Source organism: Centruroides vittatus, unplaced genomic scaffold (genome assembly GCF_030686945.1).
Source record: "Centruroides vittatus isolate TY-2023 unplaced genomic scaffold, ASM3068694v2 scaffold_1152, whole genome shotgun sequence".
NCBI classification, from domain to species: Eukaryota; Metazoa; Arthropoda; class Arachnida; order Scorpiones; family Buthidae; genus Centruroides; species Centruroides vittatus.
The window spans coordinates 326,001-386,353 of NW_027122670.1; the positions used below are offsets into that span (position 1 = coordinate 326,001).

At 31.6% G+C, this 60,353-nt stretch overlaps 2 protein-coding genes across 8 annotated transcripts; both read right to left on the reverse strand.

Moving 5' to 3' along the window:
- Nucleotides 1-10,091: 10,091 nt before the first annotated feature.
- Nucleotides 10,092-10,811, reverse strand: LOC136986506 (uncharacterized). The gene has a single exon (XM_067284058.1). It carries the CDS (start codon nt 10,809-10,811, stop codon nt 10,092-10,094), a length of 720 nt encoding a protein of 239 aa, XP_067140159.1.
- A 4,249-nt stretch (nt 10,812-15,060) lies between these two features.
- Nucleotides 15,061-57,551, reverse strand: LOC136986570 (enolase-phosphatase E1-like). Of its 7 annotated transcripts, none has more exons than XM_067284144.1 (4): nt 57,164-57,551; nt 21,087-22,578; nt 16,418-16,571; nt 15,061-16,025 (listed from the first exon to the last, which is right to left on the reverse strand). In XM_067284144.1, exons 1-4 carry the CDS (start codon nt 57,516-57,518, stop codon nt 15,939-15,941), a joined length of 2,088 nt encoding a protein of 695 aa, XP_067140245.1. In that variant the 5' UTR covers nt 57,519-57,551; the 3' UTR covers nt 15,061-15,938. The 7 variants fall into 7 exon arrangements, with proteins under 7 accessions (XP_067140245.1, XP_067140249.1, XP_067140246.1 ...); XM_067284148.1 differs by lacking the exon at nt 57,164-57,551 and adding an exon at nt 50,637-50,791; XM_067284145.1 differs by lacking the exon at nt 57,164-57,551 and adding an exon at nt 32,659-32,816.
- Nucleotides 57,552-60,353: the final 2,802 nt, after the last annotated feature.

Consider the following 60,353-nt stretch of genomic DNA (forward strand, 5'->3'; position numbering starts at 1 on the left):
TTAGAATAAATGCAAAAATTTTTTTTAATATTTTTATTCTGTTATAAAATCAACCTTTTCATGGCTGCAGAGAGCTTGTATGGGGCCTGAGGTAGAGTGGGACCCAGTTTTTTGAACAAACGAAATACATACAATGTTTCTTTATCGATATACTGTACTGATACAAGGGGTCAGTGTGCATGTCATACAGCAAAAACTGCTGCTTGTGTAGTAGTTTATGGTCAAAAGCAGCATGACATCATCGATGACTCGGCTGGTTTTAATTAGGTTTCCATTACTGGTTTTTTGTAGACTTTAAAGAATTAAAAGCTAGTGGCTTTCTTCAGTAACATATTACACAAGGAACAGTTGATTTTTGTATTTTTTATTAAAGGAAATGTATTTTGGGTCTTAATGACCCTTCTTCAGTCCTTAGACTTTACAAAAAAAAGGAGATGGACACCAAAACAGAATCTCTATCTATCTTCAGCTATTTCAGAATTTCAGTAATGATGATGGAACTGTGTATGTTACATAGGGAAAAAAAACAAACTGGGTCTATGTACCTTTTCCACATATTGACATGTCTCCCTTCATTTTGGCAATGATGGTATGCCTCTGAATTAGAAGTATTTTGACTGGTTTCAGAACATGACACTATGATGGAGGTGATAAAATGGACTTGGTTAGGAAAATTCTGGATCATCCAGCCTACAGTCCAGATCATTCAACTATTGCCTGTTTGGTCCTTTAAAGGAAGCCTTGGGAGAAAAGAATCACTGCATGAAAAACTTTGTAACTTCATAGAGTTTGTCATGCAGTGGCTCTCCAGTTAAAATACTTCTATTCCTCAAGCAAGCTGTTGTTGCCAAAACGATGGGCGAAGTATCAGTGTGTGGAGGGAGGTATCTAGAGGGAAAAAAACATAACACACAGTTTATTGTCTGTATACACATTGTCATACTGGATAGAAGGTGAATCACTGGGAATGTTGTAAATATGTTAGTAAAAATAACATTGATTTTGTAAAGATCTAAAGTGGTTCCTATCCATAAGTTCTGGATGATTTTCTGATCATATTACAATACAGAAAACTATGCTTTGTTCTCTATAAAACTTATCATTAGTTTTTTAATTTGAGTTCAAATTGGAGTTTTGAAAGTTTTCAAATATAGAAAACTAATATATAAACATATATTTATTATCTTTATATTTTCAGTTTTTTGTTCCAACTTTGAGTATCTTAATAAAAGGAAATTAATAATAATAGATAAAAACAGTGAAAAGAGATCTGCCAGAAAATAATAGACATTTCTTCTAGTCAAAGTGAAAGGAGTTTTAAAACATTGATTTTTTTTTCTTCTGTCGCTACAATGTTTTAATTAACACACCTAAGAAGTCAACGTGTCAGCACTTAGAAAACACACACTGTGGCAGTATTCTACAATACATTTGGGTGGTGGTAAGTGCCGGAACATCACGTTCTGCATAAGAAGTAGCATTGCCTGATGCCTTTGTGTATTGCGTGTAGGTGTGCTGAAATCTTTATCATAAATTTTCGTAAATTAGTTACATTTTCGGCTTTGAAATTTTCTCCAGGATATTTTCTTTTTATAAAAATTCAGCTATTCTCGGAATTACTTTTATTCACAATTTGTATTTGAAAATGAATAGTAATTCGTTAAAAAGTTCTTCATACACTCCTTGGATGAAATCGGCATTTAAAACCATTCAAAAATATAAACTTTAGTGTTTTCAGTAAATATTTTTGAAAATATAAAATTAATAATTGTTTTTTACTCAGAATAAATTCAATTATATCGACTTATTATAAATAAATTTTGCCCCGATTTTACGAAGTCTTCATCGGTTTGGTACAATAAATCAACACGAACTCTGATTCAGATCCGTATGATCTCTTTATGGATAAGATTTCCCTTCTCATTCTATACTACTGGTTGCATTTTGCGTGAGACGTATTGTTAAAGGAGTAATATTTAAGCCGGCAGACCACAAAATATTGTAATCTCTTGAAGTTTTAATATTCTAAGCTAGTTCAAGTAAACATTATACAGCATATATTAGGGGGATTGATGTTAGTAAAATTTGGTGGTTAAAGGTCGAAGGGGTGGGGAGATAAAGGGGGATCTCGTGTCATATCTCCAGTAGAGTCGGACTTAGTAACAATTTTACTCGTTATTAGCATTTACAATTATTTATAAAACGCATCCCTACCCTCTAAATTAGGCTTTTGCCATTTTATAATAATTTAAAAAGTAAGCTTTTTAATAAAATATCATAACAGATGGCGCCACCAACATTTTAAATGTTGGCTGGAAAGTTAGGCAACTCGTTGCTGGATTTTTTTAATAACAGACTTTTTAAAAATTTCCGTTGATTAAATCACATGCACCTTTACTGATCTGATTATCGTAAAGGACATAGCCGATACAGGTCTCTCTTAATGTTCGCAATACCAGGAAGAATATATATAGTTGTGTCGTCAGTTTTCTTTATCATAATTACATATACAAGAAGAAAATCTTATATAAATTGTAGACTAATTAGAGAAATCAAGAGAGTAGAATAGTACTTGTATTTACATGGCTAGAGTACTGTATGTATGTAATTTTCAATTTAAGAAGAAAATTTCTCATATAATTCTATAGTTTTAAAATTCAATATCTTAAAGACATATTTATAATCCAAGTACATTTTTATTTAATTTGATCAGACAAACGTTGTCGTGTTCTAGGAACACATTCCTCGAGAGTTACATTAGAGTCCCGATTATCCGGATACTAATAATGGTTTTTTTATGACAGATATTTTGAAAAATAGCTTTGATTGAATACCCGTCTAGTGTAGAACTACGTGCGAGCATCAAGCAATAACGGTCGTCCCTTCCTTACTCCACAGGGTGTCTCGTTTTCCTCAACTCGTGATTTATGATGTCATACTTTTTAGATGACGTAAGGGCATTGCTTCCGGGAAGAGCCCGAAAAATTCTGTTCAAAATAAATCTTTAGTTTTACTTGATGTGTATTAACTTTGCTTATTTCTAGAACTATGATATCTAGCATTGAAAAGCATAAAAGTTGTAATTTTTATAGCTATTTATATCTTTAGTGTCTAGATGCTCTTGTTAAACTTATTGCATAGAAAATACTTGTTTTTATAACACGAATCCATATAGTGTTTGAAACAGTGGTGCAGATAGGTTTTAACGGGTCTTAGGCAAGAAATTGTTATGTACTGTACAGTACATATAACTTTTTAAGCATAATTTGGTTAGGAAATAAATTAGTTTAATAGCAAGCTAGATTCATAAGTAATCGTTATACGTTACTTAGAATTTTATAAACAAAATAAATTGGAAATACAGAAGAGAACAGTTCCTAAAGATATTTTAATTTTATTAAAATATATTTAGGAACTATTCTCTCTTCTCAGATAAAGTTGTCGTTGCGAAACTCGAACAATTAATCACAACGGAAAACTTGAAACTTTTTAGAATTTATTTCTTTAAACTTTTGAACTTCTGCATCTAGAGCATTCGTTACTTTTATTAAATGTTTTCATTTAATTAACTTGCTTTGTTTGTCTCAAATCTTGTAATTCAAATTTTCTCCTCTTCTAATCCAGATAGAAGTCTGAAACTTTAAGGACATCTGAGTCCGATGATGATGCGTTTTGGGGGGTAAACTCTCCTCCGCCATCCTCCCCATCCAGAAATACAATAAGCATGATCAAACGTAGAACGTGTATGTGAGTGCAGTGTAGTGATGTAGCTCTATATGGTAGGGTGGTCCACCCTTACCATCTCCCACCCCAATCTCGAAAAACACGAGCAATAAAAGTGTTTTTTTTAAAAATAAAATTACTTGAATTCTTTCCAATCGAATCGCCTTTTTCTTGAAATCGATTTTTCTTAGACAAGAAAATTTAATTTCATCGCCGTTTCTTGTACCAACAAAAGTTGTTATAGTAGCCTATCACTTTCCGAACTTTCGCGTTTGCTAAATCATTAATTATCGCTGAAATCTGTTTTGTTTATTTACGTTCATTAGTTAATAATGCCAGATCACATAGATTAACCAATATTCCACTAAACGCAAACAAAAATTTCAAGTTTTATCGGGGTTTAATACTTTTCAATATAGCAACCCTTTTCTGCTACGAGATTGAAGTAAGCAGTGTAATGTCTATAGGTTTTTTTTTATTGTATGTTTTAACGCGATACCCGATGAGGACAGACAATTTAAATGGTTATTTGTTTGTATAATGGCCTGAAAGATTGTTAATTGTGTCTCATCTACTACTAAACCATTAATCTGAGTGATGTTTAAGAATTATAACTCTTCATTCGCATTATATTTTCAACGCATTTTATTTATAAATAGTTTTATTTTATCTGAACAAGTAACGAGTCTTAAGTAAATAAATAAAATTACTTTTACAATACCACTGTTAATTGTTCTCATTCCAACTCCCTGGTCTCCATAAAGCCATAGATTATTGAAGTGACAGACAGTCTGAGGCGTCCAGAGCCTGCCCACAGTATACATAGATCCTCGTGTATCTACTGCCCCAATAACGCGTCACAATCAGGTCAGAATCGGTCCAGATGGTGGGCAATTTGGCAAAACGGCCACCCTGCTTTCCTCGACTCAGATATGGCCTTTCTCAAATTTCGTCAGCTGTGCATAATCCTTTTGATTGCGTCATATGGGTTTTGCATGGCGTTTAAAGACCCGAAGACAACGGGTACACTGAAAATTGTGAACACAGTAAGCTCCTACGAGCCTTTTTAAATTAAAGGATACTGGGGTATCGATGTTAAGGAACTATTGGTGGCGTTACCTGACTTGCAATTGGACTCACTGCAGTAAGCGGGCAACTCTGGGTTATTTTTTGTAAATGGGTGCATAAATACTTTTAAATCTGTATAATTGAAATATTCGGATGGTCGAGGAGGTAAAGACGTATGCCCATTGTTTTTGGCATTCGGGATCAAATCTGGATGGAGAACCTCGGGAATTTTGGAGGTGATCTGTTCCGGATACGTCGGACCCGTTCATCATCCAGCCTCTGCATTTGGGCCTAACCCAACCCACGATGGATGAAGAAAAAAAGCACTTTTAGTGCCCTCGAGGCATCCGAATTATGAACATTAAAATATGAATATATTTGTTGCATTTTAAATGTTCGGAGTCGGTCAAATATTATAGGCACAATATATAACGAGAAGTGGATATTATTCGCTTCGTCTGGTTTCTACTCTTTGACCCGTTCGGCTTCATTTCTCGTACAAGAAGTTGAATTCTCTTCAACATATTTGCACGGATCACTAGAGCATGCCAGACATAACTATTGTCATCTTTTGGAGAACCGTAAGCAATACTTCCTCTTCTGCAGTTTCTTTATTAATTTGAATAAGTTTCTATATTTGATTCTTCGTAACACATATATACTTTGGGACTATTTTTGACATGGTTCGAGCACTTGGGGCTATATTTGTTTCACTCCATTTGTTTGTGTTTTAGCATTAGCCGACGTTTTCAATTTAAATTCTATATAATATTCCTCTTATATTGATTGCTATACAGTATTTGTCTTTAATTACTTATTATAAAAAATTTGAAATCTCGAGCAGAAGAATTCTTTAGCGTATGTTTAAATATTTATTTCAACATTTTGTCTTGTATTGTCTTCTATTTTAGTATAGTTTTGTATATTAATAAAAATACTTTAAAAGATAAGAGTTTTTTACGAAATAATTTTTATCTTAAAACCGATGGAGTCAGATAATCAAAGTCTTTTCTTGTTTATACTATTGTTAATAATACACGGAAAAATTAATTTCCCAATCTTTTCTGACGTATGGAGGCTGAGAACTCACAAAACTCTAATCTATTTACTTAAAATTGAACTAGAGCGAGGACTAAAAAATTAAAGACAGACAGGTTAACTTTGAGAGAGAAGTTTTTTTATTTAGTTTACGTTACCCCAAATGCATTTCGCCGTTATCGGCCTCCTCAGTAGGGATTTTCACGAAAGGATCTTGGTACAAATTAGCCATTAGTGGTAGAAACATCACCCATACGGTGAACATCACGTTTACAGTTATTATATCTGATAAAGCTATCCCAGCATTCCGCTGGTATTACACCAGTATTCAAATTCATTACACTGGTTTGCATAATGATTGCATAATGTTCTTTAAATTTTTCGTTTAACTACATTTTTTCCCCGATGTAATATTTTTATATTATTAATATCGACACAACAATTATTCGCGTGACAATGTAAGAACACCGGAGAAGTATTAACTTTGAGACGTATCGAAGCCAGGTGTTCCGACAGTCTTACTTGTAGTTTCCTTTTCGTTTCACCAACGTAAAAATTCGGCGTTCGACATGTACATTGAAGTCGATAAACCATTCCCTCTTCTTCAAATAATTCTTTTTTCACATAAGATCTTGTCACAAGTCCGAATAACCTGTTTTTTTGGATCGGAGCTAAGTTAGTTAAATTATTACAAAAATATTTTTGATATTTTTCAAAGAGACCTTTAATGTATGGGAAAGAAACATACTTATCCACATCCTGTTTTTTCTTTACTTGATATCTATTTTCTAAATATTTATCATACCAATTCTTTAGGAGTCTTCTCGGGTAGCTATTTAATAAATATTTCTTGTTTATTTCTTAGTATAGTTCCCAATATAAGAGAAAACGAAAAATTTCGTTTTCTCTTATATTGGGTCTAGTCGTCCTGGAAAAAACCTTACTTATTTCCATCAGATATATATTTCTCTTCTGGCTAAGTGGGCAATAAGATTTAAAGTTTATGACTTTCTTTGCACTACAAGGTTTCTCGTACTTACAATACTCCAATAATTTGAATACTGGTGTAATACCAGCGGAATGCTGGGATAGCTTTATCAGATATAATAACTGTAAACGTGATGTTCACCGTATGGGTGATGTTTCTACCACTAATGGCTAATTTGTACCAAGATCCTTTTGTGAAAATCCCTACTGAGGAGGCCGATAACGGCGAAATGCATTTGGGGTAACGTAAACTAAATAAAAAAACTTCTCTCTCAAAGTTAACCTGTCTGTCTTTAAGTTTTTAGTCCTCGCTCTAGTTCAATTTTAAGTAAATAGATTAGAGTTTTGTGAGTTCTCAGCCTCATACGTCAGAAAAAATTGGGAAATTAATTTTTCCGTGTATTATTAACAATAGCACAAACAAGAAAATAGTTTTGTATATTTTGCAAATGACAATTTTGAAAATTACGATCGTAGAGCAATTTTACTGCATATTAAGTTAGAAGTATTAACATTGTTTTGGAAAATTTACATTATTTTTTACGTTATGGCTATATTTTCTGTTCAATAAATCAATAAACGATGAAATTATTTTTGAATTTTCTAATACACATTCTTCTTAATCTCTCGACTGTTTTAAAAATAAAATCAAGAGATTGACGCAATGGGTTGATTTATAAATTAAAAGACGAGATAATTAATAACCGGCAGGAATAACTTTGAATGATGTGAACATAAACAGCTTGTTTCTTTGCACAACTTCAAAGTATTATTGTGGGACAAAGAACAAAGAATAAATTCAAATAATCTTTGATCGAATCTATAAATCTATCTCCACACTTTCCTAATCAAGCACACTTCCTCTTATTCCGATATATTTGCAATTTTCTTTATTCTTTTTCTGTTGCATACAACTCTCATTTTAATCAAACATACTTTTTTATTTGTTATTTGTTAATCTTTTATCTTTCTTCGCTTCTTATTTAACGATACTTTCTGACGACATTAATAAACTAATTTTAAAAATTTCCCAATGCCTTCTTGTATATACAGACTAACTTTTGAAATATCCCTCGGCCCTATCGCAATTATCTGTTGCTTTTAAGTAGTAATTGATTTATCTTGTACTGTTTACACGCTTTCTTTAGATAAATAAACAGTATTTTGAATTAATAAAATATGGCAATGCAACATTTGGGGGAGAGATCCTCCAGAGAGGATTTCTATGAGAAACTGATCCCTATTTAGGTATAGAAACATAAAGAAATCCCGGAAAATTTAATCGTTGGTGAGGTGCGAACCCACGACTAACAACGTTCGTTGGCTTTATCTACTTTGTCACTGATGGATAAAAGGAAAGTCCACTCTTAATAGTTATTCTACGAAGAAATACGAAGTATCGGCTCATATTGTGTCAATTAGATTTTTATGGATTCCATTATTGTTTGTTTATGGTTGCTCATAAATAAACACTGATGGTCTCGCCTCATAATTGATCATTCAACATAAATAACGGAGAAATAACTTTAATGATTATTGAGAGTCACAATTAAAGATGGTGAAAATCACTTCTCGAATTCGAATATTCGAACTTAATTACGTTAAGTAACTTATTTTGTTAATAATTTCTTTAATATTGATTATTTAATTTGTTTTGTTTATTTCAATACATTAATAAATTAATAAAACAAACAAAAAAGTAAAAAGAGGAAGAATTTAGTTTAGTAAAGAGGAAGAATTTTTAGAAACGAAACTTTTGAATCCGCCATTTTGATTACGACTGCGATATTGAAGAGATTCGTTGTATAGCATAAGAAAAGTATAGTATATTCAGTGTAACTTTTATTAACTTTATTTTACTACTAATTAGGTCGGATGGTCGAAGGATTAAGGTGGCAGCCTACCGCTGTGGGAACCCCGGGCTCTAATCCGGATGGGTCGATGGGTTCCTTCCCTTATCATCCGGCCGCCCCATAGTAGGCTTGGCCGAATCTATAATAGGCTTGCTGAAAAGATACTCTTAGTGCCCATGTAGTGGGGAGAGTTTAAGAAAAGTATTTACCAAAGTTTATCTTGCTTTTATATTTGCAAAGGACATAATTCGTAAAAAGCATTAAATTTCTCAAGAAGTTAAGTGAGAGTTTTTGATTAAAAAAACTCGCACTTAACATTCCACGATTTTGTCATTTTCTTTGCTGTAGATAATATATTTGTCCATGATATTCGAGGGTGAGAGAATTCCTTATATATCATAGTTAAAAAGAGGTAAATAATGAAGGCATCCGTTACAGAACGATGGATTATCGGATATTCCTTGTGTGTGTATGCGTACATCGGTAAATCTGTGTAAAATGGACACTTTACATGAAGTTTTTTTGGGAAACAATTAGGAGAAGGTGGGGCAGGATGAGGACGTTAAGGTTTGAAAAGTCTAAGATGGCAACCACTTTAATGAGAACAATAATTTTTTTATTCTCAGCAACTACAACATTTGGTAATATATAATACAAAATTTAATTTTTGAAAAACGTTTTTAAAAACAAGAAAATTTAATATTTTAAAATTATATGTAAATGCACCATCTTGCCCCACCCATGGGGTAAGATGGGGATATTATTTTTATATACAAGAAGGGCAAATTAAATGGTTAAACTTTCGTTTTCTTCAATATTGGCACAAGAACAGTATGCCCATTTATCACAACGGCTACACTTAGCCCAACTCTCTGTAGATACAGAGTATAATCTTCCACAATAGAAGCATTCTGTGTCATTTGTCTTTTGTTTCTTGTTAGGCCTACCATTGCTGATGCTTGTAACTTTTGATTTTGCGGAAATTCTTTCGGTAAACAAAGTCCGTTTTCCTGGGGGTGCCGAAACTGCTGTTGATTGTTTTTATTGTTCCATCAGCTGCTGCTTCTACGGTGTATCTGTTGGGATTGCTGTTTTTCCCCTCTCCTGCTATTTTTGATTTTATCCTTGTTTCCAACATGTGGAATTTGCATTATTTCTGTGGGGGACAGTTGAGTAAAAACTGAATGAGTAGGCCTACTTGTAGTGGTGTAATCAGTGACCGTTTTTGCACCCAGATTAGGCATACCTACGCCTTCATGGTTTTGGTTGTCCCAAAACGAGCATCCTGGTGTGTCCTGCTGCTGAAGGGGCCTGTTTGTCGTCTCTGCAGAAATAAAGTATGTTTCCGAAAATACTTCTGGATTCATTGGTCATATTCCCGTCTTTTGAAAGCCATTTATGGCTGTAGATATTGTTGCAGCTCTAAGAAAAGCATTTCCAGAGTTCCGCTATCTGGAAAACGCCTACTACCCATCCTGGGTTGCAACGTAGCCATTTGGTCACCTCTTGGTCATAATAGGTACTCAAAGGTTTCATGAAAGCCACATCCAATGGTTGCAAGCGATGTGTGCAGTGAGGAGGGAAACAATAATATAACGTCATGGTCTCGAGCATATCAATGAGCTCAATGTTTTTTGTATGCGTAGAATGTCCATCTAACAGCAAAAGGACAGGCCTTTCTTTTGAGGCTCGTGAAAGCTTTACAAATCGTTTAAACCACGAGATGAAAATGTTACCTTGCATCCACCCACTTGAATGACACTCTGCCCAAGTCCCAGGTGCGGCACCATTCAGCAATTCTTGCTTCATGCGAAGTCGAAGGTAAACAAACATTGGCAGTAGATATGTACTAGCAGCATTGAAGTAAACTTCAACTGTTACTGTCTGCCCCCTTTTAGCAGAAGTTAAGGCACCTACTTGCCGTCTCCCCTTTACGGATATAATCCTTCCTTTGGACTTGGGCACGCACGAAATTTCTGTTTCATCGCAGTCGTATATGCGTTCTGGAGTTAATTTATGTTTATTAACTACAGATGATAACAGTTCAAAGAACGCTGTAATTGCCACCTTATTAAACCCAACAGCACGAGCTGCTGACGTTGCTTCCAGAATTCTCAACGATAGGTTAGAATTTCGCTTCATGAAACCCCTGAACTACTCAATTCCAGCTTCACGTCGTTCATTGTCAAACTTGTGCTGTTTTCCATTTCGCTCTGCTAGTTGATAAGCGAGCTTCCTGAGATCCAAGCTGCTTAAACCAAACAATCGAGATTCCATAGACTACAAATATTCCACCAGCTCTGTTTCCTCTTCAGGAGTGAAAACCGGGTTAAAACGACCCAAGTTTCCCTTTAGAGGACGTGATGTTTCTCCAGACTTGCTCTTTCGCCTATGTATTTTAACTTTTCTTTCTAGTGTACTCTGAGGCACATTAAAAATAGTAGCGGCTCTCCTGTTGCCCATTTCACCCCCCAAAACACTTTCCACAGCATTTTGCATCGACACCTTTAACCAGCTATGTCTATTAGATTTCCTCACGTAGTTGCGAACCATTTTTATAAAACAAAAGTTTGAGAAACAGTTAAAAGACGTCAAGTAGCCTACAATATATTAACTAGAAGACCTATTTATTAATGCATAAATGGAACATTAACGATAAATATATCGAAGCAAAAGTGCAATGAATAAATATTAATCATAAAACATATGGAAGCTCAGAGAAAAAAATTAATGAATTATTTTCCAAATAAATAAATATAAAAGTTTGAACTTACCCGTATTTACTTTACCAGACGATACTGCCACTTCGCGCATGCTCAGTTTCTCTATTTTGTAAGCAGACGATATTTTTTTTCGTGGGAAAAATTTTTATTTTGATTGTTATCTCACATTTTATTTCTTGTTAAGATAGTATTTAAATTTAAAAAATGTTTTCATAAATAAAATAAAACGAAATAATGTTTTCACACGCGCTCTCATCGATATCGAAAATTAGCGCGCCTCAAATTTTCTTGATTGTTTAAATATTTTCTAAATTGTTTCTTAAGTAACGCGTGTAACAATAGGAATTTAATAAATTAAAATCTGTAATAATTGTTTATTTTAAATAAATAAATTGTGATTCAATTTTGTTTTTAAATTCTTCTATCATTTTTTTTTTTTGAGAAGACGCGTCAAAAATCAGATAATTTATAATTTTTAAAAACATTTACGTATATAAAATTTATTTTTTTAGACCAAAACGAAGTATATAATTTGTACAAAATTATATTCCGATTTATTTAAATGGAGAATATTCTCTAGGCAAAACAATGTATACATCGTATGAAAAATTAAAAATGTGCGCCTCTATAAAAATAAAGCATAGGTATAAGGATTCAATATTCTAAATATATATTTTAAAACGTTTATATTCTCCTCTCGAAACATAATATAGTAATACAGTATATACTGTACATTTAAGTATGATTTAAAAGTGGAATATTTTATTTTCTATAAAAAGATCCTTCTTAAAATTATTATTTTATATATTCGAAAAAGTGATATAGAATTATCAATGACAAAGAATTTAAAACTAGTTCACTGAACTATATTGCAGTGCCTCTAGCCAGTAGCAGAATTTATGGCTAACTTGGGCAAGATGGGGACCTCACCATCTTGCTCCAACGTGCACTTTTCAAACTGACTGCAAACACGGATCAACTTTATTTTAAAACTAAACAATTTCAGTCTTAAAGGTTACTTCGAATACCATAATATCTTCATCTGAAAGGTAATGTGAAAGTTCACAATAATACTTATTTTGTAGAAACTTTGTAGCAGGCGTAAAATTAGATGAAGTATTGCTGAAACGTGGAAAACTGCCTTACTTCCAAACAAAGAGAGCGATTTTCGGACATTCTCTCGTCCCGTCATCCCTTTTGAGGCTGACATTTAGTTCCCCAAATAACAGCTAGATGAAAGTACGTTAACCACGAACAAACAGACGTCCCCGTCTTACCCATGGCCCCATCTTGCATCACCTTCCCCTATATAAGATAATCGGAGTAAAGAAGCTAAATTTCAAATCATAATTAATGCCGCTTGAATCTTCTGTAACTTGCCGCTTGAATCTTCTTTTGTTAGCTTCTCAGTGATAAGAATTACATAATTTTTTCCTTTGTTAAAATTATACTTCTATTTTTTTACAAATTAGCTGTAATAATGTAACACCGCTTCTCCCGAACTGTAGAAGAATTAGTTAGTGAAAACAATATAATACGAAATGTCAATTCTGTTTAAAACTGAAGTGAAAAGAAATCGGGCTAAATTTTTAAAAATAAAAATTTAATATTGAATTTATTATATCCTACTTATACGACGTAATAGACTAGAATAAAGGCTTGAAAAAAGAAAACTTTTCGCGAAAACTGATTTTTTTGCGGCTAAACGGATTGTAAAGTGAAAATTGTCGCGGCATTTGTCATGAAAAGTCATTGGTGATGGAGCAACGATGTGAAATTTTGTGTTAAATGAAGAAAGGAAAATTGATATCGAAGCTTATTCAAGGCTAAGCCAAGCTTACGGGAACAACATCTTATAAAGAACACGAGTTATTGAATGATTTCACTATTAACGAGCAAATACACTCTTTGTTCTTTCTTGTTTCATACAGAAGATTTCATAATACGAATTTTTGTCAAAATTTTCAACTATCGATTATATTTTGCTTTTAGAAAATAATTCACGAATTTTTAATAGCAATATAAAAGATTCAGAAAGATGCGTTCAAATTGCTATTAATAGAGTTTCTTAGGCGAAACGGAATTTAATAACTAGTCCAAACTGCATACAAAAATATAAATGTAAAATATATTTTTAATTTGAATATATTGATAGTACAATTAAATATAAATGCTTTGTAAATCCTGAAACTAAAGCTCAGAGATTGGGGTCTCTCTAGTGACTGTCAGGATACAGCTCGGCAATTACTGTATCCTGAACTCTTCACGGACGTGCCTCTGATCTTTGATCTTTATATGAAGTGTAGTTTTCATCTGTGAATTTTACATTAAGTATTTTCATTATTTTTAACATTTTAATATAATTTTTTGTCAATGATCATTAATTAATTTATGCAACTATGACGTAAAAGAGTTTTACAGTATGCAATAACTTAATATCCCAGCTGAGGATACGTTATGATTAAATTATCAATGATTATCATACTGTAATGCTAAGTTGGGCAAATACTACTTTTTGGAAACGTTAGATACGTTGTTGTACAAAGTTATGAAAGTTGTAGTGAATCAAGCACGGAAACACCTAAACTTAGTCCTCATTACGACGTTAATAGAGACGTAAACGTTAGAGTTAATCGAAATGCCCAATTCAAAATCGAAACGTGGAATAAACATTCACAAAACTGCAATAATGACGTCTTAATGTAACTTCTGAGGGCTGTGAACGGCTCTGGTACCACAGGTTCGATCTCCGGATCAGAAATTTCAGGAATTCTTTGTTGGTGGTCTGTCCCGGATATGTCCGACTTCATCCACTATCCGGCCGCCTCCATTGTGTGGCAGAACCTCATAATGGATGTGGGGAAAGTACCCACAGGGCGGAGTTAGAGAGGAAAAAATGTAACTTCGAACAGCATAAAAGGAAGATTGCGTATATCTTCGGGAATGTCATTGGATATTCTCTCCTATCAAAATAGACACTGTTTAATATAGTGTGATCACTAAATAGTATGCAAATTCTATCACACTGACAGATTGTAGTATTGATTCTATTGCTAATTATTGCTAACTTATTTAATGTTGTTTTGCTTACGTTATACTATTGTGATTTTCTTCAAAATTTAAAAATTTTTTAGGCATTGACATAAAATCTTAAAAAAATCATCGGCATCTACAAATTAATAGTAGCGTAGACAAAGAAAAAATTGTCGCGAGAAATTTCAACAATGGCATTTTGTAAATTTCGCCGTAGTAAAAATGATATCAGATAATATTCGGATTACTTCTTATAAAATTTCCGAATGTGACATGACATTTTGCAGTTATGAGATTATAATTTTCTGAATTCAATAAACGAATATTATTAAATTATTTAGAAAAGTAATTATCGTAATATTAAACAATTAAAAATTGAAATTTTGTTTGGTAAGGCTGCACAACTCATGGGCGATCTGCCAATGAGATGCCTCCCAGGAGGACTTTATTTGGAAACCGGCCCCTATTTAGGTGTTACACACTCGAAGAAAATAAAACACAGAAAACTCTTTGCGCCATCCCGTTGATGAGGTACGAAACTGGGTACCAACTACCATTGTTTGGGGCCCTAAAAAATAATCGATTTTGGAAGAAGAGTAATAATATTATATTTAAAATATTCAAAGAAAAAAATATGATTTCTTACAATTTAACTTTATTAAGTACAAAAGCATTTGTGAATAACGAATACAAATAACTAACTAATAACAATAATATCTCGGACCGGATAACGGATGCAGCAAAGTACGGTTAGAAAGTAACCTGGTATATAGATATACAAAAATATCCACCATTGAAAACATTCGGCCGGATACGTTAGTACGTTAGACTCGATTAAAAAATCTGTGGTTAAGGCACTGGACAAAAATAACGAGAGAATAAAATAATCGCCGAGTCATTCGACTCGCGACACGCAGCACCAATTATATATAGACTATATATTCTGTTGTATGGCCGGAATTAACAATAGAACACCGGATTAGAGTTTCTTCCATTTTTATTCACGGATAGCGGATAGCTCCGATCGAATAGATCCTCCAAGTACTGGTCGCAGAAAAATATATTTAAACGGCATGTTTATAAATAACTAATTCATTTAAATAATAATAATAATAATAAACGAGATCGAACGGGTGGAAACCCTACAAACTTTTGCATTTCGATTTTCTGCACTTTGTAGGATCATTGGCATTTACTCGACTTTTACTTATAACTTTCTCGATCCAAGTAGCGATCGATCGGAGCGGCGTAATTGTTATTCCATAGTTTTAACGTTACAGATCGATGTTTAACGTAAGTACACACTCGATCGGGTGGTGGTACCCTCGCGAAACTTCAACAAACTCTCGGATATTCTTAGATTTTTCGAGAGATAATATGGAAATTTAGAAGCATTTTAAAAATAATCCGTATGAAAAAATAATAAAATCTTTCCTTCCGATGTTTTTTAAACAACGAATAAATTGTCGTCGGACGGATCCGGAGTAGCTCCGTGCAAGTAGAGGAGATGCTCTTAAGACTTGGCTTCCGCTTTCTGTATTCGCTGCTCCCATTGTGCTATCAGTGCGCTCTTACGTCTGACGTTCGACACGACCGAATCCTGTAACACAAAAATAGGTGATATTATAGACAAAAAGTCTCACGATATCTGGTATAAAAGGACACGACACGACCGGTTCTTTCCTTATGATGGACAATGTCAGCATTTCACTCTTCCCGTAGAGATCTTTAAGGAATAAAAATTAATGACCCGTTTAATAAGCAAAACAAAATTTACTTTCGATAGCCGGTGTTAAAGCAATTCTAAAAATACATATGAACGTTTATTGCCACGGCCGAGAGACACGCAACAAGAGATCTTAAGAAGGTTACGAAGAAAACCGCCTACTTCGAGATGTTACGGCAACAGACACTAAAAACTAATCTAAATATACCGAAGGATTTCTAGTAAAGGATTAAAGAATACAGTATATAAAAATTTCCAGTACTAACGTGATTATCGTTTTCATCCAAAAGGTTGGGATTGCTGTTGGATCTATCCAGATGAGTATCTTCAGAGTCACCATTGGTAACTACCAGATCTTCATCAGATACCAGGGAGCTGAGGTTGGGTTGCGACAGACCTAGAAGTCGAGCCCTCTGTCTTCTGAAACAATAAATAACAATTCGGAATAAATTTTGATAGTAATTTACGAGCGCAAGTTAAGAGAAAACTACGAACTAGTAGAGTTATTTTTATTTTACCAGAAGTAAGCGCTTAGACATAACTTTGAATAATAAATAACCGAGTTCGACGACCGTTTCTACCTTCTTACATAAATATTCGAGCGAACATCAAACCAGTCTAAACGTAAGAACGGACACACCCGACCTTTGTGTTCTTTACGCTGTTTAATCTGGTCGTTTATATCCTTTGCGCCGTTGATAGGGATCGACGCTACTTACCGAAATTTTGGCTCCAACGAACACGGATGTGTGAGTAATTACGACATTCAAGGTTTACTACCCTCGTTAGGTTATCGCACGTATTTTATCGGCATTAAAACGCCAGAAATACGATTTAAAAAAATGAAAGCGCGTTAAGAGTTTGCTGACTTCATAAATCACTCGAGATCAAAGCTTCTGACGTAAACTATCATTTTCGGTTCTTCTCCGTTGCCGTTACTAATATACTTATTGCCGCGGCCTAGATAATTAATTTGTTACGCTCGTTTCCATTGTGGAAGAAAGTCGTAGGTAAAGGTGCGTGCAACTTTGCATTTCGTCTGGAACAAAACAAAGAGTCTGGCCTTTTGTCGTCATCCGTCTGCGGTGGAAGAAAGGCATTAATAATTTCATAAGTTCATGGTCTTTTCGTGCCGTCCCCGAAGAAAGAAAAAGAAGAATCCCGTTTACCTTAAATCGATTCACCCGATCGAACACGGAATAATCGATTTTTCGTGTTTCACCTTCCCGTTTCTGATACCGGATAAGAAGGGAACAAGTTTTTCTATTTAAAGAACGATCACAGATCGTGTTTTCGCACAATCTTCTTCCGCATCGACGTACGATTTATATCTCGACCTTTCACCCGATAATAGATAAATAAATATCGAATCGGATTCGGATCACAGATCGAGAAGTCGCAACACATTCGAATGGCTTTTCTAAATTTAATCTTTTTTAAAAAATATATTCTATCCTCGTTATCTGTCAAAAAAGGAATGACGGAAGAAAAAGAAAAATGGTGTTTTAGAAATGTTATTTAAGTTTTAAAAAATGGTAAAAACTGGAGAGTAGATCGAGCCGATCGTAGATCGAAAATCAAAGATATCTTTACTAGTGTGTTAAATTATCTCACTTACAAAATAATTTACGTAGTAATAAATAAATACAACCAAAAAATAATAAATAAATAAAACACAGCACGTAAATCAGGAATTCGAATTAGGAAAATCAAGAGGATCTTGATTCTGTCCATTGTTTGTGCCAGAATTAGGAACCCGCTCTTAATCAGAATGCTGCATACAACCCAGTTCTGAGGAATGCCATAAAACCCCACGTAGCATTGTAGGTAGCTTATATATATTTAAATAGATGTCTTCATTGAAAGAAAATGAAAGAAAACATACTTTCACGTCTCAAAATTTATGACAAAATTAAAACTATATATTATTATCCACTAGAAGCCTCACAGGTTTATGCAAAATAGTGTATTATGAACGATTGTTATGTACGTTTGTTAAAAAGAAACTTAATTCATTAGAACATTCATTTTTATTGCGATCGATTCATTGTAAAGAAGCAAAATAACTTCGTAAAGTTCGTCTCGGACGTTTGCAATAAATTAGGCGAGAGCACGAGAATAATAAATGAGGATTAATTAACAATATATATTCACGAAAGAGTTTCTATTCCACGAATAAATGATAACGTAGAAATAATTTCAAAGACGAATATTCTGATTTAGATACAAAGTTAAGAAAGTGCAATGCGGAGGAAGCCGTTCACCCGATAGCATAATAAGCTACAGATAAACAGATTTACGATAATACAATCTTGAAGTTAACTGATGAAATAAGATAGTTTCGATCAGATATAACCGAGCGAGTAGCATAATAAAGCCTAGTCCAGTTTCTTATCGTAAAGTCTAACTCTGCTCGTTCTTAAAAAACAGTTTTTGTATCCAGAGTCTTCTGCTACGATTCAGATATTTCGGAGTGAGCAAGTTCATCGTACACAACACCAACGATCCGTGGGCGAAAGAGACGCACCGAAGCACAATGACGACCTCGAATTTCACCGGAAAATTTAGTTAATGGAGTATTCTCTAAGTAAACGTTAAAAGTTAATACGGGTATCTTCCCTTCTCTGTCTTTCTGTGTAAGAAAGAAGATTCCGAGTCAAAACCATCTTGCTGGCGATTTTAAATCCTTAGAATCTTACTTTTTTGAAAGTTAGATAAAAAAGAAATACTTTACGATTTGTATTTTTCAGGAGATTTCGGTATACTGTGCTTATATTGTCTTTTTCTGCCGTAGAGAGTGATAACCAGATACATGTCCGTAATGGACAAAAATTGAAGATGATCTGCGTGAAGATATGAGATTGTTACGGCATGGTACACATCTGTGATAGTTTCACGTTGTGATGATAATCCAGACCAACTTTGCTCATTTAAGACCACACAACGGATTCGGCTGAAGATTGGAAAGGATTTCTGTTCAAAATTCCAGAAAAACATTGTTGAATTTCAAGATAAGATTCAAATCAGTTTTATGTTTTTATTCGTGGACATTTTACGATACGAAATTCTTTTAAGTACTGACATCCGCCCAATATATTCTAGTAAATTTTTTATCTACCCGGTGGGGAAAACGATAGAAAATGTGTGTAAATTCCTTTCCCGTATTTAGGAGGGACGGAGGGAAGAAATCGAGTGAAGAAAATTCGCGGAATTGAGACATTTTCCTCATTTTTTTTTTTTTTTATAAAAATGATTGGATAATTGGATACTTTTTTGCTCGTGTAATGGGACGTATCAATGCCATCCATTAGACGGATGAGGCGAGAAACTACTGTATACAGAGTTCTGCATCATTCGCTAAAAATTACGTATATCTCGTAAAGCTGATCAAAAAATACGATTCGCTCAGACTGCGGAAAAGAAATTATTCTGCAATCATTTCTTCTTCGAAAAGTTTTCGTGTGGTGCCTTCGTGATATATTAACAATTAAAGGCAGGCCACAGTGTTTTATTTCCGTTAGAAATACAGAAGTTTTACCGAAAATAATAATATAATTTTAGGAAATTTTCAACTGCGATTCTGTATAAGAAATATGAGAAAAATGTCATATTCATCGCAATCACAAGTTAATCGATGTCCCCTTTTTGTGTTGCTCTTTATGGTGTGCAAAATAATTGGAACAATTGTTACGTTATAAGGAAGAAATAAAATTCCTACTCGATAGTCACTCTTTCAACTAAATTATGCGCAATATAAAGTACTTGAGTTCTCGATACAAGATACTTTAACCGTATTATTTTTAAATTAATTTAAATGTTTTTTTCCTGGTGTGCACGCACAACAAGTACTTAAACATTAGTTGTTAAGTATGAACTCTACTTCACGATCCTTCATGTGCTGCACTTCATGATAATTGTAATATATTATTGAAGGTAGCCGAGATTGTTGTTGCAGCAATCTAATGCACACATAAAATAGTTTTATTTATGAAAAGAACGATGGTCATTAAGGTAAAGAAACATCTCGTGATGATAATATGTTCAGATCTAGCACTTTAGCTTCAGATTTTCGAAATTAAGAGTCATTTAGTATCATTATGGATGCAAGCAAAATACGAAGGCGTTTTAAAAGCAGACAGGCAAAAGACTGTTATACACGAAAGCTCATAAAAACTGGATTTCAAGAGTCAAAAATTAATAAAACTTCGAAATACAGTAAATCAAATATATGTATAGCTATTGAATTTAGCTAAATAATTATAAAAGCATCGAATTAAATTATTCCGAGTAATTTAGTCTAATAATTTCACTCTAGTTGGAGATGGAATGAAAATATCTGGTGAAGAAACAATGAAAAATAACAAGCAAATGGAAGTGTCATACACAGATTATTACCAATTTTCAAAGAAAATTGTTACAAAAAGAGATGATATTTTTTGGCGAGATCTTGCGCCATGTTATTACTAAAGAAGAAACAATAAAATGTCTTCAAGATACCTGTAATTGTGTTCAATTTGGCTAAGTAGTTTCTTTTGTACGAGTCTCATTCAAAATCCAAGGATTACAATTAAATTCAAGCTTCGAAAGGTGAATCGTGTAAAGAAAGACCGATTTCAGTTGTAATTTCGTGTAAATTATGTAAAAAAAAAAAACATGTTCAACAATAGTCTATTCAATGTTAAAACACGTTAGAAATAACTGGAACTATAAAAGAAATATGTTCAGCTACTTGTAATTTGGAGCATAAAGAGAAGATAAATAAGATAGCTGAAGCTACACGTGGACCTGTTTTTTTAATTAATATGTTCAATTTCAAAATTCTATATTTATATACTGTATATGATATTACCCTTATAATAATACAGTTATTGTTATCGAGAATTGAGCTACTTATACATAAAAAATTACAAAATAAATAGAAGGGAGAAAACTAACCTGAGTTCATCTTCCCTAGCTTTCATTTCTTTCAGTTCTTCTTGTATTTTCGATTCTGCCGTGGTAGATCTCCTAGATACCATGGAAGCCATGTGCCCATTAATTTTCCTGACTTGTGGAGGTCGAATCTCGTAATAATCCGAATTGGGGCTCTCGTTGTAATAATTTCCGCCAGAAAATGCGGTGAAGCCTATGTCCTTGCCCTTGCTTTTGATGAACCTGCGCATGCTGATGCCCCTGCCCGGAGGAGGAGGATTACCTACTTTTCGTCCGACGGGGATATTGTTGGCCGAAGAGCTACTAGAAGTGGGCGAGGGAGATTTGCCATTGAGGGCATGCCCATTAGTCTTTTCGTAGATCTCTACTGTTGGAGATGGAGATTGTTTGCGATCTGCTCCGTCCGGCGTGCAATTGCCAGCCTCTCTGATTCTAGTCACCTTGGAGTCCGTTCTTTCTTGGGATATGGTCTGGATGTGACCAGATTCGCGCAGGGCCATCTCGCGTCTAGTTTGTTCTTCGATTTCTTGTTGGATTCTCGTCGTGGCTAACAAACGTTGCGTGTCGTTGCCAGTTACGGGACTCTCTGGCATTTTAATCGGTTCTTCGAGTTTTTTCGGCTTTTCCTTCACTTCACCATTTCGAATCAGTCCTTTTTCTCTCTTCAGTTCCTCTTCCCTTTCCCGTGCCAATCTGATTTCTCTCTCTATCGGCGACTCTTTAAGAGCACGATACTTAGAACTATCCCGTTCGTCATCTCCGTCCTCCAAAGGTTTAACCTTGATTCGATCCTTTCTTCTGTGACAGAAGGCGTAACCGATATTGTAAGTCTGTCCGACGTGCAAAGAATCCAAAGAGACTGCTCGCGTCATGCTGTTCTTGGCGTGGAAATTAACATTGTTGGTGGATCCTCCATCGTCTTCCAGAAAGTCTTCGGATTTGGTAGATCCATCCGACTGAATGGACTCGTTGACGGTTTCTTGAGGTTTGGAACGAGAGGCAGCCTGTTCTCTCATCTGCCTCAATTCTTCTTCTCTTTTTCGCATCTCGCGAATCTCCATAGCAATCTTGCTTTCCGCTGCGTGATTGTTAGGAGGACGTTTAGCCTTCTTTTCCTTGACTTCCGCTTCTCGACGGGCTTCTATAATTGGAGCATCAGTTTCGCGGCGAATTTCCGGACTCAAGTTTAACTGCTCGAATTCAACACTGACTTCTTCGCAAGTTTCTTCCTTGGGTTTCGACGTTTCCACGACGCTAAGGTCGATAGAGGCAGTAGACACCACATTAGATCCCACTTCTATCTTATCGGCAACTTCCGTCGAATTTGAACTTTCGGGTTGTATCTCGTCGACGGCAATCGTTTCCGTATCCGGAGCATCGTCGCCCGTTTCACGAGCTTCGTCTCCTCCAAAAGTGATCAAGTCCTGGTCGGACATTTTCTCGTTAGAGACGTCTTCCGAAGCTTCTTCTTCCTCCTTTTCCAACCGATCTGGCTCTGTGGGGAAAGAAGATAAATAATTACTAAGAGGATTGCTCAGCAGAAAGCGATAGAGCAAATGACTGGATGTCAGCATGTTACGGATCTAACTGGTAACCGGGGCGCTCCGTTTATTCCCGAAAGGCGGAAACTCCACCCAACAAACGACTCGAGGTAACGCAAAGACGAAAAAAAGTCAGTGGACGACATTCCGCAAAATCTTCGAGCATCCTCCGTCGCGGTCCGGTCGACTCCGAACGGGTTTGCTAACAGAATGAGAAGAGGATACGTCCCCGACCCCGGAGGAGCTTTCATGCCTCCGGTCGTATCGCACCTCATGCGCGACTCCGAGCAGTCGACCCAAACGCCACGACAAAAGGGGAGGTAAAAAAACAGCCCAAAACCAACCGGAAGTGGCCAACCGCCGCACCGGAATGAATAATTTCTCGCGGAGTTTTCTCCTGGTCGTGACAGAAAGGATCTGTAAGAGCATCGAATGCGTAAGATTGGCTGGAGTAGGAGATTCTCGATATGTGACTTAGGAGCGACCAGATAGAATCCGAAAAAGCACGCATCGGTACCGGTGAATATTGGGTTTAAACGCTTTAGGAACCGAAAACGAAAGCACAGGACAGGTAGAAATCCGTGAGAAACCAAAATCGTCCGGCAGCGGTCGTCCCGGTTTCGTTAAAACTATTAACTCAAACAATAGTCTTCCAGGAAACGTAAAAAAGAGGAAAATTCTCCTGGTATAATTTCCTAACTCGCAGTCGAAAAAAGTGGGAATTCTACTCTGACGGAGGAACTTAACGCACCTGTCTCCATGAGAAACGAGGTCCAGAAGAAGAAGAAGGGCGACGTAATGGGCGATCACCTACCTTTTTCCCGGGGGAGAGAGTCGAAGGGAGAAGTATCGTACCAGCGACATGAGAGTCGGACCTTCGCCAGCAAACTACAATGGAACAACGCCACGCAGACGCGATCCAATCCCCGGGTCGAAGCGCTTAGTTCAGCCAGGTGCGGTCGGCCAATGGCGTGCGGTGTAACAAAGTTCTACCCGACCCGCGTAACCGGTCGCGGCCACCGCCGACAACCGAAAACGTCGGACGATAAACGAAGAAGACTCGTCGATCCGTTTTCGTCTACCTGAAGGAGTGAATTCCTCCGTCCGTATTCTCTTCCACAACAGGGGATGCGAACAAACTCGTCACGCGCACCATCAAAATATCCGGCAGGATTATAAAATAGGAATGAACCGGAAGAGCGGAGGCGCGCCTCGATAGTCTCTCGTCCGGTTACCACCCGGGGGCAAAAATGTCTAATCTGGTCGAATATCGTGACGCGTGGTGTGAAAACCTGGTAAGAAATGCCCAGGGCTTATTATAAAACATTTTTTCTATCACGTGCAAAGCGTGGGTAATCGGATGTAATGCCGAGTTCGACATCTTTCCATCTACTCCGAGCCATTTGAAGTTGGTAAAAGAATAAAACAAGTACTCGAATTTTAATAGAGATACACGAGAGTAACCAGCACCTGCATAAAGAAAGTATTCGGATAAAACCACTGCGACTCGCAGCCTACATTTAAGACAATTATCGAACGATAAAAGATGATAATAAAACTGGAGTTGCAACTGAGGATAATTACAGCTAAGGTGGAAAATGGATGTCAAAAGAAAGGGGAACGTACAAGGTTAAAGTTGTTTATATTAGGTGGAATTAGAACGAGCTCTAACCTGGAAAATATGAGCCGTGCGTGAGTTTTATTGAGGTCGGGAAAATTGACTTTTCGGGCGACGATTACGGCATTCTAGATGAAGATAATTTCGTATTTTTTCGTAATTTCCTATTGTACGCTACCACTTTTAAGTTGATTTAAATTCCTACTCGTTTACGACATTTTTCTACCCACGAATCGGCGATTATTTTTAATCATTTTAGGTTATAAACAGTTTTTGAAGCACAATTCTTTACATAACGAGACGACGTCGGAAGCGGGAAACGGGGTACAATGCCACACAATACGAGTACACCGTTAAAAAATGATTTCGGGTATTTACCCGAAATCGCTTCTAACGTAATTAAATACGAGCGTTTCCGTTTGCATTGTGAATTTCCAAGAATTCTGCGTATCGAATGATTCGTCGTAGGAAAGCAAAAATTTGAAAAAAATGACAAACCGCCCATCGATTACAATGCACACAATAGATATCGCCTCTCTGACCATTCGTTTAATATGCAAATCATATTGTTTTCAATCATTTATCTGTGATCTTTCTTTGATTATCGAGGGCCCACTTATAAAGAAATTTATAGTAAAGTTAGATAAAAATCCGACACACGTTTAGCGAAGGAAATTTGTCCTAACTTTCACTCCATTTGTATTCTTAATTACTAAAAATCACGGCTCTAGTAAAGAAGAGAACTTTATAGCAAAATGCTTTATATCCACCTTTTTTTTTTCTATTAGAATTTTGCAAAAATAACCACCTTAGAACCGCCATTTTCGATCGAAAAGAGTGTTATTTTCAATGGAAGTAAAAGCTTCTTCCCAATTTCAATCTAAGATAATAATAATGTACTCAAAGTTTAGATGATTAAAGAGTTTTAAATTGGTAAAAAACACGCGCAAACTATCTGCTATTCTAGACATTATATCTACAATGAGAAATAATATAGGCATACTGTTTATTCAATACGACAAATTGTTCTTGTTGCATTAATTTTAAATGTATTTTATTGCAATTTACATTTTCGCTTAAATGCTACAGAAATAACCGAATTTAGTAATTTTCGGTTTGTAATTATATTTTTAAACTATTAAAAATGCACGATATAATTATTAAATAAAAAGATTCATACAATTCGAGTGTTAAAATGTGTTTACCCAACAGCAAATCGGCACTTTTTTGTAAATTTAAGCTGTTAATTTCCTTTTTGGACTTTTAAATTAGACCCTTTTAAGCTTTTATAATTGGACAAAATTAAAATTTTAGTACTCTTTTATCGTATATTTGAATCCGTAAATCAATGGTTTACAATCGAGATACTTATTTAAAAGATTGGAAATTATAATAAAAGATCTCAGGCAGATAATAAGTAAAATAATTGAATACACAAATAATTAGATAAATAAATAAATCTATTTTTATGTAAACTTGAACCCAATTTATTTTTTAAAGCGAAACGACACCCGTATATATGGACACTGATCCGGTACTATGACACTGTTAAACAGTTATAATACACTGTGTATAAGTATAAATTTGTTTTAACGTTTCAATATCTTATCGTCGAATATTGCATATTAGTTATTAAACATTAGCAATACCAAATTTCTTAACTGACAAGAAAGATATAAATTAAATAAACAAATGACTCAAATATCCAATAATGTAAATTTCGAAAGCCACAGAAAGATAGAATGCAAAGAATTTAATAATAATAATAATGCTTGTTTATAACGTTTAAAAACGACATATTCTATTTTTTTTCACCTGGAATTTCGCCATCTTCGGCCATCGTTTTTACCTCAGGACATTTTAAATCCATGGCGTGAGAGTTAGAAGAGACAGACAATCGACTCGAGATACGAAACTTTTATCGCTAGATATAACGAATACAGACTGCAATTAAACACCTTATTAAGGCTTATTATACGATATATCTAGATTAATATTATCAGAGACGTTAATAATAAATCTTTAAAGGCGAGAGAAACTTACGTTTATCACTGCATCCGACTGCAAAAATGTTTTTAAACCTCTGTTTAAGCCTATGCCATATACCAACTCGCATAAATTACATACGAAGAAATGTATTTATTGGTAGGAACTAGGATAGAAATTTAGAGATAAACACAAGACAAAGCGGAATTTTCGCTATCGAGGGGATTAGCGATGTTCAAAGTCCTTCAAGAATACAAATTTCTTATTTACTAGGCGTTGTTTCTAAGATAAAAATCATTGTTTGATCTAATTTAATTCCAGGAATTAAATCATTCCGGAAAAATAAAACAGTGAGAAAGTGCACACAAACAAGCGTAGAAAAATAAAATTTTAATTCCTCTCGTTAAATTAGATTTCCCTTTTTTTTATTAACTCGTCCTGATTCCAAAAACCGTTGAACGTTCATCTAAAATGGGTTAATGTTATTTTCGAAAACTCGTTATCTTTCGCATACCTTAGGAAAATCTCTCAATTAATCTATGCTGAGAAAATACGATTCCGGATCGATTTTTAACAAATAATATATGATCTATGATCTTTAAACTTGGGCATTCTTTATGTTAGCAATCAGAACAGGCTCCGTATTTAGAGGGCCCTGCGAAAGATGTGAATAAGATGCTTTTTTAAGGTCGAACATTAACCGAGCGCAGGCCCCACTAAGCAAGAGTCCACGAGCGAATACATGGATCACACTCTCACGAATTTAGTGAATATCGCAAAACGAGGAGATGGAGATAACCTAAAACGCTTCTGGCACGAAAAGGACCGTAAAAATTTACAAGAAACCTTATCGAATATTAGCAATAAGAAAAATTCTTACCCAACGTAAAGTTGAGCAACCTTATCCGGATATAACCTGAGGTTACTTGTTACTCGACTTCCTGAAGAAATAAAAGGGCCGTTGTTTGCTCCAACACAATGACCAGACTGGCCCAATTACAAGTGGGATCGTAACTCGGTAGAACAATATCAAAAGCGAGCAATAATCGTAACTGTGTGCCAGGCAATTTCGTTTTTCCCGACATCTCCGACTCGATCGACTATTGTCCCGTTATCATCGGTGACCAGAAACGATTTACGTGAAGGAAGTCTTAAAAGTTGAAAGGTCAAAGTAACAAACACTTACCTACCGGGATACCGGATGCTAATTAATGTCCACTTTACAAAAACCGCGGGAAGTGATCTTTACTATCGACGTTCGCATGTTAATATCAGTACCGGTTATTTAAAATACCGAACCGTTTCCGTCGTTAACGCATCTAGACCTACGAAACATCGCTCCTTACACATATAACCCTTAGCGGACCGTAAATAACCACGTATGAAATCACTGACGCGTCGTGAAATATCTATAAATCAACAGTTTGCATAATGTAATAAAAACGTCATCCGCAATTCCGCACAGGTAATAACACACGAGTACAGTTGAAGAGGATTTCGTAATCTTGTTTTGGATCCGGGGAGGATTTTTGTTTTTTAATTTTTAAGAAAGTTACTCACGCCTGTAGAATACTCGCAATTATACCAATGAATTCATTTGTTATTATATAAAACACGAATAAATAATTAATCGTCATATAACGCAATTCTCGTGTAGTGTGCCACGAATTAGCCACAAACATTTTTTTGTCTACTTTTTAATATTATTTATGTACTTTTTTAATAAAATAATCTACATATCTTCGACATATCCTTTGGTTTATACTATAAAAAAGCTGGTTTGTCGGTATTTTGGCAAAATTTATGAACGCCATTGGCACAAAAGAGTGATAATCGCACGAATGTAATGTAACAGAACGGCAAATTCTTCGTTGGAAGAATAGGTTACATCTTAAACTCGTTTGCACCGGTCGACCTTTAAATTTTTGGCCCACATTTTTTTAAAAAGTTCTATTTAAATCGATCGCGATTAAAGCGAATGGAGATGTAAACAGAGAAGGGCATTTACATGAAACCGGCTATTTAATGAATTCTAAACACGGTAGTTATCCAGTTGTTTGTCGAATGTTGACATTCGATGCTCCTATTTATTGTACGATATTTTTAATTATTAAATTATTTTCCAAATAAAGCCCGCAACTGACTAATAATTATAAAGAAAATAAGCGACTTGAATCTGAATGCGTATTCTCTAATCATTCGTGGTTTGTTTTTTTAATTATACGGAACAGAAATGCCAAGAATTATGCCATCCAACTACCCTTATACAGGCTGAATTTTAAGATTTTTAAGCATTTGTGTTAGGTGGATCGACGACCAAGAACTACTGGGAATCCGGGTTCGAATCCGAGCGAGCAGTCCCAGGAATCTTTCTGGGCTCTTGGTAAAAAGGTCCTCTTAGTGTCTGCAGGGAGGAAGGAAAATAAAATAAAAATACAGTACTGTGGTGTTTTAAAACTTATCTAAGATAAAATTTCAAATAAGAACTGCACGAAATTAAATGTTAGGAATGACTTTAGCCCAATTCAATATTGGCACAGTGTCCTCCGGGTCACCGTTTTCGAGTGAAGATCCATAATTGGGCAATTCTTAAATATAAGGCAAATAAGAGTCGATTAAGCATCAATTATTTCTTTAATTCTCCTAAATACAATGAAGTTGGTGTCCCGTAGCAATATGGGTCAGCGCAAACAATTACTCGTTCGGCCCACTGTCCCAATAATCGTTTTAAATAATTATTGAAAGCTTTTAAATATTTAACCCTCTAACCAGATGTCAATTTCCAGGGTTACGAAAACAGAACCGTGGGGTCGCGCCTAACGATACATACCGCCATCTAGCGAGAATAAATTAAAATGTATGTATTTATTTATTTATGCAAATTTTTTCTTAACGAATTTCCTGACATTAATCTAATGAAAACTTACGAAATGGTTTTACAAGTATATAAATTAATATTTACATCATTTTTCAAAACAGAAATTATATAAATTTCTAAATTACACAAAGAAATAGATTGTTTATTAGGGTTGCAATACGTAATGGCTCTTTAGAGAAACTTCATATTATATGTCTACATTTACTAGATTGAAAAATATGAATAAATTCTCATTATTTTGCCTCGCTGTCTGAGTACTTTTAATGCTAATCTGTCCGTATTTTGCCTTCAACTATTACGGTAATCCTATATATAAATATATGCAACCGTAAAAGATGTTCACAAAACTGGCATTGAATTAATCTATTATTTATTAAGTACAATTAAATTTTTTAATTTACGATTTAATTAAACCATTAAAATTTTGCATAAGAAACGACACTAATGCCTCTAATCACAACCAACGATTAAAAGTCAGAATTCGAAATTAACCAATTAGCATTCACTTTATCTCGGAACGCGAATGTTTATTGGTTAATTTTTTGAATCTGACTGGCAATCCTCGTTTATAAATGTAGGGAACTTTCTAAATTAAAAATATATTTTCGAAATTATTTGTTTTAATTATTGCTCGTATAATTATAGATTAATAAGAATATTAAATCATTCTGCAGTTCATTTTATATGCATGCATCGTCTCTGAAGATGTCTAGACGTTGAAATTAGGAAAAAATGTTCATAGACAAACATTTCGAAATTAATTAAAGACTGTCAGAATCAGATTTCCTTTATCTTTATTTACGAAACTTTTAATTAAAATTTTACGCTAAGAAGTTCTTAATTTACAATTATACATTATGCAGATTTTTTCTAGAAAAATAAATAATAAATATTATTCTAAACAATTAAAAATTACATAAACAATAGCGGAAAAAAACTCTAAAAACAATTGAATTGGAAAAACAAATTCTAAATTGATTCCTAGATATTAAATGATTATTTCTGTTCAAGTTTTGGTATATTTCTGTTAATATCCAAGTTAATTTATCACTAATTTCATTCAAATATTACGTAAGTGGTTAGCTTAATTCAAAAAGTAGTATTTAAATGGCTTTTCGGGAGAGCAAGAGAAAGATACAACTTCTCCTCAAGTTATTTTTTTTAATCTTTGTAAGGTTAGATAGCGTATAAACATGCATTCAGTGTAGGTTTTTCGCATGGTTTTTCGGGTATAGCCGGTTTTAAAAACCAGACAACTCATATTGCACAATATTTAATTCGAATAATACTTTAAACTTTAATAAATATAATACATTTTAATTAAATTTTTGACATTGAAAAGTAGTACAAATATATTCAAAATGCCATTGAACTAAAAACCTAAAAGCAGTTGACATTTGCAAATATATAAATATAAATTTACTGTAACTAAAATAAAATATTTTATTATAAATTTCCTGTTAAATATTCTATCAGGTATGCAAATTTATGTAAAGTTTTCTCCAATTTTTATATAGTTTTTTTTTTTTTTTTTTTTACTTCACCCGAAGCCATTTTTGTGCAATATTTTAATTATAATATATTATATTTCCAAAATAAAAAAAAAAAATAATTTTTATAAATTTTAAACTATCAATTAAAATTGTTGACGTTAATTTTAATTAAAACAATGTTTTGAAAACAAATATTTAATGAGTTTAGAACACCTATCTAACGTATAAACAATTAATTGAATCTGTTTCGTTAAGAAGAATAAATATTTCGCAGTTAAAAATTCCCAAATAAATTTATAATTAAATATACATTTTTTAAAATTCTTATCAAATATAAGTTAATTTACATAAATTTGCATACAGAAATTCAATTTTACGACTAACAAGACAAGAAAGAAAGAGGCATATTCGTCTACAGAAGCATTTTTTTTTTTTTTTTTTTTTTTAAACAGTTAAAACTTGTACCGTTACACAAGGTCAATTTATTCTTTAAAAATGATTTATTTATTCTTCATTCTTTAAAGTATTATTTAAAAAGCTGTTAGTCATCCTAAAACATCCCGAAGTTGTCAGACAATATTTAATTCTCGTTAACACAGAAGGTGATCCGATCTACTGGAGTGAATCCAAATGGATCTACATTATCAAAATGAAGCGATTCTTCTTTAAAACAATCGAACGAAGTCCAAGTTCAATACAGGATAAATATCAGGACAAGAAATCCACGTTCCATATCGAAAAACACAGTATCTATCAATGACAGATACTGTGTTTTTCAATGGTGCAGCCGAAATATAGGCTATTCGCATTCGTTCGAAAAACATATTGAGGGAGGCACCACGGATGCGATACGCACAGAAAAATATGTAAATAAAATTAATTTTATAGCTATTTAAATTATTCAATATATTATTTTATATTTTAATACCAAGAAGTTTACAAAGAACCCATTGTTTACTTTTGATAAAGGCGAATTTGATCATCGAATCAACCATTTGTGCCGGTTATCTACAAGTTTTTAATTAACAAAAATTAATAAATCAACTCGAATTTTTCTTTGGTTTTTTGGAGAATTTATAGAGATTCATTATTCATTTTTTTAAAAATCCGAAATAATAATATAACAAATTACGTAATCAAACTAAGTAAATCCTTCACTATGAAGTAAGCTGTAGAATAATGAAAGAAGGCTATTTTGACCAGAAACTAGACAATGAAACAAGTCCTAAATTGAAGAAGAATGATGATAAATTACCTTTTCTTCTTCTTTTTCCCTATTTTTTATCCTTTCAATTATCAGACTCACTACTTAGGATTGCGGCAGTTTACATTGATAAACAATATAAACATTCGATAAAAGCAATGCAGTTTTTTACGTCTACGGTTTAAAAAACTGTACTTCACTATCTACAATCACATTTTTTACAAAAAAACGTTACTTTTTAATTTGCAATTAAATATATTTTCCACTTTCTTTTCGTTTTGTCGCGAACTCAATCGTAAAGAAACAATAATGAACTTCCATTGTTTATTTCTCCGGTAGCTTTCAAGTAGTTTGTCAAGTAGTTTCATGAATGAATAAACACTTATAAACGAATTTTCCATAATAAAATTTCTTACGTATACAGAATTAAACGAGTAGAAGTACATAAAAGTAAGATCTAAGTAATGCCTACGAGGAAATCGAGAGTATTAAACATCGATTTAACTTGATTACGTCGTTATTCCGGTTGCAGAAAGTACAAGCATTTTATAAAGTACATTTTAATTGGGTAGAGGAGTAAAATATGCAATAAAATTATCAGCGTTTTCATTAACAGAGTCATCAGCTGCACGGTAAGATGCTGGATGAAAATTAAGTGAGGTAAATAAACTATCGAAGCGTAATCAGCGAAACTTAGATAAAGCATCATTATGATTTTCTAGATTTAAGCAGGAGAAAATTTAAGTACTGTATCGGTTACTATCCTGTAGTGAATTATGCTGGCTCGAAACGTGAACATTCGGATAATTGCATAGGATGGTAGAGGACAACCGGTGATAAATATAGGAGACTCACCTGTCTGCAGGGGAGAAGAGGCCGTAGGCAGATAACCCATGACATATTGATAGAGCACGGATATCTTATCGCCCAACAGACTCATGCTTGTTGGTTCGAGACGAGTCTGCGGACTTGATCTGGCACCGACTGAAATCGACTGAAAAGTCCTTTCAGGCGACACCTGGTGGATTTAATAATTCCCACAGGCCTTCGCGCCTCGTCCCAGTTTATCCACATCCGGATACGTTTTTCTTCTCTTCTTAGAGAATCTCTCGAGATTCTTTTTTTTCCTTTGGAGTATTTTTCATGGCTAACCTTAAGCGTGACTTTCAACGCGTCGTCAGCCATAAAAAAATAAAAAGGAAAAAATTTTGTTATCTCGTGCGAATCCAAATATTTTTCTCCAACACCGGAAATGAGATATTTACAGTTTTTAATCACATGAAAATTTGAATTTTAAAATTTTATCGGTTTAATAATTAATCTAGCAGAGCGAGGAAGCATCACTAATCTGTGATCCAGCAATTCTACTCCATATTATCTATTTCGGTGCGTATTTATTGCTATTATATAAACATATAGCCTACATATAATCTATAATAAGTGTTCTCTACAAGAAAAATTCAATTTATCCTTCTGCTTTGCTTAATTAAAGATTAGTTTTTTTGTAATCTGATAGCATAATATAGACCTTAGTCGCTCGTATCTTAAAATATCTCAAGGTAATATTTGGTCGTAACTTGCTTAGAAAAGGTAATATATAGCAAAATACTTTGTGATTAGAATTTATTTATTTAAATATTTAACCAGGAAAACGCAAAACAGAAGCTTTCAGGAGTTTATTCGGAGTTAAAAGCACATATTTAGCACTACGGATTTTACTGTTGTTTTTTTACGTGTGATAATTTAAAAGAAAGAAAAAAACAAAAGAATTCTTGTAAAATCAGCTTCTAGCGTGTAGATATTTTTATCGTGTTACCAGACGGCAATTTAATGGCAAAACTATTTTCTTTATGCAAAAAACACACAATTCTTTGTTCCAGAGAAAAACATATCCTAAATGTTCAAGATGTGTGAATTCGGCTGTTCTTTCAGATGAATTTCCGCCTATTCTTTCTTATCTATTTTCACATAAACTAACGACATATAGTGAAGTAAGATCCTGCAATGTATTATCGAGGTTATCTTCGTCATTTTTTTAACGAAGAAACCCAACAATTCTGTCATTGAAAAATATATCCGTCGATAGAATCCCGCAGGGAAACGTGAATATTTTTGATAACACTACAGAAAACATGTTGCATAATACGAATAATGTGTAGATATATCGATAAAAACTCAAAATATACCTTGCAATATATAAATTTAAGCGCTTATCTCTTTGCATTGATCTGTTCTTAAGATTTCTTTATAATATAAAGTCGATTATAGAATTCTAGTGAATTAACTCGTGCTTACAAAGAATTATACACGCTAAACTAACCGTAAATATTCTCAGAAAATAATTATATATGAAAAAGTATTCCATTATTCCTACAGAGGAGTTTATTCAGCTCACTCGTACCCCTTCAACTAGAGCGATATTCTAGAAACGACCCTGCCAAATCATAAAGAAATGTTGATATATTAATAAATAAGCATTAAAATAGTATCAGTGTTCTTAAATTTCTTAGGAGTAAACATGTTTCATGCACGAACGCGTTTAAACAAAAAGCAAGATGTCTTCCAACAGCTTTGACTGTACTGCGAAACCGAGTTCGTTAGTTCGACACGCACTGCTTGATATGTAGTGAATGCATCCGAAGCCAGAAAACTTAAGACCATCCATATCTATGGCTTCTAGATGAAAGATAATCCACAAACTATCCACTGCCGATTGGTGTCTTCCTCGTAATTAATTCGCCTCTTCAATATTCCTAACTTAGCCTTAAGGGCATCTCTATTCACTCTCCTATTATGATCTTTGCTACTACTGTATATACTGAAATTATCTATGGTTTCCTTTTAATTATTTCTTTATAAATTTTCCTTCACTTTAATATAAATGTATAAAGTTTTATAGGAAAATTTGAAAAAATATAAATAATTTCTTATCATATGTAATTTATGGTATAATTGCAAAGTATTATTTATATGCTAAATCTATACAACTACAGATATAAATAAAAAAATTATTATTCTTTATCCTCTAGCATTACTCTAATACATATATTTCTATTAAATATTAGTACAATCTTTATATACAGTATGTAAAAACTATATTTGATGCTATGTAAAAGAGACAATTAGGCCTATTTAGAACAAATTTCAGTTAAAGATATAAATAATTGGTTTAAAATCTTAAAAAATAGCTTCCAATATTTATTAAAGAATAAATAATTATTACGTTGGCCTATATAGTCAATATTATTATTAATAAATTTGTATTTATTACTGGTTTCTAAACAAGTTTTTAACATTAAAAATATTGAATTTACTATTGTTAAAAACTGGAAAAATATCAAATATGCTGCTTTTCCCCCCTCTGTATTAGCATAAAAGCTTTAAATAAACCAGAAACAAATTAAAGAAGAAAATATTGCCACTTTAATTTAATAAATAAATCAAAGCTAAAGAATGATAAAATGTTCTATAATATTTTAAATATTTTATAAAATAATAATGATTTATAATGTAATTTAATTTTTAAAAAATTCCAGAAATTTTAATTGTTCTTGATTTAGCCTATATTTAAATTGCCCAATTTGATTTTAGCCCAATTTGTTTGCTTGGATAAATGCTAGCAATTTAATTAGTTCGTGTTTGTCAATTAATAAAATTCTTAAAAATTATTTTCTAATTAAATAATTAAAAAAAATAAATTAAAATATTTAAAAATTTATTTTTATTTAGGAAATAATTTAAATTTTAAATGTAAAAAGCACGTTAAAATTTATAAAAATATATTTTAGTCCCTTCGTACTACGTTTAAAGGTAGATTATTGAAGAAAAAATAAGTTATGCCTTCTCATTTAAACTAATTTAAAACAATATATTATCGAGTTTCATTCCAAAAACTTGTTCCTAATTAGTTCTAATAAACATTTTTCATTAATTATCCAATTATAATTATAATTTTCAATATTCAAATGAGATGTGCGGCTACTAAATAAACAATAGACCCCATAAAAAGTTCTGTGTAAAGTTTGGCCGTTGTCCCTTGTTTGAACCGAACATTTCTATCTTATAACGACTGCAAAGTATCGATTTAAAATTAGACCGAGTCAATGTAAGTAAATCAGGATAGTAATCCCGATCTTGTACCTTATCGTGACCATTAAGGGCCTTTTTATACAAGGGACGAATTAGAAAATGGCACAGAATTCGAATTAAAATTCTATACAATTCTAAATTGGCATTTGCCTACAGGAAAGTATTTTAATGCATTTACGTTTTTTCGATTACTTTCATGTTTTCCCTTTATCATAAGTCAGCAAAGATCGATCTTTTCCTTCAATAACACCAGGAATAAGATTTAAAGGAAGTTTATTTTTAAATTAATTGAGCATTTATAGTAAAAATATATGATCATGCTAGACGACCTTGCAGAGCTTAGGGCCTCGAGCTATAAAGATATAGTTTAGGGCAGGGATGGGCAACCTGCGGCCCCCGGGCCTCATGCGGCCCGCATTCATATATTTTGCGGCCCGCGACGCATAAAATGTGAATAAATATATCAATTTCCCAGCTTAAGGAAGTATGCAGCAAAAATTCAAACGTTATTTTTACAACTTATGTATGTGAATAGTTTTTCCCGCAATGAATTTAGTAAAAATTAAAACAAGAAACCGGCTAACAGACACATCGAAACTAATTTAAAACTAGCAGTGACGAATATTTAACCAAATATTTCCAATATATTACGTTTACATCAGTTCCAGAAGCTAAATTAAGTATACCTATGCTAATTTATAATTATATATGAATAAATAATTCTGATTTACCAACATTTTTTTTCTCTTTCTCTTGTATGCGGCCCGCATCAGTTCAAAAGTCTTAAAATGCGGCCCTTACATAGAAAAAGGTTGCCCATCCCTGGTTTAGGGCATTTACTCAATAGAAGAAAAGGGCCTTTTATAGGGCTTTGACTATAATCTTATATAGACTAAGTACAGTACGTTTATAGTGTCTTTCGAATGGCACGTCATAAACTAGCAGCTGTAGAACCTATAAAAATGCATCTTCGTATGAAAAAAAATCATTTAAAAATTCTAAATTTGAATTTTCAAGAGGAAATTAATTTTTAAAATCGTGATGATAAAGGTTTTGTAAAACCTTTAAAGCTAGTCTACACAGCAGACAAGGAGGGTGGGTCCTTATCGTATCAAGCACCAGAGTTTTCACCCTCACACTAATAATTATTCGAAGGTAAAATCCGCAGTTGAAGGCGAGTTACTTTTTTAAATGCAATTATATACAGCGAGTAGGTGTTTTATTTTAACGGATACCGAAGTCGAACCCGATCTTTCTTTCTTTGTTTTTATTTATATTTACTTTTTTTATTGTCGTCACGATAATTAATATAAAACGTTGGCATTTGATGCTTTGACCCACTTTATACTCAATGACTTTCTCTTCATAAATGAAAAATTAAGGAAGGACGACTGTTGTTTATATATAAAACAATTATTTCCTTATAATTAAATGATTTAGACATATTCAACCAATGAATAAAACTCTGACAAAAGATGTTCATTTAATTTTCTTATAAAGAATTGTGTCAATTTTCTATTTAAAATTTACTTCTTAAGTAAAACTATTAAATTAATAAGTTAAAAATATTAAAATAGGCAAGGAAAACAAAGGAAGCGTGAATGTAAAAGTACTTTTACATTTATTCTTATGCAGAAAATTATCATTTATTCGCTATTCCTTGACTAATTTTATATGGAATTTTTAAAATTAAGTTATAAATAATTATAAAAAAACTGAAAGTATTGCAATTTTATAAATATTACCCGATTCATACAGTGCTAGTTTACCTATCCTCAGCTGTACATTCTTCGTGATTTCGCATGAAATTACTAATAATTAAATTCACAAAAATTGAATTTCGCAAAATATTACGATGTATAATCTTTAAATTGACATTTTATTAATTGATAATTCCATTAATATTGTATTCACGTAAGGTAACTGACGAGTAGATTAATTTTAATCGTAAACCAACTTCGAGAGAATTGAATAGAAAAAAAAAGGAAGATGTTGACTTAATTTGTTACGATTCATCGATTACTGAGGAGTATTGAGCAATTATATATGTTTTAGCAGCTATTTTTTTACATTATCACGTGGTATGGATAGAAATCTAACTAGTTTAATTGGATATTTTCCCTGGAGATTCGCCATTGTATCGATCTCATCAACCCCCGATGGACTTTGTTTTCGGGTGGTATAAATTTCAGGACTTTTATCGTGTTTATTCGTAAACACGCAGACAAAATGATTACATAATTCACTCTTATCACTTCCTTAAAAATATTATAACATAATAATTCCATTCCTCAAAATTTCGATTAGAAATAAAGCACTTTCTTGCGGGATCTCCGTACTTTAAATTAATATCGTTATAATATATATATATATATATATATATATATATATATTATATATATATATATTTAAAGATAAATTGCGTGTATATTTATTAATAATTATTCTAAATTTAACATTTGAATAAAAATAGAGAGAATATTTGTCTCTATATTCACTTATTTACCCTTAAAGTTAGTAGAGAATGCTTTAAAACTCCGTATAATTTAGAATTTATTCATAATTTTTGAACTTCCAAATACATTTCCAATTGTTTTTAAAATTTAACATTTAGAGATGCTCTATAAAAATAAATGGTCCTGGATCGCCCTAGACCAGTGAGTGATTCTTAACTTGGAATGCGAGACAATTCTTTTATTCCATAAAAGAAAAGAGCTTATTATAATGGTAAATTTCTTTTAAAAACGTCGTTATTTACCTTATAACATTCCTAAAACCCGCTATTAATTTTATATCTACTTGAATTTGCGGCAATGCAGTTTTAGAAGTATCTCGAAGGGCCTTTTCTCTATCGCTTAAGCAGTATCTACAGTTAAGCTAAAGTACCTGCAAGAAAAATGAGACGACCCTATCACCTTAAATGAAAAAAAAACAAGATTTTTCATGGTAGTGAAAGAGCATATTTTAAAAATTCAAGGAGTGAAGACAGCGATAAAGGTTAAGAATCTCTGCTCTGATCAGTAGGATGCAGATGAAGATGGAGAGAGAATTTTGAGGACGAGAATTCCTTTAATTTTCAATAAATCGTAGTAAATATTGTATAGTATTTTCATCCTAATTATAGAATTCTGTTTATAGAATATAGATAAATGATATCTCTAACCTATCTATGTCTTATTGTATAAAACATATGATGTATAGATGTAAACACTGTGATACAGATCGCAAACTAAGCTTAAATATGGGTCAAAACATTGTTTTAACCTCGCCATTTCGAAATTATTAAGTATATTTTACAGTTTATGCCGCTTTTTTCGTATATAATAAAAATAAGGAAACAAAAGTTTCGTCATTAATAATCTTATAAGCAGGAAAAGAATAGAACAATCATTTTTCAAGAATAATTTTTTTATTTTTAAATATTGCGAAAGTCCAATTTATTTATCAAACAGATGGCAAATAAAAATGCGAAAATATTGTAGAATTTTTAATATATTTAATGCTTTAATGGGCGTAACTTTTTAAGTGTTTATGCAAATTAACTTGTAAAATTCACGACTGAAAGAATTAAGAACCTCGTTAGTTTTGTTCAGATTTAAATAGATTTTTAACATTTTTTTTTTCAATAAATTTTATACCATTTGAAATTTGAATTTCTTTTATTTTATAATAATTTTTTATTTAATAGAAATTAGTAGAGGTGTGGGATTAAGAGTCATCGGAACGATTGATCTAGAGAGCGTATCCATTAAAAATAAAATAGAGAGGAAAAAAAAGGTATAAATCTGTCCTCTTTGATTTTTCTACAAGGAAAAAAAATCCATAAAATGAGTTTTTTTTTTCTTCTTCTTCTTTCATTATTTCTGATTGTTTTCTTGAAAGTAAAAGAAAATTATTCATTAAATAAGGAAATCCTTATTTTAACCTTGAAATTCGAATTTCTTTTATCGATTTTCTTTTTCATGATCAAGAAAACGTACTAAAAAGACCTCACCATTCATTATCTTGCTTTACAAATCGTTCATATTTTACATCATTTATTATTATTATTAATTGTCATAGAATTCTGTAGGATATTTAGAATTGTTATACCTGTAAGCAATGGTTTTAATGATATATAATCATATGCAGCAAATTACTTAAGTTAAAAAGATCATGCTTCATGAATAATTTCTACTAAGAAAGTGGTTATCGGTTGGGTGCTTTATATAAAATTATAATGATTAATCTGTAAAATTTTGTCAGTTTCATTCATAAAAGTTACATAATAAATGACTTTTCTTCTTCTATAACTTAATTTTAATTCAGTTTTACTAAATATTTACGTGCGGGACCGAATTTAGACTCGTGGCCCTAAGCTATAGGATAAGAGGCCTCGAAACGTAAGGCCTTAAGCTTCTGGGCTACAGCTTAGGGCTCCACACTTTTAAATCTGTTATTATTTAGCAGAGTTGAAGGGAAGGGGCCTCCTCTCCATTAAATGATAATAAATTTGAAGGCGTGAGGCCCTACGCTGTTTAGATTATGTCTGAATTCGGTCCCGTTTATGAGCTTTATATATATATTTAATGAAGCAAATTTTCTGTTTTTCCATTCACGAAATGTGATTTTGTTTAAACAGAACGGCGGCGAAATACCGCTTTGTCTTTGTTTAACTGTCGTTTTAACGTAAGTATAGCGTGTTAGAAATTGTCAAGCGAACGAATCAAACAATACAACAATGGATTAAAAAATGGCAATTCTTTGGATACCATTTACAAATATATTAAAAAATAATAATAATATCCAGCGTAAGAAATACATTTCGAATTGTTGCCTTTGTCAAATATTAAAAAAAAAAAAAAAAAAAAACAATAATAAAGTAGAGCTTAGTAAATTAACAATGCGGTATTGTTAAACAGTTTCTCTTACACAACACTTATTATTAAATGGATTTACTGAAAAATTAATTCAGTAATCGTGTATATGGAAGTGGTGATAAGTGTACTGTCAAGTGAATGATCTCATAAAGAAGAATCATGCCCAGCTAAAGGATGAAAATTGTAACTTATTATGTTATTCTCTTTTAAAATTGCAATTTTTATTTTTATTATTTTTTTCGATTATAATTCTTTGAGCACGATTCTTTTCTATGAAACCAGTAATTGGGAATTCACTTTTACAAGTACAGTGTACCAATACACAATAATTCAAAACGTTCACGCAATAAACCACTGTTGAAGTGTTATTTAACATAATTCCCACGAGAATCTTACTTTATAAATCATATTTCCACATAACTTGAAGTAAGATACGATAGAAAAAATGTATTTACATAGGGCCTATATATATATATATTTTCCTGGGATTCGTATTTTCTTGGATGGATCCTTGTTTTCTGAATATTATTTATAGAAAATATACAAGGAATTGGTAGTAATCCTAGATTTAATTAATAGAATGGTCATTTAAAAATCGCTGTTGAAAGTGAAATAAAATATTATGAGAATAACAAACGAAAAAGTCGATGTCAATGAACAATCGAAGCGTGCCAGTCACAAAAATCAGATTTCATGCTTTAACGATTTTAGAACAAAGATTAACAATTAATAAAATTCGATTTTTCTTTTTAAAAAATTAAGATTAATTAAACTAAATATCAAAGTATTATTTCAAAGGTCGGATAAACTCAAAGGTTCATCTGAGGGTAAATATTTAAATACACATAAAAAGAAAGGTCAGCCTCTTGTGCATTGCAAACGCCATCCATTAATTTGCTTCACCGATTCCCACGAATATCACGATATACTTAACACCATGGCGCAGTTTATCACCTTAATTACGTCTGAAGTATCCACATTTATTTCAATATTCTCTCTCTTCCGCATAAGGATTACTCATATTAGCCTGAAAATAATTTATATCCTACTATATAGGGTCCAGGAGATTATAAATTGAGGAACATACAGGTAAATTTTTCACCAATTATATCTAGTTTTACGTCTTGCTTTATCTATAATTCAATGATTTCAATGTAAATAATTTGTAATTCAGTTAAAATATAGCGATTAAAGCCTTAGAAAATAACTTAATATCAGCTTAATCTATAAGCTTAGCATCTGATTATAAAAATAGACGTTATAAAATATTTATATAATAAATGATATTCGCGTTATAAGCTAAAATTACCTTGAAAGATGCTCAAGGATAAAATGTCTGATAGAAAAACCATGCAAGTAGGCAGTTTTATACTTATAACCTATTTATAATAGAAGTTACGGGAATGTGAAATGCATCAATGACATATTTCAGCTTAAACATAGAATCAATATGGTAATTAATCACGAGGTTATGGGAAAAAATGATGCATTTGAATGGCATTTAGCATAACTAAAGAGCAGTCAAATACATCCTCTTTCCTGTAACATGATAAATGGTCACAACGGTATTGAGGTCTGTTGGATTGGTAACTTAATTGTTCATAAGTCTTCGTTAAAAAACTTAACAATTGAATTGGAATGCTTAATAATTATATCATGAAATAATGACCGTGTCTATACATAATTAACTTTAATTAATATTATTGTTTAAGATAATTTCTTAAAATAAATTTGATAATAGTATCAATGTTAATGTAGACTGTAAACGTGAAGAAAACAAGTTCTAGCGCAATACACAAGCGAAAAAAATTGTTAAGCCATGTTTCAAATGTAAAAATTTAGTCATGATTTATATTCTGACAGATCAATCGAGAGATAAAACTATGCAAAACTAAAAAGGAATGTTAACGTGTATTCCTTTTCGAGCAGGCGTATGCCTCGCCCTAACCGAAGCAGATAAGTTGTCAAAAATTGAAATTTTAGTTTGATTCCAGCTTGGACGTCTTAATAAAACATTCTTCAATGTCTGCGCTTGTCAAAATTTCTTTTTATTACGTTTAGAATCGTGTTATTGACGTCGATATTACGCATTCCTCGAACATCTCGAGAAGACATTCCACTTCCGAAAACAAGATGTCTTTAATATAATTTTATCTGCTTCTTAATAACTATTTTATTTATTTTTTTTCTCTTGTTGTTCACATTTCGTAAGAGAAGAATACTTTATTTTCCGCGATTTATTTCTATATTTGTATTCTATATTCATATATACCTTCATACAGACAAAATGTATCTTAGTCAAAGAATGAAATTCGTCATAATTATTTCATTTTCAGTAATTATGGTTATTAAATATTTTGCTTATAATGAGATATGAAACCCTTCGCATTATTCCTATGCAAAACTAGCGAGTAATCCATTACTTGTAAAGCGTTTTCTAAAGATTAGTACCAAACACCATCGCATTGTCCTTCTTAACCATTTTCAATAAATATCAGTTTCAGCGCGTATAAAAATAAACAGTAAAGAAGCGCTATAAAAATGTATTTTCTAGTAATTGGCATACAATAAATCTATTTCCATATCCATAGTACGATAACTTGGCTGAATGGAAAAAACACCCGAACAATGGTAGTTGATTGCCAGTACGAGCCCAACCAACGGGAGTTTTCGGTTGGGTTTTCTCACGTGTCTAACAACCTAAATCGCGACTAGTTTACCATAGAAAGTCCACCCGAAAAGCACCCTCTTGGCTGTTATGCTGGCTTACTCCATCAATCCAATCCAATTTTCTCCATGGATGTAATGAACTATTTACAAAAGCATTTGTTATCCTTCAATGAAGAATATTCCTAACTTGTAAGCGATAGAACTTCGAATCAGGATAGAATCTTTTTCAATTTTTTATAGCATTAACACTGAAATTTACAACATTAGATATGGAGATTCTACATTATAATTCTACACTGTACTGTATTCACTATACAGTATTCATTGTATTCGCTATATATACGATTAGTGTTACGTTTTAAGCATGTTTGAGGTGTCCGGTCCAATTTTCTATACGGATACGGATCAAAATGTTAGTATGAGCAGTGAAATGAGGTCCTTAAGAAGACGATGTCTCCGGTTATAGTCACTTATGCCTATGCATTAATGCATTAACCTTATTATATGAATGGTATTAACTGAGTGCATAATAGTTATATTTACAAATAAACATCTTTTCTTTTACTTTTTCTTAAATATTCTATAGGTATATAGACTGACTTTTGTGTAATTTTAAATGCATTGAATACTGTAGGAATGCATGAATTTATTACGAATTTTCCTACAAGAATTTGACAGAAAGGTTTTGATTAGTGATCTGTAAAAAATAAAAATAAGAAAAATGGAATTCAATATTTTATTTAGGAATTAGCAGTTATGGAGTTCCCTAATTCCACGCCTGAATTATCAATTTCGTAGGATTTTTGTACATCTATAAATCAAACAAACTGCTTTTTTACGTCTATTTTTATACATTTATAAATCATAAGAACTTTTGCATTATATCGGGAAGATTTACAACTCATTAATATAGATAACATATATACCTTCAAATAATTATATTTTGGCTATTGTATAATTTTAAACAAATTATAAATAAAATTTAACGAACTTTTATGATTGAAACTAATTACTGTATAAAAATTATTCTTAAAATTTTTTAAAATTTTTCATATTCGATCGTGCTGCCATCTGGAGTCATTTATCAACTCTATAATTTCAATGAACCTCAATAATTTAATAATAAATTTTTAAATTACTAAAAATATATTATAATTATTATAAATTAGACAAGTTAAAGGTAAAGAATACATTTTTAAAATGCAAATAAAATATTAAAAAATGCTTCACCAGTAAAGTAACATTCTCAGTAGTGTCATCTGTTGAGGAGAAAGAAAACTACACTCAAAATTAATAATAATAATATCGGTAATAAGAAAAAAAATCCTAATTATTTCATGTCCTTAACCATAAAAAAATAATAATAAAATTATTCATTGCTTATAATATCTGCTATTGTTTATTTATAAACGTTATAAATAAATATTCATCAGGTAACATTTCAGCTTCTGTAGCAAGTTCAATGCATATAATTTGTATATAAATTTTATTACTATGTTTAAAATCAAATGCATAAAAAGAATTGAATTTTTTCTATATACTAAAGATATTTCTGGATACGTCTTTAATTCCCTGACAATATATTGTATTTTTCTATTCAATGAAATCAATTCGAAGCAAGCAGGAAGCTGAAAACACAAGCAGTTCTTTCTCTTTTTTTTTTTTTTTTTTTCTGTTCTATATCAATACAAAGATCAGATCTCAGTAAGTTTTTGTTCCAGAATATACAATAATTTCTATATTAAGTAATAACTATAAATACAAAACTAGATATTACAAATTTTCCCTTTTGTAAATTCGGTGTTCCAAAACGTGTCTACGGTACCGACTTTAAACACGGTTTTCTCTGTAACCCGTGAATATAATTTAAAGAAATTTCACCGATACATTCAAATATTTAAGCTTAATATATCGTAAAAGTTTCATTTAATTATATTCACTGGCTGCAGAGAAAATTGTGTTTAAAGTTTGTAAGGTGACCCGCAGGAACTTAACTATAATTATCAAGTATTTAAATAATAATAATAATAATTGTATGGTATGTTTTAATAAATTTATTAATTTACAATAATTACGTGCGTTTAAATTAAATTTTTAGCTACGGAGGTAGTTTCTTTTTTGAATTCTCAGGTAAACAAGCACGATAAAGAGGTATGTTAAAGGTTAATTCGAGAAAAGCCAAGGAAATTCCAATGGCAATGTCCTCCTTGGAACTTAGGAAAGGAAAGGAGAAAAATCTTTTATATAAAAGGTCTTCTGTTATAGCGAAGAGAGGGGAAAAAATGTACATTAATAGAATTTTTCGTTGATAAATGGATTTTTTTAACCTTACAAACCGAAAATCTGACACTCTAAATTAGTTTTAGATGGTTATTTTATTGAAATATATTCACTTTTTTTTTGAAAAAAGTTCCGACTTTTGGGACTAAATTAGAATTTTTTTTAAAAAATCGTTAAAGAATATTTTTTAATTTCTCGTTTTGTTATAAATAAATATAGGTTGAATTACTGTTTTTATATATTTATGCAGGTTCAATACGTTATTTAAATAGAAATTTCCGAATGAGTGATTATATATTAAATCTGAAAGTGTTTTTTTTTTTTTTAAATATTTAATGATATAAATGTACACGAAGTGAGACTGTTAATTAACTGGTTAATGTTCTATTGAAACTGGATAGAATATTATTCTAGAATATTTCATGTTCGTGATATTAGAAAAAGTTCTCAATGTTCGTATAACTAATGTTCTTTTGTTCTTTTTTTTATGAAGTTTGAGGTGAAATGACGAAAACTTCGTACGAGAGAAGTTGTTTTGTCCGGCCTCCGATTGTTTTGGGCCGTTATTTGCACTAAATAATAATGATTTATAGCATATTAATATCCCTTGCATGTGTATATTTATTAATTCCCTATATCTCTTTTATAGAAAATATTATCGACTGCTGAAACAATGAGGTATAAGAAGTTAATTTATTGTAGAAATTTGAATGTAGGAAGAAATTTTTAACCTTTTTCTTTTGTTACATTGATATTCACAGCTTTATAGACTATTATATGAATAATTAAAACCAAAGTTTAAATTAATGGATTTCAAGCTCAATTTAATACTTTTCTTTTGTGCCTTCACCATAAAATGCCCATTAATCATCTCACTCAATTAAAATACTTTTTACATAAATGTAAGCGCATCAGCATCAAGTATTTTTATATACAGAAAGTAGAAACAGTGAATTTTATTCATAGAAATCAAATTAAATTTTGTTACTTTAAATTATTTTTAAAAAATTAAAATAAAATAAAACCGATCTTCCCTCATCCAACCGGAAAACTTGATGGATAATCAATTAAATAAGAAATGTAGAATTAAATGGATTATATATTACCTTCTACGAAAGGACAATTTATATTGGACTTTGAATAACATTAATCAAACGTTGTATCGATCGAATTGCCGATTTAAGGAAGCGAAATCGTTAATGCCACTCGTTGTAATTCCAGTATCGAACGGTGATCCGAGAATAAAAGATGATGATGCTATCATGCGGAACAGAAAGATGGAACAGCGTGCCTTTAGAAGTCACCTCTTTGCGGAAAGCTTTATCGGAAAAGGTGAATAAACTAAAGCGGATTTTTTCGCCTTGCACACAGCATGCTAGTTTGGCTGGTAAATATATCTTGCGGTTTACTAGACGACAACAACCTAAGGCCATTTCCGACATCTGATCGTCTATCATACGTGCTCTTTTTGTAGTCCGTGATTTGGATTGATGGACGTGTGAACAGTTGTGTCTGTCTTTAACTAGATTAGAATGCTCGTTTTCAATGCATGCGGTTGTAAAGCATCTCAATGAATTTTTTTTCTTCTTCTTTCGTATTCTGCCGACTTGTTTCGATGTTTCTGGGAACGAATTACATATACCAGACCATAACACCCCTAAAGCGGAATATGCATGCGGCTCGTTAAAATATTTCTATTTATAATTTTAATAGCTTTTTTTTTCCTGATATTTATCGTTTTTTTATATTACGCTCGATATTTACAATAACAAAAAAATAATATTAAAAAAAAGATCTATTAATATTTAACAATTAAAATCATGGATATTAAAAATAGCATTATTATTATTATTATTATTCTATTGTAAATGCATATAATAATATTATCTCGGATTAATCGACTTATTTATTTATTTATTTATAATTTTTTTTAACCAAAATTCAAACATCCGCCATTCAAATTGACAAGCAGAAACAACGGCCTTTTGTTCTGTATCCAGATTATGGATGATTCTATTTTTAGAATGTCATAACTAGTTGAATAATATTGCCTTTAAGTAAAATATTTTCTTTCTTCGGACGTGACGTCATTTCCGGTGCCTCATGCCCTTCTTTCTTTTCTGGCATCCGGAATGCAGGTTGAGAGTTCAGAGGTTACACGGGCTCTTGTAATGTTATACGAAAAAAATTCTTTGTTATCTTACAAACAATAGAAAAAGTTAAGAGAATTTCTGAGTGAAAGGTACATAATAAATCTTGTATATTTTTACAAGGATCGAGACGTATCAATTCAGGAAGCAGTTACTTAATTACTGTATTATTATTTTTATTAGGAAAATCTTTTAGTAAAGCCTTAATTATGGTAATGCATGATTAAACCGCACTAATGAATGAAATAATAAAAATCTTCGTTGGACACCGGATGTGAATGAATGTGCTACTTAAAATATTTTTTAAAATACTTAACAAATACCGTAATAAATGAAACTACCGTACTATAAGACATAAAAATGGAGCGGGCTACTGCACCTACAAAAATATAAATAAAAATATAAAATTTAATCCCCGTCATACATGAAGAACATGGGCAATTGGAAACGAAAATATTTAATAATTCTATTTTAATTTATTTCTATTGTAGTATCTAGGATATAAATCGTAACTTTTCGCACTAAATTTTGCTATAAAAAGAAAAAAATTCCATTCGGTACTTTATGGATGATGCTGCGCTACGAGAGATTACACCATTTTGACATTATCTGTATTTCCGAATCTCGGGAAATTGTCACATTAAATATTTTATGCTTGGTTTGTTGAGTATAATTTAAGAGTTTTATAGGAAATATTCTCTTATATAAACTGTAAATGATAAAAATTTTCAATTTTGTATACAGCAGTAAATAATTCTCTGCTAAAATATAAAAGAAGATTAGATACCTACTTGATAGTAACTGTCTCCAGAGATGTAACACAGTACTAATGTACTTGAAACTTTATATGCAATTTTATATTATTTCGAGTTTTTAAATAAGAATCTTTAAATCTGAGATAAAGAATATTACATTGCATTAACAGAATATTTCTTATATACTAGTTTTTAAAGTTGCACATTGTTATGCTTTTGAAAAAATGAAAATATGACCTTAAAGGTTTAAAATGTCGCATTTTTTGCTTTTTATAATCTTATTATTGATAAATGCCAACAATTCTAACGGACGATATCTTTAAACAGGATAGAATTTCGATTTGTTGTGGCCCTAAGCTATAATATATAAGCTTTTTCCTTCCATCAAATAATAAAATAGTAAATTTGAAAGGCTCTAAGCTGTAAATGTCAGGCCCGGAAGCCCTTAAACTGTATAGGCCCTAAACTTGTAGTTTGTTTAGATTATATGTAAGGCCCTATCCTTAAAAGCTATTCTGCTATATCATTATAATCTAATAAATACTTATAACACTTTAAAGAGCGTCATATCCTTAATAAAATTCATTCAGATTGCATTCAGGATGTGTCAGCAAAACAAATAGTTTCAGTCTGACTTAGTCATTGCGAGTCTATTTTAGAAATAGGAATACAATATAATTTAATAATATCCCGTTCTTCTAACTCATTGTCATCGATAAATACCCCCTTTAACACAATATGTTCTAAGAGCACTTTAATATTCATGAGGCACTGTACATAAGTAGATCATTTTTAAATCAGTTCAGGTTAAAATCCCATTTGAAGTATGTGAGGAAATTCCAAGAAATTGAATAATTAAATTTAAAAATGTAATTTTAATCAACGATTTTACTGAAATTTCTGGTATTTGTGATTCTTAACAATTGATTATACAATTTCTACATTGTCAACATGAATAGTAAAATTTAAAGCATGTTACATCATATTTTAAAAACTTGTTTTTTGGGTGGGATGTTTATAACTTCTGACCCAATTTATAATATGATCAAGTTCAAAATTTTGTAAATTCTTGCTTTCATGTAGAACTAGAATGAATATAATATTAGGTAAGAAATTAAAAGTACAGTTATCACTGCCTGGACTTTGTCTCTCGTTAATGATAATAAAATATAAATTTACTTTAAAAAGATTTATCGTCGAAATTAAAATATATAAAGCAGTGATAATTACAATAATAAAATAAATTTATATGTTAAAATTCTCTTTAGATATATATGTTAGAACAAAATAATGGAGCACGAATGGAGATAAAATATTCATTTATCTCCATTGAATTGATAATTATAAAAAAAATTCCTTTATATTCTAGCGGACAACTCATTTCCACGCTCAATTTGATTTCATTTTTTTAATAACCCTGAAGAAACCGTCTGCCACTTCTCAGAATTATCTAGCCTTTAATTAACGAATATTTTATTATAAAATTCACATATGGAAGTATACGTTTATATAATATAAAGAACAATGTCTTATGTAGCATATTCTCTGCTCCCACCTGGCAGGACCTCTACACCAACCTACAACAGAGACAAGTACACCAACCAGTTCTGGAGAGAAACAAGACAGGAATAAAGTACAGTACGTCCAACTAACTTATCTTTTCCTTAACAATATACTAAATTAAAAATAATATAAACAATTCCCACACTCCCCAGTCCAATAATTGAGTTTTCTACCTAACTTTAATTAAGTTATAATTAATCACAAGCGCACAGAACGTTCGGTACGTTCCTACACGTATAAGCCTTAAAACATTATACTAGAGTTTAAATTTACTTTAAAGCGGCTGTTATATACTGTATATAAATTAATTTCATTCGGATGTAACTAACAGTAATCATCGATGCGTAAAAAAACTGTTATAACCGTACGTAAAACGACTTTAATTCTTTATTTCGAGCTATAAACTCGTAACTTATATAGAGTGTAGCATCTCCTAGTGGTATTTATAATTAAGAAGAAAGACTTACCCCACTATCGTGACGGTGTCGGTCTGGAAGAATGGTTCCTACAGCAGTGCTCCGTCTCGTTGTCTGCGGGACTACTTTGAGATCTACCTGTCAACCGGTCAGCCAGGTGTAAATATGAACGTGTCATGTTGCTTTGTTACAAGATTGGTTGGACTAGACTGCCCTATTTTGCCTCAACTGCACCATCTGGTTGCAAATACTATTTCTCTACCGAGTTAATTAATGTTTTTCTTTTGTAATTTACGTAATACTACAAGAATATTAACGATTTTATTCGATTTCCCACCCTCCTCCCTTCGATAAGATTTCCCACCGTGCATAATAATTACACAGAAAATTAAACTTGTAAAAATTGTTTACAGGTGAATAACTTCCTCTATATTTTTATAAATATTCTTAATTAAAAATAAACGATTTTCTCCGGTTATATATGAATTTACTATAGCAAATGTTCTGTTTAAAGGAAACAAACGGCTGAAACTAAATAAATCGAGGAAAAATTTATTTCAAAAATAAATTTATACTCCTTTTAGACGTTAAAATTTCTCAAAAATTCGATTTTAATTCGTCAGTCCTATTTATTTTTTTACATTGTAATGCTTTAAGGTACAGTACGCACTGCAAATATATAGTGATAAGGCTTTTATCGTTAATTTATTGAAGCGATGGAGCGTTGAATGTACTTTATCACATAAGTTAAGAAAAAGAAAGAGAATTTATGCTCTTCGAATAGGAATTTTTGATAAATACATTAAAGTAATTATAATTATCTTTTTTAATAAGGATAGACGAGCAAGCGTTTGAACGTCATTTATATCAGCAATTTCTAACTTTCTCAATTTGTTGGACCTCTTTTGAAACAAACACACGCAAAAAGATAATGGAAGATACCATAGGATCAAAGGGTTATTTTCTCAAGAGGGATCAAATTTCAAATATATTTTTTATATTTTATTTGTATTATAGCTTCAGCTTAGTTCATACACACACTAGTAAATCTGTAGCTGCTTTACATATATTTTATTTTGATAGCAATTAAATTAGTTGAAATATAAACACTGGTGGAAAGAAATGATGAATTTCTGGAGGATTCCCTGGAGTTCGCTGACTACAAATTAATAATTGAATTCAAATTTTTAAGAATTTAACCTTCCTTTTTTAATATTTTAATTAAGCATTTTCCCATTTCTTTTTGCCAATTAATTGATGTGCAGGCATACCAGATGACAATTAAATAAAAATAAAAACCGTGTTAAACTTCCACATTTGCTTAAAATAAAAATAAACGTAGGTAATTAAAATCATTTTGTAACGAATTAAATATTTTTATTTATAAAAAATTCACAAATAGATCTATTGAAAAGACTTTAATTTCGTGATTATCCGTCAAGTATATCAATTAGTAATTATAACCTGTCAGAAATTTAAATTCTTTCTAACCATAAAGTGACAAGCTGCAGGATGGATTCGTAATTAAATGATAAGATGACAGGAAAGGCCTTAGAAAATTTATTGTGAGAACCGATAATAGATTATGCAGTAGTCAGACAAGTTTTATAAGAATAATAATAATAATAAAACACTATAAGAATTTAGAAATTAATGCAGGTTAGAGTAACGTTATAAGCTTTACACTATAGGAAGAGACATTACCTAGAAATCTTTAATTAATAAGACAGAAATGGAAGAAAAATACAAAAATAATGAATAAATTTGTCTGGAATTCCGAGCACGGAACGGAACCAGAATATTCGGAGATTTCCTCGTATTAATTTCCTCAAAAAATATTCTTTCAAGCAGCGTAACCGAACTTATGCTATCATAATAACAAAATTTTTTTCCTGCCAAATGAACTATAGAGAAAACATCCAGGTCAGTTATTCATTCACTAGAAACAATAAGCTGTTCGTTAACAGTGCATTAATTAAGAATTCGCATTACTGTTACCATAACTTTATTTAAAACTTCGTAAAGAATTAATTATTATCTTTATGAGATAGTACAATGACCCGCTATTGGTAGGTAGGATTTATCAATATGTAACACACGATACAATAACATTTAATTTATCAATCTGTTCCAGTAACTATCAAAAGACATAAATTTAGCTCTTGTAATGATTAGAATAGTTTTTATACTAATTGAATAATGAACTTTTAGCCAATTGAATTCTCTAGGAACAGCGGTTGTTGAATAAAAATTTAATTTGTCACAACGAAAACACGACCCCTCCGAAGAATGGAGGGAAGACATATTTCCCGAATGGGACATTTTGATTAATGATTCTCGAATGACTTTCTAGAATTTCCTAAATCTTTTAGCTAAATTTTACCGAATTAGACTTTAAAATATTGTTTGATGGATGAATTTTTTTATTTTATTTTATTTTTTATACGTGTTTTCAACATACTTTAAGTATTATGACATAAAAAAGCTAAGGAGTGAAGAAATAGATATATAAATTCTGTAAAAAAATACTTCTCTTAGTCACTTTATTATTAAATCATTCATATATTTTTTTCTAACAGTAATATACGAATTTTTATATTAAACTGATAAAGTGAAATGCTCATGTGTTTGGCTAGCGTTAGATTGTTTAACAAATTGAGTGAATAGTTTTAAAAAACGAGAGAAAATTAACATAGCTCTTGTATTTTTCTATCTGCCATTGGTTTCGAGGTCGTATCAAAAAATATGGGTTATTTGCGAAAAATTTATGACAGTAGTTGGAAGATATCTTCCATGCATCAACGAACACAACTTAAAACTAAGGTTTTTGGTTTATTTTGAGAAAATTTTTTTAAAGTATCCCCCCAAGTCAAAATTTAAAGGATAATGTAATTACAGAGTGTAAAAAAAAGAAATCAAAGTAACTGCTACTGTATTCTATTTAGTAACATTTTATTACTATTAAATAAAATTTCCCTATTGTTTCTGTCTAATAAAATATAGACTATTAGGAACAAGATATAGATTAACAATTCATTCGATACGGAGAAGATATCTAATAAGACATCAAGATATGACAAAACAAATAGGCAAAATCTTACATATAACTTATATATCATTAGATGAAATATATTTGATTCGACTTCACCACACAAGTCTGAGCAATGCTTGATTTCACAGATAACACACACGCTCAATTGGCAAAGGAATGTCTTTGTCAAAGACAGTCGCTACAGGAGAAGTCTATACAATTTTATAGGTTATATTTCACTAAATTTTTCGATACCGTTGCAAAATACATTCGATCGCCGACCAGAACTTCCTGTTTCCTCAAAAAAAAAATTAATGACTAAATCAGAATGTCGTGATATTTAATGAAAATTTCCTACATTATTTCCACCGTTAACTTAGCTTTCGGCTATGTTAAACATTATAAATTAACGGAGTATGAAATATATTCATCCTATACTTATAATATGCTAATTTTGGAATGCAAACTAAAAAGAAATCAAATGAAGAGTTCTTATTCATTCGAAGAACGAAAGAAGAAGAATTTTATGTGAAACGATCCGTGAATATCAATTAATTTAACATTCAATGTATGATTTGGAAAATAGAAGATAACATCTGTCTCGTAGATTTACAATAATCGATACAAGTATAATATATATCGAAAGATAAGAGAAAACATATTTATAGATTTGTACCAATTGCCTAATAATTGACAAGAAAATACAATTTATATACGTAAATACATATACAATACATAAACACAAACACACTTACATACGAGTGTATGTGTGTTTCTGAGTGTATAAACTCATATAGTTTTTAATGAAATAAAATATAAATTAAAGTTTAAAATTATTTTTGTAAGTAGTTAAATATCAACTGATTTAAAAAACAGAAAATTTAATAAAAAAATATAATAGACCTAGTTTAAGTATAAGTTAATGTATTAGTAATAACATAATAGTTCTGTTTTGTTTAATGACAATAAAACAAATGAGAAATTCTTTTAAAAAAACATAAAATAACCTCATTGTTATCTTTTTTTCAAATTTTATTCAATTGTACAAATTACTTGAGAATATGATAATGGAGAGAAAAAATATACTTCAGAGGATTTTCAAAATTAAATTTTTAGATTATTTCTAATCGATTTTTTACAATAAATGGCATATTTTTTTTTTTTTATAAACGATCACATTGTACTATAATACCTCGTCATATTAAAATTAAGATATAATTTATGAGATTAAACATCCCATAAAGAAACCATTAAAAACATTTTAATAGCATAATTTTTATTGATGGATTCAATGGGATAACGCGAATCACCAGCCGGTTGTAGGTTGTGTCGTAGACTACAGTTATGCTCATTACGGGTGATCCTAGCCCGCAATGGGGTTAACATGGGTGAATGATATAGAACGATGTCACGACAAAGCACTGCCCATGATAAACTGTGGGGATACGAACAGAGTTCGGTTCCTGATCCCATACAGGAATAGATTAACACTTGTAGCCATCTGTTTTGACTAATTTCTGTCGATTTTAGTAAAATAATTGTTAATTTTATACTATTTTCTATTTAAAAAGTAAATTATAGGCCTATATACAATTATGTTCGTTAAATATCGTTTTAAATCGCTAACAAGCGCTCATTTTAGAGTATAAAATTAAAGTTTTCTTTACTTAAATATGAAAAAATAAAGTGTCCTTATATATAAATAAAGTGTCCTTGTTTATTAAATATAGTAAAATTTGAAATAAATTTTTAAAAAAGTGGTTTTATAAACTAATATCTGATAATTATAAAAATGTATTTTATATTTTTAAATATTCTTTATTAATAATTATAAAAAACGAAACATTTATTATTTAGTTAATTTTCTTCGGAGCATTATGAAGAAATAATTTAAACAGATAAATACGTTACTTAATTCTAAGAATGTAGGTCATAATTAATCATTAAAATAAAATAAATTATAAATATTATACAAAATGTTTGATATTTTTAAATGCATAAAATATTCCATTAATAATTAGGATGAAACGTCAATATAAAGTTAATAAAAAACATTTCAATCAACGTTTTTATGGATCATTAATAATGTATTAAGTTGGTTATTTAAAAAATATAATTTATAAATAGTCATTTGTTTAATTTACAACAAACAATTCTTAATTTTTTCTTTCTTTTCTGGGTATGGTGTGTATTTTTGTACATTTTTTTCTATTTTGTACATATTTTATAACGAAGTATTTAAGGAAAATAAGTAGCGTAACTATACTAAACAACCGCAATATTTTATTGAATTTACCCAATTAGAAATAAATAAATTAATTTAGAATATTCTGGGAGAAAAGATCGATGCGGAAATCGAACCCCAACTCCCGCTTACCGTGCATACGCGTTGACAATTACGCTACGTTTCCAGACAAATTAACACAACTGCATTTCCAGTTATCTTTATTAGGACAGAAAGAGGTAATAGCACCTAGATTAGGTCATTCTGCCTGCATTGAATGTTTATCAATAATGTTCGCCACCTACGAAAATTCTATTTCTTTAAATTTGCTGTTACGAACGAGTTTTAAAACGGCCATTAAAAACTAACGTTTATCGCAGCCATTATATAGATGTATATTTCTTTGTTATTTTGCCTATTCTTTGCCTCCGAATTCAATTGAAGACAGCGAGAAATTTACACTGGTGTTAATTTATCTGTTAGAATTGTATGATTGTATCAGATTATAAAATCAAAAGTAATTTATATTCATTATATTGTAGTTTCCAGGATTTATGCCAAATAGGAAAAAGGAAAAAGCTGAAATACCTATCATTAAAACATTTATTTTTTAACCTCACCAGATTCAAATAAAGCGATCGATACAAATAGAAAGCAAAATAAATGTTGAAAGCTCTTTCGCTCTCTCCAATCTATAGACACTAAGAAGGCCCGTTTAATTATACTTATCGTGGGTTTGACTAGAGGAAAAAGCCACCAGAACAGGCTTACCGAAAAATTTTTTAGGTTACTCTCCCAGATCGTTAGGCTGACGTTTTAATCGTCTCGATCATCCGGCCATTTCTCGAAACAGAGCTTAAACAGTACTATCATAATGGAGTATTCTCGTAAAAGATTGTGTAAGAACGACATTATTACGGAATGATTAATAATGAAAATTAAAAAAAAGGAATATAAAGAATATTTCATTTTAACTTTAATCATATTAAAACATTTTTAGATTTTTTTTTAAACTGTAAAAATATTTAATACGAGCAATCAAAATATCAAAACTAACATCAAAAAGATAACAATGTAAAGTAAGTGTAATTATCTTGTCATTCGCAGAAAGCGGCAAAAATTTAATTCAGATCCCGTAAAAAGAAATGAATTCTTGGCTTCAACTTCTATTCGAGCAAGTCTGCTTCAATTAAATCAAACTTTTTTTTTAGATTTAATATTGTTTTTAAATACATTTAGGACATATTTCAACCGTACAAGTACACGTATCAGTTAACGATATTTTATTTCAAAATTATAAAGTATGGATTGAAAAATTCTCACCATTGGATATAATTTCTGCATTTTCTTCCTTAGAGTCGATAAAATTTAACTTTTTCTGTTTAACTTCTGACGAGGATTGTTTTTTCTGTTTATGTCTTAGATTCTTGAAGACCCCGACCAGCGAAATGGACGATGAAGATTCTTTTTGATTCTGATTAAAATGGAAAGGCCAACGAAAATTCTTTTTCCTTCTTACTACTTGATTTTGTATGATTCGTCTTCTTTCGTATTCTAACTCTTTTAAGATTTTTTCTTCGTAATCTTTTAAAGAAATGTCTGGAGAATCTTGAGTAACGGATTGCTGAGAATCTTCAGATTTCTCGCATGGACGAGTTTCTGTTTTTGTATCTTCCATTACAATTGGTGAAAAATAATATTACTGTTTAAAAATATCAGTTTCATACTTCTTAAAAATTACTTTCCAAACATATTTTAAATAATTTTTGCCTGTAATATGTAATACAATTTTACATTCTTATTTATAAATTTACAAATTACGTGCTTCCAAAGTTTTCTTCCAATAATAAACTATTATATTTCACTTTAATATTTTTAATATTTTAAAATATTATTAATATACGAAGTAATTGAAGACAATGTTGCCCCTGACCAGTCATGTCTTTTTTCTCATCTTGTTTGCAGATAAGCTTCCGGCCCTATAAAAGCGAAAAGAAAAAAAATATTGTTATATTAATATAAATAGGAAAAATTATAATTTAATTTTTAAAGCCGTCAATGTAATAATTTAAGACAGAAAATCCATTTTTTTTTAAATTTAAAATGTAAAATGTTGCTTCTTTCTATGGTTTCCAGATGGCGCCACTCATATTTTAAATATCATTTACTTCAATAAAATTTTATATTTTTAAAATAATATATTTAAAAACGATAAAATAATTTGTTAATTATATGTATATTTCATAAAATTATAAAATAATTCCAAATTTTCAAGATTAGTGAAATGATGTACAGATTTAAGATTCCGAATGAGAATTAATATATTGAGAACGTTTGAAGTACAGAGATGATCGATGATGGTATGGCCGAGGTGGTTAAAGGCTTAAACTCACCGTTTTGAGGGAGCCGGGATTAAATTCGGGCTAGCAATCTCAGGAATATTTCGTGGCAGAGCAGAACTGCTTTGCTTCGGGCCCTGGTTCGAAACCCCACCCAGCCACAGAGAATGACACTTGAATTCTCCAAAAAGAAAAAGGCTTCTAGCTTTTGACTGAGGAAAAGAATCACCCGACCGTAATCAAAACGGTTGTTTTGATGAATCGTAGCTTTTTGCTGTACAAAGTTCGGGCTCCTGATGGCATCGGATCCTGGTTCGGCCGAACAACTTTGCACCATTGTAGTTTTACGTTTCATAAGTGATCTGTCCCGGATATATCGGGCCCTTCCCTCACCCCCCCCCATTGTGGGCCTAGCCGAATCCACGATGAGTATGGAAAAAAGGCCCTCGTAGTGTTTACAGATCAAAAAGAATTAAAAACGAAAAAAACACGAGTACAGATGATCAAAAGCAGTTTTATGTTATAATCCTCTAAGAGCAATGAAAGAACAAGATAAAAGATGAGAATATCAATGAAGTCGGAACAAACACTTGTTCAAACGGTTAGAAGATTTTTATAGCTTAACGTTTTCTCTCGATCTGTATTGAAAAGCAATAACAATATAACTGGATATAAAGAGAAAAATATTTTTTTATCAAACTTTATCCATAAAAATTTCCAGTGTTATTCATTATTGACTATTGATATTATCCTTACTTACCAAATAGTATCTATATATTTTAATTTTATGAATGAATATAACAAAGTTCATTCTTATTTTATTTTTAATAAAATAAAATAAAGTTAAATTGATGTAATAAATAAAATTTGCTTATTTTATGATAAAGAAGTATTCTTCATACTCTAACATAATCAATTGAGTTTTTTAAAATAGAAGAAATACGCTCACAATGCAGGGCTGCAATTTTTAATCTCGAATTTCATCTAACTCCGTTTTCGAGATTAAGGAAGAACGGACGGACAGACGTCCAGACGGGCGACAGTGGAAAGCTATAGGTCAACAATTTGTAAACTGCAGCCCAATTAGACGTTTCTAAATATTCAGAAAAGTAAATTATTTAAATACTATACATATAGATATTTAAATACATTAAAAGAAGCGATAGATAAAATTTAATATAATTTTATTTATCTCTATTTTATACGATATTTCGTTTTAAAAATGCTCAATACTTTTGACTTATTAAAATAAAATTCAGACTAAATTCTTAGACGTCTGATCGAAAGAAATCAATTTTTTAAATATGGTATTTTAAACTCGTCATCATAATAAGTCGATAAATCTTTGCTAACTATCAAAATTGAAATAAAATGTTTTCATGAATACTTATCACCGTATACATCGTACTAAAACGTTAAAAATTATCCTTCATTTTGTATAGATTTTCACTTGATCGATGACTACTCTTAAATGTTTAAAAATTATCATATTGCAATACATGGTCGTTAAAATTATGAGTGATTTATTAAAGATGATTCAATTCCGCCATCTGTTCTGTTTCAATAACGATCGTTGGCCTAATAATTATAATCAATATTTGAATTACAACGCGAAAAGAGCTTCAGCTTCCACTCTTGCTCTTAAGAAATTCCCTCTTCTCGCGAGGATGGATTCAGTTTCTCTTTAATATTCTAAAATATAATGATTAATCGATAAAAAGTTCATTTTAATGGACAAAATAGCTCATGATGATGAAGGGCAGAAACTGACATATGACACATTAGCGAGGTTGAGGCCGAAGTTTTAAACGCGTAAACGTGTACGTCGGACGTTCGGCGCCGCTTTCCTGTAAGCCTAGAAAATTGACAATAGCGTTTTGAATGTCGAGCACGATTCCACCGACTTTCCAAACGCCATTGCCAAACTTCTAGGCTTGTAGGAAAGCGGCGCTGAACGTCTGACGTACACGTTTACGCGTTTAAAACTTCGGTCTCAACCTCGCTATTATCTGACATAACTTCAAATCGAATTGAAATCTACTCCAAAGATCTCTAAAGCACAAATTGAAATTAATGTTTTTGGAGATTGGAATTATACAGTATTTACTTTTAGTGGTAAAGTTTCATGGATGAAGCGGCATTTCCTACTTACATTCCGTGACACGAAATTCATA

Bases quoted from the DNA above. Each gene is read 5' to 3' on its own strand.
- LOC136986506 (XM_067284058.1), bottom strand. From the start codon at position 10,811: ATGAAGCGAAATTCTAACCTATCGTTGAGAATTCTGGAAGCAACGTCA.
- LOC136986570 (XM_067284144.1), bottom strand. From the start codon at position 57,518: ATGGAAGATACAAAAACAGAAACTCGTCCATGCGAGAAATCTGAAGAT. The intron at 22,579-57,163 runs GTGAGAATTTTT...CTTTCCCCACAG, and splicing joins TGCAGAAATTATATCCAATG to AGCCAGATCGGTTGGAAAAG. The intron at 16,572-21,086 runs GTTAGTTTTCTC...TTATTGTTTCAG, and splicing joins GCTAGGGAAGATGAACTCAG to AAGACAGAGGGCTCGACTTC.